General features: G+C 45.5%; 2 protein-coding genes across 2 annotated transcripts; both read right to left on the minus strand.

Moving 5' to 3' along the window:
- Positions 1-7,151: 7,151 nt before the first annotated feature.
- On the minus strand, positions 7,152-17,965 carry LOC123189510 (uncharacterized). The gene is made up of 8 exons (XM_044601937.1): positions 17,562-17,965; positions 15,988-16,221; positions 15,706-15,908; positions 15,113-15,554; positions 14,675-15,034; positions 14,410-14,588; positions 11,064-14,318; positions 7,152-10,229 (listed from the first exon to the last, which is right to left on the minus strand). Exons 2-8 carry the CDS (start codon positions 16,187-16,189, stop codon positions 7,641-7,643), a joined length of 7,230 nt encoding a protein of 2,409 aa, XP_044457872.1. The 5' UTR covers positions 16,190-16,221; positions 17,562-17,965; the 3' UTR covers positions 7,152-7,640.
- Positions 17,966-24,559: 6,594 nt separating this feature from the next.
- LOC123189511 (beta-glucosidase 12) lies at positions 24,560-27,784 on the minus strand. The gene is made up of 10 exons (XM_044601938.1): positions 27,445-27,784; positions 27,179-27,254; positions 26,986-27,063; positions 26,760-26,847; positions 25,972-26,227; positions 25,791-25,906; positions 25,498-25,712; positions 25,360-25,391; positions 25,160-25,262; positions 24,560-25,082 (listed from the first exon to the last, which is right to left on the minus strand). The coding sequence occupies exons 2-10, from the start codon at positions 27,237-27,239 to the stop codon at positions 24,838-24,840; spliced, it is 1,194 nt and encodes a 397-aa protein (XP_044457873.1). The 5' UTR covers positions 27,240-27,254; positions 27,445-27,784; the 3' UTR covers positions 24,560-24,837.
- Positions 27,785-72,089: the final 44,305 nt, after the last annotated feature.

The following is a 72,089-nucleotide window of genomic DNA, read 5'->3' on the forward strand; positions in this document are numbered from 1 at the left end:
GGTTATATTCGGCTCCCCCAATAACTTCCGTCGCGAGCATTTAACCTTCCGCATCGCTCCGTTTCAAAGTGGCTATCAAGCACTGCTCGGACGCGAAGCTTTCGCTCGCTTTAATGCAATACCACACTACGCCTCCCTCACACTCAAGATGCCCGGTCCACGTGGCATCATTTCAGTGCACGGAAATATCAAGCGATCTCTGTGCGCCGAAGAGAGTGAGGCTGCCTTGGCAGCCGCACACTAAAGGCGCCCGGACCAGCGAAAGCATCCAATAGGTCGTCAAGACCTCAGACACAACTAATCGAGTCCGGCGCCGCTACTTATACTGAATAGATGGTCACACCCCTATTTGTCAATACAAGGGGCTCAACGCGCGCAGACAAGTGTCAATTTCTCCTCATCTTGAATTATACATAGTTTCCTTAAAAACTATCTTTTTGCACGACAGCTTTTTCACCTAAATTCCTCTCTTTTACAGACGATCATCGTGCTACACCCGTCCAGGATACGGCACAACGGAGACACAGGCGCAGACGTGCAGCAGGGACCCGCTCCAAGGATTCTTTTTAGATTAAGACCCTGCATAAACCTTTTTTACGGTCTCTTGTTGATACATATCCACCGTTGAGAAGGATGCTGACGTCTTGGCATGTGGCCACGCCAGAACAATGCACGTACCTAGACACAAGGGGCTTCTTACAAAGGCCATTATTTAGGCCCGGTTTATACCACTAAGACCGAATACCTTAGGGAATGTTCAGCGTCGCAAGTTTGGTCTTATATGCATCAGCTCTGAATCATTGTCTTTGGTCAAATGTTGGGTTTGCCCGGCTCCTGTGTTTTGGTGCCTTACATTCCGCTTTACCGGCTAAGGTAGCACTATGAGAACTACTGCGATTGTGTCCTGATTCATCCGGACGAGCACCTCAGTAGAGAAAGCCGAAAACTGACTGTCATGATATAGTGTGAGACTGGTCAACCACTCGATGACCTGTTGGAATGTTAGAATTCCTCCGCCTTAACGAAGGGCCGTTTTCCGGCCAGGCATGTACGCACCCCGGGATAGGGAAAGTGCGGAGCCACTAGGGGCTATTTAGTAGCCCCACTGTCAAACTCCTATGGCTAAGTGAAAGTGCTAAAGCATTATAGTCCGGTTGCCTCGCTCGCTCCGCTATCACCTCCTTAATAGGACCAAGACGTTGGGTTAAGTGTGAACGCGTGTTTTTGCGAGCACCTCCGCATTATATGCGTGAGGGTTGAAGCCGACGGCTGCAATCTTTCAGGTCATACACATGTATACATAAACGGCCGCCCAGGAGGCATCATATTACTTTCAGGCAAAAGTATAAAAATAGCCTTATAAAAATTTATAAAAGCATTTCGCTTACAATGAGATTACATATCACTCAAACATAATATTTTTTTAGCACTGGGTCTCTATCAAACGAGCACCCTCAAGAACTTCTTCAAAGTAGTGCTTAGCAGCCCTTCGACCTATGGCCGAATCCCGCGCTGCAACAGTGGTAGCATCCATCTCCACCCAGTATGCTTTAACACGGGCAAAGGCCATCCGTGCGCCCTCTATGCACGCCGACCTCTTCATCGCATTAATGCGCGGCACCACGTCAAGGAACTGCTGCACCAAGCTAAAATAGCTGTCCGGTTTTGACCTTTCCGGCCATAGCTGATCCACAACAGACCTCATGGAGAGCCCGGACAACCTATTTAGTTCGGCCCATTCGGCTAATTGGTCAGTCGATGAAAGCGGACACTCGGGAGAATGGAATTGTCTCCAAAATAGCTGGTCTACTTCACGGTCCGTCTGACCCTGGAAATACTTGGCCGCATCGGCAGCGCTCGCCGCCAAATCCATATATACATCCTCCGAACTCCACAGCCGATCCAGAGGGGCATACCGTGGATCTCCGAACTTCCTTCGCAACATAAAGGATTTCCCAGCTACAATATCCCCGGCTTCCCGCGGCTCCTCCTTCTTTGCCCTCATAGCAGAGCGGAGGTCCTTTCTCGTCGCAGCAGCCTTCTCAAGGTCCGATGCCTTCGCTTGGTTTTCCTTTTCAAGAAACCGGCAACAGTCGGCGGCGGCTTTTAATTCTATGGCCATCTTGGCCATCTTGTCTCGGCTCTCGCCATGCGCGGCCTTCTCGGCTTGCAACTCTTCGGCCGCCTTCAAAGCAGCCGCATTACCCAACCTCGCTTGTTCCTTAGCTCGGGCAAGTTCTGCCCGCAAGGCTTCAATAGTGGCAGCTCCATCTGCAGTCACGACATATTAAAGATACTGGCATCATGCTGCTCTTCCTATGTGGCGTTTACCAGATAATGACACTTACCCTGTGCCTCGTCAAGCCTTTTGTTAACAAGCTCGATGTCGGCGTCTGCCACATCCAACTGCCGTTCTAAATGGGCAAACTCGCTAGTCCGGCTAGCCACCGGAGCTTCCATCACCTGCACATAGAGGCAGTATGGTTATTACCTGGGAATATGATCCTCTGTTCGTCGTTGTTTCCAACGACAACCAGAGCCTCAGGGGCTACTATCTACACAGGGCACACCTAGCATGTGCAGGACTATCATACATTCTTTTACGTACCTCAAAGCCTGTCAGTAGACTCATAAAAGCTTCATGCAATCCGCTTTCGGCGGACGATATTCTCTCCATCACCGCGTTCATCAGCACACGGTGTTCATCTGAGATGGCCGCCCGCCCCACCAACTCCCTCAGAACATCCGATCGCACACTAGACGGTGCCGGACTCTTTTGTCTGCTCTCTTCGGGAGCCGGACACTGGGAGCTTCGGGGGTCAATGGGATTATCTTCTGGCCTCACCGGACTCGGAGAGGCCCTCCGCGACGACACTTCAGGGTCGCCCGCTTCCGGAGCGGAGGAGTCCGGAGGAGGCGTTTCGCTCTCCATCATCTCTGGAAGAAGATCCCCCGAAGACGAGCTCATTTGAGAGGGGCTAAGGCCCGAACTGCAAAAATATATGCGGTGGTTATTTTCTCAGAAGAAAAAGATGGCATATCTGTACTATTAAAAGTATTTCCGGTCACTTACGACTCGCGGGAGAACTGATCCCCTCGCGGACATTGTGCGGCAACAGCGCCCCCCAAGGTAGGACCCTCTGTGGGAGACTTCTTCTCCCGTTTGGAAGCTTCAGCTTCCGAATCCTCGGGCACAGTCCTTTTCCTCTTCTGGTCGTCTTCCTTCATGGAGATGCTCGCTCCCTCGGTTAGAATGGGCAGCGTTGGGGGCCCGCGTCCGCCCGCATTATCCTCCACAGTATCTTCCTTCAAGGGCTCCGGGCAAGGTGCGGTCTGGAGCATCTTTTCCAATACCGGATTTTCCAAACCCTCGGGGAGGGGGGCCGAACACCGAATCAACTTCGCCTTTGTTAGCCAGTCCTGGTCAAAAAGCGAACTCTCAGAAATAACTTCGTAACAAAGGAGAGATAGTATGTTCGGCCGGAAGATGCCTTACCTATTCGGCGGCGCGGTTACTACTTAGGCCCACGTCCTCGGTGATTTCCGGACACTCCACCTGAGGTCCGAAGAATGACTTGTACATCTCCTCGTGCGTCAGGCCGAGAAAATTTTGAATGACACGCGGTCCCTCGGGATTGAACTCCCACAGGAGAAGAGGCCGGCGTTTGCAAGGCTGGACTTGACGAACTAGCATAATTTGTATTATCGCAACCAAACTGAAATCTCCATTGAAGAGATCTCGAATGCGGCTTTGCAGTATAGGCATGTCCTTGGCTGGACCCCAGCTCAGACCTCTGCTGATCCATGACATCAGTTGTGGTGGAGGGCCCGAGCGGAAAACAGGGGCGGCCGCCCACTTAGCACTTCTAGGAGCCGTGATGTAGAACCACTCCTGTTGCCACAATTCAGACACCTCTGGGATGGAACCTTTGGCCACGGAGCTCCCATCATCTTGCGTATTGAGGCACCTCCACACGCTGCATGTTGCCCCTCGATCATCTTCGGCTTCACTTCAAAGGTCTTGAGCCATAGGCCAAAGTGAGGGGTAACCCGGAGGAAGGCCTCGCACACAACAATAAATGTCGTGATATGAAGAAAGGAGTCCGAAGCTAGATCATGGAAGTCTAGCCCGTAATAAAACATCAAACCCCTGACGAAAGGATCCAGAGCAAGGCCTAGACCTCGGAGGAAGTGGGAGACAAACACGACGTTCTCGTTGGGTTCGGGGGTGGGGACGGCCTGCCCTCGGGGAGGCAGCCGATGCAAAATCTCGGCGGTCAGATATCTGGCCTCCCTCAACTTTTTGATGTCTTCTTCCGTGATGGAGGAAGGCACCCATCGGCCTTGAAGGCTAGATCCGGACATGACTGAAGGTTCGGAGCACCTGGCCTAAACTTTGGGCGTTTGAGCTTGAGGTGGGGGAAGGATTCGATTGAGCACGGGAGGGAAAAATAAAAGCCTTGTTCCTTTATAAAGAGGATGAATATCAAGCGTCCTTTTCGTGTCCGTTTGGACTTGCCTATAATCTAGGAGTCCTAGAAGCGGTTGGGTTACCCACGCCCGTATTAATGAGAATCCCGGAATAAGGGGACATGATCTCTGCTTTAACAAGACGTGCCAAGGAAACCGCCTCGCATGACGCGCTGAGGTGGGATAATGAAACGACTCGGATAAAGGCTTGGCCGTGGTGTGTCACACTACGGAGTACGTCAGTAGATTAGATTTGTGTAAATATTATTCTCTCTATGGCAATGTGTGGAAACTTATTTTGCAGAGCCGGACATTATCTTTGTATTCAAAATCTTCTATAGAGTACTTGGAGGAGGGACCCGCCTTGCAATGCCGAAGACAATTTGCGTGCCGGACTCGTCGTCATTGAAGCCTGGTTCAGGGGCTACTGACGGAGTCCTGGATTAGGGGGTGTCCGGTTGGCCGGACTATACCTTCAGCCGGACTCCTGGACTATGAAGATACAAGATTGAACACTTCGTCCCGTGTCCGGAAGGGACTTTCCTTGGCGTGGAAGGCAAGCTTGGCGATACGGATATATAGATCTCCTACCATTGTAACCGACTTTGTGTAACCCTAACCCTCTCCGGTGTCTATATAAATCGGAGGGTTTTAGTCCGTAGGACAACATACACAACAACAATCATACCATAGGCTAGCTTCTAGGGTTTAGCCTCTCCGATCTCGTGGTAGATCTACTCTTGTACTACCCATATCATCAATATTAATCAAGCAGGATGTAGGGTTTTACCTCCATCGAGAGGGCCCGAACCTGGGTAAAACTTCGTGTCCCTTGCCTTCTGTTACCATCCGGCCTAGACGCATAATTCGGGACCCCCTACCCGAGATCCGCCGGTTTTGACACCGACAGGAGGTTTCCTAAGGCATGCTACATTCATGGACAAATGTTGGTAAGATCCAAGGAAAATTACTCCCTCCATTCAACAATGTAGTGCGCATAGTTTTTTCTTAAAGTCAAACATCACAAAGTTTAACCAAGTTTATTGATAAAAATATCAACAACAATAATACTCGAGTAGAAAATAATACAATATGAAAGTACTTATTGTATTTTATGTAGTGATATGGATTTGGTATTACATACGTAGATACTTCATTTGGAAAGGGGGTGATGGAGAGAACGCTTGTGGTGGCCACTCTCTCGTTAACTGGGACATGGTTTGTCGACCCAAAGAGCTTAGTGGCCTCGATGTTCTTGACCTCGAGAAATTTGGGCGTGCTCTACGCCCACGTGGGCGTGGTTGAGCTAGCGTGCTCCAGATAGGCCTTGGGTGGGATCCTAGATTCCATGCAATGCGAAGGATTGGGACCTTTTAAGGATGACGACCACTATTATTATGGGAAATGGTTTAAAGGCCAGTTTTTGCTTTTTTGGTTTGATAGATGGCTGGGGGTTTGGCGCCAAGAGATATTGCACCATCGATTTTTTGATTGCAAGGCACAAGAATGGGCGTGTTATGAAGCAGTTGTTGAATGACGGCTGGATGTGTTTCTTAGGCACCATCGAGACCTCCCAAGAACAATGAGTTCGTTGACATATGGATTAAGCTCTAGGATGTTCACCTTGATCCTGCAATTGATGACTTCATTGTGTGGAATGCCTCCTCATCGGGATCGTACTTTGCTTCATCCCCGTACCAGCTCTAGTTTGTTGGAGACACTGTTCTGTTCATCGCTAGTAAAATTTGGAACTGCACGGTGGAGCCAAAATGCAAGTTTTCCATGTGGCTTCTTCATTAGAAGGATCTCACTGCTGACTGGCTCGCCATTCATGACTGGCCTCATGATGAGATTTGCAAGCTTTGCCTCACTGGATGTGAGACGAACGGGCACCTGGCTCGTGAATGTTTTTTCTCTCGAGGCATGTGGGGAATTGTATCGGCATGGCTGTCCATCCCTCACGAGACAACTCATTCCTTTTACTCCCTGGAAGATTGGTGGAAAATGAACATTCTTGGTGGAGATGTGCCTTCTCGCAAGCGATTCGGGCAAGTAGTCACCTATGTTCTGTGGAACGTCTCGAAGGAAAGGAATATGCGGATCTTCAACACCTTCCTGAACGTGCTTGATCTTGCTTACCTCGTCAAGGAAGACCTTGAGTTTGTCCACGTGGATCATGTATTTATTCGTTTGTGTTCGTGTGTCTACAGGTTGGATCCTTCTTATCTAAGATTCTCTTCAACGGCAGTGGTTGCTGATCTGGTGCGTTGGTTCTATAGGGCCTTAGCACGACAACTTTCCGACTGTCTACTACAACAAGTTTTGCCCGGCTCTAGTGAGGGAGGGGCGATGACGGGGGCGCGCCTTCGACTCGCTTCAGTGCTTGTAGTCGTCGCTAGGTGGTCTACAGATCTAGATATAATTTTTATTATTTCTGGTATTCATTGTACTATCAGGATTGACAATGAATAGATTAAAAATTTTATTTAAAAAAAGAAGACCTTGAGCTTGTCCGGTTGGCCTTTGTAGGAGAGATGTAATTCTGTGTGACAACATTTTTTTTCTTTTCCCTTCTTTCTGCTTTTTTCATGTAAGTAATTCTGACACCTTTTATTTCCCCTATCTTGCTTAAATGGGCAGAGAGCCTGCCTTTCCCGTAAAAAAACGAATGGAGTAGCAGCACCATGTATGAAGCATCTATTTTATGCTTGTTTTAGAATAGAGTGTCACCTAGTTGGCTAGGATAGCATGAAGCTATCTAGCCCACCCGAGTTCAAGTCATAAAGTGACCCGTGATGCTTAGAGTTTCTTCTATAAAAATATGCCTTCAAGGGCTAGTTCTAGATAGCCTCGTTTTTTTTAATTCTACACCTGCCCATGCTCTTTTGTATGTCAGCAGTTGAGTCTGTTGACCCAGTGATCATCCCAACTTCTCGAGACGGCACTGAGGCAGCGGCCACGATAGTGGTGGTGATGAACTTATTATTTCATTTCCATACTACGTACTACAATCGATTTATTTCTTCTTCTAGCAGCCACCTGTCGCCGTTGATCTTTATCACTGCTGCTACAAGATCCTACGTATAGGCGGCATACCGAGAGAGCGGCAGCTAGCTGAAACCAAAAGCAGTAAGTAATCCACGCATGCGCATGCTTCTCGCGCTTACGGCCTATAGCTTGTGCCTGACGATCTCCTCCTTCATGGCCAGGCACAGGGCGCCCAGGTAGCCGCCGTCCTCCACCTTCACGCCCGGCATCGCCACCGCCCGGCTGCCCACGAACCCGTCCTCCCCGACGTGGACCCTGCCGAACTTCACCTTCCCGGCCTCGCCCTCGTACACGTGCCCGAACAGCAGCGCGTTGTGGCCCACGCTCGCGCCCCGCTCCAGGTGCACCATCTCCGGGTTCAGCAGCGCGCCCATCGAGTCCACGTACACCCCATCCGCCACGGCCACCGAGGAACCCATCGTCCGCGTCCACGCCGCGAACAGCACCGACCCGCACGTCAGCTCCGCGAAGTACTCCGCCGTCGCCGTCCGTATGGCCTGCCAGACCGTGTCCAGGAACACCTGCGGCGCCCAGATGTGCACCGCGTCGCCCTCGCCCCTCACGCCGACCAGGACCCACTTTGCCGCGGCGCATGTCGCCATGGCGGCCAACCCCGACACCGCCCAGAAGACCGGCAGCAGCCAGTATAGCTGCGTGCCGGTGGCCCCGGCGACGGCAAGGAGGCCCCGGAATGGGAGGAAGATGACCAGGCCCAGGACGAAGTATGGCACCAGCGTTTGCAGCAGCGGCTGGCACAGCGTGGCCCAGAGCGCCTTGTACCATGTCCTAGCCAGGGTCACCTTGGTCTCGCTGGCATTGGCGGTGTCGGATCTTGTGTGCATGGCGGCGGCCACTGGGCACCCCGACAGGTTGATCTTGGTGTCGGACTGCTCCAGGAACGCCGCCCATGACGCGGGCAGTGGCTCGCCGTTCCGCAGGCGTTGGCATATCTCGTAAATCAGCGAGCGCCCGTGGTCGATGGACGCGCTCTGCTTGCAGGACGACGCCGGGATGACGTCCACCTCTTGGCACCGGAGGAAGGGGTTGAACTCGAGCATCTCCGTCTCCTCTGCTGGGAGATTTTTGTCGATGCTTATCTCTCCGATGTCAATGTACGGGAACTCCTCCTCGTCCCATGGCCGCGTGCAGTCAAGGGCGACATCACAGGTGGCGTCGTCGGAGGGGACCTCCCTGAGTTGCAGTTGGAAGACGTAGCGCACCCCGTCTGGAACTTCCACCCTCCGATGGAAGTCGTCGGCGAGGAAGAGTAAAGGGCGTGTGTCACTCTCATCTCTTGGGATTGCACCGGTCTCCGGCGGCAAGATACCCCTTGGCACCACCTGACCGGACTCCTCCGGTATGTCTTGATCAACTGGACGAAGCTTGAATTTTGCATACATCTCCTTCCCTTCGTCGAACCGCAGCAACCGGCATATGTTGGAGTAGTAATGCAGCTCGGTGTACGAGTTGGTGTCCCGCAGGGAGCCCCAGACAGCATCCCGGACGTGTGGAGCACGCTTGACATGCTCTTCCCTCGCTGGCAAGCCACAAACCAGCCAAGTGGCGAAGTCGGCGATTGTGCGTGCATAAAATGCTTTGCCACTCTTCAAAGTAAGGTCCAGAAGAGGCACCTCGCCATCGTCGGAGAGAATGCGCACTGCTGCACCACGCGCGTCGAGCCTGGCATCATCATCTGCACTGAGGCTATTACTGTGTCGAACGATTACTGGAAAAGACTTGCCGGCGCCAAATATCTTGTGCTTGAGCAAAGATGGAATGTCCTCGTACATCTTCAGGACCCCCCGCCCGCTTACGCCAATGCGGTGGAAGTACCTTGACTTGACGTTCATGGTGGTGATTGCCAAGTTCGCCGAGAGGTTCCCGACGATCTTCTTGTACATTGGGTCCATCATTTCAATCCTCTCATCTTCTGCAAGCAAGGTGTTCTTCACCATGGTCAGAGATTGTGCCCCAACATAGATACCGCCTCGCTGGAGAAGAGAATGTTCTGGTGCCACAGAAAGTGCTCCAAGGATGACATTCCCTTGGAGGACTGAGCCAGGGAGGAGCAAGCTGCCACTACCAATGATGGTGTTCTCCTGGATCTTTATCTCCGCACCAGTAAACCCCTTACTGGAGTAGAACCCTGGAACAATGTGGCAGAAATCACCTAGATGGACCCCATCACCGATATTGATCAGTTCAGGATTCGCCACTGGATCAATGGACCGGATAGAGCAATGCCTGCCAATCTTTGCACCAAGAAGCCTCAAGTACATGCAGAATGCTTCAGTTCCAGATAACATCTTTGCAAATCTGAGGTGCACAGCGATGTTTATACGCCGCTGGATCAAGCTTGTCATGTGGTTTTGCTTGGTTCCCGGCCTTGTGGCAAGGGCTGTGTTGACCACACTTGTAAGAAGACTGAGGATGACACCGTAGCTCAAGTAGGCGAAGGCGATGGAGAGAGCAAATGTCAATGCGCTTGTGGGCGTCTCCCGCACAATCACAGGGTAAGCAGCGAGGGCAGCTGGTAACCAGTGGAACGCGCCCGCAATGCATGCAAAAGAGAAGTGCTGAGGTGAAGCCTCAGTGCCAGAGAAGTGAATGTACAACGTGTAGACGGTTGCACTTGATAGAGCACCTAGCACCGCAACCGCATAGATGCAAACCAGGTGTTCAAGAAGCATGTTTGCTTTCCCTGTTTCTTCCTGCACGAAATGGAGACAGTCACATAACAGCTCAATTACATGAACTTGTATTTGCCCACTAACGTATGCCTTTAGCTGTATCACCTAGCTAAAACTTGCAGAGAAGCATTTCTGGACCTATGTCCAGTGGCTCTTACAGTCTATTCCACTTGATCATTTTGTTTAAAGAGATTTAAATATATATTGTCAGGTTTAAAAGATAAGTCCATAGAAAATGAGTATGGCTAGCACCGGGGAACAAGAAATAGATTGAATTGTATGAATGGCTAAGCAAGAGCCATTGAATTATAAGTACTATATCATCCCCTTGGTGTATACCCTGTATTATTAGCAAAAGTCCCAAAATTGCATCCAACGGTCCCGACCATTGGTTCCGCTGCTCATAGGTTCAGTGAAACATTTATGTCCCTACTCATGTGTCAGCCACTAATTTGATATTACCTCTACCAAATAAACAATAGTACTTCCATTCGGATAATATCCTAGAAAGTGTAAAGTCAAACTTCACTAAATTTGACTATTAATTCATAAAATCCATTGAATTGGTCAAGTGAGCATATAATAAAACTTGATTATCATAAATAAATACTTCACAATTTCATAAATGTTCACTAACATATCCACATAAAAATTAGCGGCCAAAGCATCATATTGAAGAGTCTACATCCATGTCCAAGATGTCATCTATTTACGAACGGAGGGAGTATAACTAAGGGTAGGCGACTTCATGATGGTATAATGTAGAGTAAGAACACCGGTGAAGCATGAGGAGCCAATTTGTCATCTAGTTACTAAGAATTTTAGCAATGTATGAAATACAGATATTCCAATTACCTTCATGTATGCAGAAGTTCTCTTGTTCTGATACACTGATTTCCCTGGCTCAGTTTTTTGCAGTGGTGGGACCATAGCACCATCATCCACAACGGTGCCCTTTTGAAGCACCGCATAAGGACCAATGGAGGCCTCACGACCGATTCTGACACGCCTAAAACTCAGCACTTCATTACGGACTTCATGCCCCTGGATGAGAACACCTTCTGCAATCACTGCACCATTTGCAACCACTAACAAGGATGGGTCAGTGATGTCTACTGTGTCAATAACAACAGATGACCCAATTCGAGCCCCTTGCATCTTGAACCAATAATTCAAGAAGATTGTTCCCTTTAGATGCACAGCTAGCATCTTTGCAGCAAACCCTTGAGCCTTGTTCAGTGCCCACCATTTAACAAAGTCAACTGACCATATCGAAACATCAGGGGTCAGACCATAATTTGGCTGAAGGAGTGACTTCCCCAAGATAGACAATGATAAGGAGGTGAGCAAGACATAACAAATCCAAGCAATAGGTGCCATGACCAACGAACCAAGATAGGTCATCACTGATGCTTCAACCAGACTGACCGGGTAGAGCACGCTCATGTATGCCAAACTTGCAAGGTATGCTGGAAGTAGCAACATGAAACACACATAGGTAAGGGCCAGGAGTTGGAGAATCCCAGTAGCAAGCACACTGAAATCTGCACTGACATCTACCAAACTCTCATCCTCAGTAGAGCAAGATACATCAGATGGCAAAAGTGGTTGTGACTTGGGCAACAACTTCTCCAAAAAGCTAGCAAGCTCAGAAATACAGCTTGCTGCAAAGATGTCAATCGCTCCAACAGGAGTACCAAGAAAATCTGAGAGCTTCTGTGCTGCTCGGACCACAGCAATTGAATCAAAACCATATGAAGGTAGGCTGCCTGTTGGAGAAATTTTATCCTTTGGAATACCTGATTGATCTGATACTATCTGTGTCAGAAACTCAATGATCTCCCTCGAGCTTTTCCCCTGGCTGTTGGGATGATGTGTCAACTTTGGTTGTGACTTACTCAACAAATTCTCCAAGAAGCTAGCAAGCTCAGAAATGCAGCTTGCAGCAAAGATATCAATGGCTCCAACAGGAATACCGAGAAAATCTGAGAGCTTCTGAGCTGCTCGAACCACTGCAATCGAATCAAAGCCATAAGAAGGTAGGCTTCCTGTTGGAGAAATTTTGTCCTTTGGAATACCTGATTGATCTGATACTAACTGTGTCAGAAACTCAGTTATCTGCTTGGAGTTTTTCACTTTGCTTTCTGACTGGGGATGGATGGTGGGATCAACAGTCTGCTTCAAGAATGACCTCCTTCTCTCCATGCCGGTTCCTGTTGTGAGAGACCGGAATAGACTCCTCCTAGATGGACGATTACCATTAGCCAAACTAAGACTGTTGTCAACAAACTGCTTCATGCATTCAAATCTCCGTATCTTCCCAGATGTTGTCTTGGATATGGTTCTAGGCTTGATAAGCTTGACCGATGCAACAGTTACACCATGCTCCTCCGCCACACGTGTTTTGATGTTGTCAATGATTTCTTCAGAGATTGTCTTACCCTCCCTAACCTCTGCAATCACGACAAGTCCAACCTGATCAGAAGAATCAGGAATTGAGATGCCTTTCTGAGTCAGAACTTCCTCTGAGACACCAACAACAGCACAACATCCTGGTCGGAGGACATCGGAAGAATTTTCCACCGTCTTCTCTACATCTGCAGAATAAATATTTCTGCCAGCAACAATGATTAGATCTTTGATCCTTCCAGTAATAAAAAGTTTGCTGTCAATGATCCGCCCTAAATCACCGGTTCTTGTGAACTTCTTGTTGGGGTGGTTCTTGAGCTGATTGCAGAAAGTTTTCTGGCTCATTTCCTGGTTGCCCCAATAACCAACTCCAGAACTAGGACTGCTGATCCATATCTCACCCTCAGTACCATCTTGATGCTCAGTCAAAGAGTCTGCGTCAACAATTCTGATGTCAATATCTGGATCATCTTGCTCAATATACCCACAACAAATTCTTCCTTGCATATCTATGAAGACCGGCTTACATTCACCAAAGGCACAACAAACATAGACACAGTTCTCAGCCAGCCCATATCCAGGTGCAAGAACGCCTTCAGAAAGGCCCAAAGGTTGAGTCAACTCTATGAACCTTCTGACAGTTTTTTGCCTTACTGGTTCTGCTGCAATCATGAGGAAGATCATTGAAGAGAGGTCATATACTTTGCTCTTCTCGGCTTCAAGCCTTCTTATCACGAGTTCAAATGCAAAGTTTGGACCTGCACTATGGGTTCCATGGTAGTCACTGATTGTTTGCAGCCACAGGAGGGGGTTCCTGATGAATGTCATCGGCGAGAATAGAATGGAAGTTCCTCCACTTACAAGAGCAGTGAAAATACCCCCTATTAGTCCCATGTCATGGTACTGTGGAAGCCAACTGATAAGGACGGTTTTTGAGGTACTTTGATACCGCTTCTTCATCATCTTCACATTGTGGATTAGTCCTCCATGTGTTATCATCACCCCCTTGGCATCGCCAGTGGAACCCGAAGTGAACTGCAGAAAGCACAAGTCACTTGGCTGGGGCTTGGTCATCATAGATAAAGCATTGTCTGAGTTGAAGGTGTCTGGACTTCGCCGGTAGTTCTTGATCCATGACTCGGTGTGAATCCACGGGAGGTCAGGCCACTGCGCAGAGCATTTCTGATTCTTTGCTAGAGTGACAATGTTCTTGACATAACCTGCACGTACGGCAGCATGGTACGAAGAAGTTGACAGAATTGCCACAGCGCTGCACACTTTAGAGACGTTCTCAACTTTGAGAAGTGCTTGCCCACCCATTTGCATTGGATCAGGGGGAATAACTGGGACTGGTATAACTCCTGCTCTAATGCACCCAAAGAATGCATCAATAAACTCCAGACCTGGGAGGTGAATAAGGATAACTCTGTCACCAGGCTTGATAATAGGCTTCATGCTTGTCAATAGTTTGTGTGCAATGTGAGATGCATTCTCATGAAGTTCCTGGTAGGTTCTTCGGTTCATGATTTTTCCTTCTTCATTAATCCAAGTATAGATGACATTTTCCTTGGTGACCCTGTGAGTTCCCCAATATTGCAAGTATCCATCCAGGGATGGAAGGTCGGGAAATTCAACACCTTCAAGCTCACCAAGATCTCTAGGAGGTGAAGGGTTGCTGTTGCGGGACAGAGAAAATAGTCTCTGTGTAAACAAGAATTGAAAAGCATAAGCACGATTCGTCTCATATATGCAATTCTTCTCATATATATCATGACAATATTTTCTAACTCACCTTGACATAAGGAGTTACGGTTTGCTCAACATCGATGGCAAAGTGTTTACAAACAGCCGCAATGGAGTATGAAGCATTTCTTTCGGTAAGCTCAAATGCTAGCAGACCTCCGACATAGTAAGTGTTCTGAAAGCCTTGCAACTCAGATTCAAGCCTCTCATAGAATCCATCTTTCATGTCTGCAATAGAATAAATTATCACAGTCGGAATATGGAAAAGGTAAATAGAAGACTTGGCCATCGGTGACATTGCTATTATGCTATACCTTCACTGTTAACATGAGGGAAATACTTGAATCGACGCTGCAAAAGCACATTCTGAGCAGTGCCTCCCATAGAACTCACGATGTCCGTCACACATTTAGCCACATATGAACCGTTGATGTCTGCTGAATTCCCATAAGACCAGAACAAGAAAATGTCCGTGCCATCAAAGAACTTTTGCATTGCCACTGGATGCCCTATTGTTGCTGGATCCTCCATGAATTCTCCAAAGTAGTAAAATCCCTTTGGCATGTGCTCAAATCCATTGATCTTAACAACAGTAGTATAGTAGTCCACTGTCTGTACCTTACTGAATAGTTCTCTCTCGAGATCATTCAGTTCCACCACTTCACTTTCTCCATCTGAACAAAAGAGCATACAAACTAATCAGACAGCTGAAACGCAGACTTCAAACAAAGTTGAAAATAAATCACGCTTACCAGTGAGACTAGAAGATCGATATGTATTGCCATTTTTAAAAGCAAGAGCACCTGAGAATATAATTTTGTCAAACTCCATAACTTGTTTGTCACCATTGTCCTTCTTAATGGTTACACTTGCACCATCGCTGCTGCGCCTGACTCTCAAAACCTCCGTGCCACAAAGAACTTCAAATGGTAATGACTGACTAAGTTTCTCCCACATGTTCATGTAGCCATGCTTGAAACGTCGGATTTTGCCAGCCATAGAGGTTCTAGTGAATTCTTGAATGAAAGCATAGGGCATGTCTTGAACAAAACCATAGCCAGAAGCCGTGTATCCATATGCTACAGATTTCGGAACTGAATTTATCCCATGCTGCCTCAAAAACTGAGGAGTTGGGTCAGAAGCCAATCCACTGAGAGCATGGATGCCCACTCGGCCTGAATTATTTGCTTCATCCTATAAGAATTACCAAAAGGCATACATGTAAACAATAGAGTGGGTGTCATAAAGGTAAAACTAGACCCACATATTCATAACTTCTTAACTGAACTTAATCTATAACTTTATACTTAGTTATTTGTAATCACACTTTACACAAAGAGCTGACCTGTAGTTTTAGCGTCAGAGATACCATGGATACATAGTCCTCAGCTACTTCAAGATCTCGAATATTTCCAGTTTGGCTGTCGATCAGAGCAAGCTTGTGTGAATCCATCTCCTCGAATTCAGCTCCTACCTCTTTTGCCAGGTGAGTTATAGCAGGCGCACTGTTTGCTGCTATAACTTGTCCTCCCAAGTCATATGTTCTTCCTGAATACAGTTGTCACTGATAACTACAACAGTGCAGAAAATGGTAACTAAATAGGAGTGCAGTCAGTAAGTAACTCACCTTCTATGTCAATGGACTCGCACATCCCTGAAACAGTCTTGCATTTCTCAAACACGGTTACATTGCAGTACCCAAGTTTAGCTAGTGCGTAGGCTGCTGATAAGCCACTTGGCCCTGCTCCCACTATGCCAATTCTAGTGTCTATTGGCAAACTTGGATGCAACTTAGAGAATTTATCATCTATTGATTTCTTTGGGTCCATTTTCGAACAGCTGTGGCCCTTGACAAATCAACCTGTCAAATTTGTATAAATAGTCGTGACATTAACATCTTGAACATTATTTTTTTATATAAAAGCATATGTACAGATAGGCAAAATATCTTGTGGGCATGCTGACTTGCATTCCCTTTAACAAATTAACACTTGAACATATAACTTCAGGTATGTCAGCCTCCATCTTAGTTAACATAGCAACTAGTCCACAGAAAATTGTAAAGTTGCTTCCTCATCTGAAATGTCAATCATATACATTGCAAGGAATGTATATAGCTATTTTAAATACTGGCTGAAATGCATATACCTATTTAAAATACTAGCTTGATGACCATCAAGGAATGACTAATTAATGATTATCAAGTGGTTGTAACCTCAATTCATATGGCATGGTGATTAGGAAACATGATTTATTTTTTTACTGGAGCATATAAGAAAACTTCGAAATGGCCATAAGAACCAGAAAAATAATACTACTGTAATAACATAGGAGAAGCTGTCTAAAAATAGGTTTGCTCACTAGGACAAGATAGGAATATGATAACATATGTTCACTCTCCGAAAATCAGTTTGATAAGCATGTGTATACAATATGCGCGACAATACAAAATAAACAAAATCATGACGATATTCCTGCTGAAGATTTTACTCGTCTTCGTCGGAAAACTCCGGCCAGAACCTAACAGTACTTGATCCGACAATCTTAAATTCTCAAATAACCTAACAGTACTTGATCCGACAACCTTAAATTCTCAATAAACCAAATCATGATGTTCATTGGCAGAGTTTCAACCACTGATGATGATGCTATTCTTCATGAATGTTTTACTCATCTTCGACAGAAAACTCTGGCCAGAACCTAACTGTACTGGATCCAAGAACCTTAAATTTCTCAAGAAATCAAAGAAAAAATGGCTTGGTTCTTACGTAACTGGAATCGGAGGCATAGGTAGCAGCGAAGTAAATGCACTGATCAAATGCAAAAAGATAGGCAACAATAAGGAAGAAGGGAGGAGCAGAGGAAGGTGCAGCATACATGTCAGGCACGCAGCACTTGCACACTGCATTACCATGGCATTGCATCGACGAACTAAACAACCCTGAACCCTCCTCCATAAACCCAAATAAGTAAAAAAAGAAAAACCACCTCACAAAGACATGCTTATTTACTGAAGGATTTACTGAAGAAATGTAAATGAGGAATGGTACTCACTGCCTCGGATCACATGTCCAGGCCCAGAACACAACCAACTACGCAGGCAGGCACAGGCTAGCAGCACGATGCGGAGGCAAATATGACTGGCAGGAATGGAGCAGGCAGAGACAGGGTCGTCGTTCAAGGTGGAGGGGGGGGAGTTACCTCTCTGGTGGTCGGGCGGGCGTCCGGGGTGCAGGAACCGGCGGCGTGGCGCCAAATGGCAGCTCCTCTCGCAGGCGCGGGCTCCCTCCGGGTGGGGGTGTGCCATTGGCGCCGTGACGCCTTAAATACTGCCCATATTCCGCGCCGCGGCCAAGGGCGTGGCGACAAACCGGAGGGCGGAAGCGCTGGGTCTCGGCGACGGCGACCCCGCGGAGGGAGGGACGGGGGTTTGGTTGGTGTTTTGTTACCGCCGCCTAGGAAATGGGCGCGCATATTCTTCTCCGTATCCGTATGCCCCGGAAATTACCGGCGCGGTGACGCTGGGGCGGGGTTGGTGTCTCCGCCGGCGGGCGCAGCCCGCCCGTAGGTTTTCGAGGAGGACAGGGAAGGGGCACGGTAAAAAAAAAAGGTTCTCGTTCTGATCCTCAACCGGGCAAGGGAAAAGAGACATCTCTTGTACGTACACGGTAATTTTGACACCACGCAAAATTTTGACGCCGTCCACATTTTGTAGTGCCGACCCTACGTAGGAGTACTATACACAACCAGTCCAGCACGCCAACTCGGTCGCCAAGTCGGAGCCGGCGTGCCACGTCAGATGCAACCACGTGTCAAGCTTCTGCTTCGCCAAGGCCAGTGGGGCCCAGTGTCCGGGACTGCATGTGCGTCGGCCACGACGTCGTCAACCATGCAGTAGCACTACTCTTTTTTTTATGATGATGGTGATGATTAGGATGCAGTGGTGCTTACTATTCTTCTCGCGCGGGGCGATCACGTACCGGTAACTAAAATGCACGGACACGGAGCTTAGGGCATGTACAATGATTGGTAAAATAGTTTTATCTTAAGTTTTATATATAATTTAGAGATGACAAAAAAATATCTATAATAGAACATTTTTTAGCTTTTATCTTCAATAACTAGTCATTCCTAAAAACGTGGTGAGATATGTTGTGTTAAGAGATTATTTTTTGTCTTACGAATTCTCTCTCCTCCACCTCATCATTTATTCTATATGACACTTTTAATATAGTATCATTGTACGTACCTTTATTCACGTAGAATTGCCAGTTCCAACAGGTAAAACGCAACTTGAGTTTAATCCAACCCGGACTGGTGCTTTCAAGTAGTAGAGCATAGAAACTTCATGTCGGACACAAGGCAGACATGCAGCCGGCACATTTGGAGAAATGGTGCAATTTTTTGACTGTCTGATACTAGTAATATATATAGGCCTTATTTTCCCCTAAAAAATATAGGCATTATTTTCTTGACACACCGTGGCCTTCTCAAGTTGTCATGTGCTAAAAAGAACTGTATTATATCAACTAAAAAAGGAACTGTATATCAGATCGACGTTGCTTCAGTTGATATAGAAGTATTCTTATTTTAGATTATTTTTTTGGAGGGGTTCTTATTTTAGATGAAACAAGGCAAAATGAGATGGACCGTTATGTTAGTTATAGTGTCACCCGCCAAGGGGCAGAATTATATAACTCAAATCAACCACAAATAGTCTTCGCGGAATAAAATAGGGTTCTTGCGTTCATCTCAGCATTTGCCATAAAATACAACAAGTAATATATTAGGGGGAAAACAATAAGTAATATGCAATTTTTCTTTGCGGGATATGATATGAACGTTACTAACAAAGAAAATTACATTACACTACAAAACGGTTAACAGTGCACTAAATAGCTGTTGACGTAAAATCAGGCGTAGCACATGACATGTTAAAACCAAAGAAACAGAACGGCAAAAAATATATTATACAGTATGTATTACATACCCCCATACGCATACATGACACGTTTTGTATGTTGCATTTTTTTTCATGAAATCACTTAGAGACAAATTGAACGGAGAGGATCTCAACTCCTAGAACTTCAAATATAATAACAAGGTAAGATAGGTCGATGACCTCGATGATTTCCTCATTCTTTAACTGTATGGGAATGATGACATGTAACGTGGAGTCATGCTTTAGTGCATTCGTACATGCTATTGGTTCCTTAATGTCCTTGTGATTCTCAATAAGTATTGTGTTAAGAAAAGTGTTTCTCAATAAATATTTTACTACATACTCCCTTCGTTCCTAAATATAAGTCTTTGAAGAGATTCCAGTATGGACCACATATGGAGTAAAATAAATGAATCTACACTCTAAAATGTATCCATATACATCTGTATGTGATCCATGGAAAAATCGCTACATAGACTTATATTTAGGAACGGAGGGAGTACAAGGCTGTTAGTCCAAGAATATTTTAGTAACTTATTTGTGTTAATAAGTTTTATTTTGAGATTTATGATCCAGGAATCTCAAAATAAAACCTGCCAACACAAATACTACAAAAAAATTCCTTTAATGGCTATATGACAACATAATAAATGACATTATTGTACTTTTAGCTTAGATCGGTGGATAATATAATTCTGGTCCTACCAAGACCCATGTAAATCCATAATGTGATTAAACCTACTAGGAGATCACAGAGAGAGTTGTTTCAGGTCTTGGCGGCTGGTTCCATGATGGTTGGAGTTTGTAACGCCTGATCTCATTATTTTGAACCGTGTTTGAATTCCGTCTTGTGCGATTAGATGTCAACCAACTGTTTTTTTCCTAGAGAGAATTGATCGTCTCCCATCTGTAAAGAGAGTGATTCGACTTTCTTACTAGTCCACATGGTTGTCGTTTCTTCTTTGATTTATTGGTGAACCAAAAGCTTGTTCTCAAAATTGCCTTTGGGCGATGAGAGGAACATGAGACAACAAAACAAAGGACCGGAGGTCTCTAGAAGGAGAACAAATGAGGTAAAAGAAGAAGAAAAATGTGTGTAAATTGATCTAGGGTACCCCAAGAAAATTCAAAGGAAAGATTCATTAATGTTTCCATCAACGATTTGTCGGATATGTATAGGTGACTATTGGAATTTGATCTAAATACTCTCTTCATATCAAATGGTCTAAAACTACCGTTTATAATTAAAGAGGTATGTTTAAACTCCACCCTTGTTTTGTGTCGAAAGTTGTAAATTTTAAAAAATGTGCTTATTTTGGTTGGGAATCCGGCAAAGATATTTCTTCCATTGCTGAAAAAGAATAAATCTTATTAACATTATTTTTAAGATAGGAGACAAACTTTGCAGTCAAAAGGAATAGAGACCTCATGAACAAGATCAACACACTATAGCTAGACAAGTGCCTTGTCCAAACTGAAACCTCTTGGGCAGAAGGATCCAAATCACGGCTACGAACGTGGCATATTCGAGCATGAAGTAGAGCATATCTGATCGAACTGCGTGTGTTGCTGAAAGTGAGATTTGTAAATTAGCGAGGAGGGGATGCAATTAGCAGTTGGAAGCGAGGCAAGGGGCGAGATGCAGGGGGACAAAACTTTTGATCGACGCGGCAGCGAGGAGATATGCTCCCAATATGCGCCCAGGTGCCCCAGGATTTGGCCACTGGGATTACTCTGCCTGGACAGGGACCGTTCGTGTGACACACGGTCTAGACAATGCGCCCTTTGTTGCGGCTCGGCGTACAATATTTGATCGACGATGTATCCAAGGGAATTGGGATGACGCTGCTGTAGGAGCTGTATCATTTATCCAGAGAGTTGGCAACTTTGAGGACTTGTTTTTTTTTCAATTATTTTTTGAAATGCAGGAGGAGGTACGCAGATTTGGCTTCATCATCCATGTCATTGTTTGGAGCCACTTGATTCTTTTAAATCTTATATTATATTAAATCCACTTGATATTTCCTGGTAGGTTGACGGGAAGTAGTCAAACAAACGCGAGCTTCCCAAAAAACATACCACCCTTTACTCCATGTAGGTTTGCAAAGTGTACGGTTCTGATGATCTGCACTCCCATATAGTTGTGCATGTGGTCACCGAGATGAGGAGATCGGAAGTAACACAACCAGAAAACAATGGTGATGGCGTGCGTGCGCGAAGAGGTAGAAGGCAAATGTGACCTGATGGGTTGCGGCTAAGGTCGCCAAACTCCTCTATATAGTCCCTCATAACCCACATATGAGTCGGTAATCACATACCATCCTAAAAAGTTAGGAACGACTATTTTTAAGTTTTAACACATTTATCAAATAATCATAATTAATAAAAAAACTCATTCCTCGATATGAAAGGAATGCGCATACATCACTCCTCTTCTCAAATTCTAAGGAGTAATAACAGAAACATATAAGCTGTCTCAACTCCCCTTCACTCTCCACGTCAGACTAATTTCTCACCGAGTTACAAAGCTAGTTTTGTTAGAACCATGGCGGAACACTAGTGAGTCTGAGAGTTTTTAAAGAATGAAATGGTTATTAAGCACAAGGCCCATACCTTCAACATAGGTTAGTCGTATACCACCATAGAGCAACTCTAGCAAAATAATCAAAATCTCAACTTTCGTATTATCTGACCCATATAATTTATAAAGACTGAAACGTGTGACATTTATAAAGACTGAAACGTGTGACATCAAACTCAAAATCACTATAAGCCAGCCTCCAAAATTTTCTAACATGTGAGCAGCTTGTCATTTGCTGACTCTTCTTTCTCAAATCCACACCCACACTTGGTTCATCCACATGTAGACGCCTTTCATACCTACCACATTTTGTCGTCCTTTGCTCTATCCTCGCCGCGCATGGTCTGAGCTCCTCTCTCGTGGCTCTTGCCACCTAATTAAAGAGGCCCCAAGTGCCAATGCCTCCTCCTTCTCTTGCATGGGGCGCATGTAGCTCTACTCTGCAGTGGCCCGTGCCAAGTATCCGATCAACACAACCGAGCACATCGCGGGGTGGGGGGGAAGGGGGATGCTCTTGGAGGCCGCCGGAAAGTACTCCTCCTTTCCTCTTACTGTGCCATTGTAGCCAGTGGGCATATCATGCAACCGTGCATGTGAAGGAGGCGGTGTTGCATCGTCTTCCTCGTGCCTGGGGGAGCCATAGGTCGGGGATCTCTACGAATCAACGATTGTACCACCTGAAAGATCTTTATGGTGCCATCGAGCCGAGTACCTGCAGCCTCCCTTAGATGGAATGTCGATGCCGCGCACTGAGACGCGGATGCTGTCGGTCAACCCTCTATGATGGTGTGAGCTCCCTCTATGACGCGATGGTGTGAGTTCAACGGGCAGCACAACATCGTGTATGGAACTCCCTCCAAAATCCTTATCCATATTTGTAAATATTGAGGTTAGGGAGGCAAATATGGCGTGCGCTTCAAAATTTAGCGATAGTGGCTGCTATGGTCATTCTTTGGACTACATTTTTACCCCTAGCCTCCATATTCTTGGCAATTATTATGGGGTGAGGGGGTATATGGCTATTCCATTGATTTTCTCTTAGTTAGCCTAGTTTGAAGCGATGCAAATGCTATATGCCGGTGCTCACGTGCGCCCCTACATGGGTCGCGCCCAATATTGGGGAGCCTAGTGATTTTTGTCTTTTCCGGTATTTATATCCGACTTTCGTTTGATCTCTTGGTTCTCTTTATTTATCTTGGTTTCTTTTCTGGATTTCTATTTTACATATAGGTTTTTTCTTCAATTTCCTTTTTTCCTTTTCCCTTTTGCTTTTTCTTCTTTACCTTTTTTAGTTTTCTTTTCCTTCCTTTTTATTTTTCATTTTTTATGAAATACTATCAAAATATTTAAACAACTTTTGGGAAAAAACCCGAACATTTTCATAAAAAGTACACTAACATATTTTAAAAGATTTATAGATTTAAAAAAAAATCATGTACACTTTAAAATTTCATAAATATTTTTTTCCACATGTGTGCATATTGTTTAAACCACGTGATCATCTTATATAATGGGCGATATATTTTTTAAAGTGTGAACACTTCTTAACAACAACAACAACAACAACAACAACAACAACAACAACAACAACAACAAAAACCCTTTACTCCCAAACAAGTTGGGATAGGCTAGAGGTGAAACTCATAAGATCTCGCGACCAACTCATGGCTCTGGCACATGGATAGCAAGCTTCCACGCACCCCTGTTCATAGCTAGTTCTTTGGTGATACTCTAATCCTTCTGGTCTCTCTTAACGGACTCCTCCCATGTCAAATTCGGTCTACGCCGACCTCTCTTGACATTCTCCGCACACTTTAGCCGTCTGCTAAGCACTGAAGCTTCTGAATGCATGCGCTGAATATGCCCAAACCATCTCAGACGATGTTGGACAAGCTTCTCTTCAATTGGTGCTACCCCAACTCTATCTCGTATATCATCATTTCGGAGTCTATCCTTCCTCATGTGGCCACACGTCCATCTCAACATACGCATCTCCGCCATACCTAACTGTTGGACATGTCGCCTTTTAGTCGGCCAACACTCAGCGCCATACAATATTACGGGTCGAACATTGCGGGTTGAACACTTCTTAATAATTGCATGAATATTTTAAAAATAGAAGAGCACTATTTATAAAATATGTCATATTTTAGAGTAGTTGTTTTTCTATAAATATTTGATCATTTTAAAATTAAATATTTATTTTCAAACCGTGAACACTTCTTAAATTACACGAACATTTTTTAACATATTTGATGTTTAGAATTATATGAATTTTCCTTATAAATTGTGTAAACAATGTTTAAATTACATGAAAACAATTTAGATACTCCCTCCGTCCGGAAATACTTGTCATCAAAAAGAATAAAAGGAGATGTATCTAGATGTATTTTAGTTTTAGATACATCCCTTTTTGTCCATTTTGATGACAAGTATTTTCGGACGGAGGAAGTACTATACATCATGCATTTTTTATATTTTGGAGTGGAATATATATCATGCAAGTGTGCGAGGTTGTTTTCGGCCCTTTTTAATTTTCCTTTGCCTGCATCTGCTGCAACCTGCAAGCCCAGAACGATCGGGATACATCAGGCAGGCCCATATCGGTACCACATCACTCGAAAAAAAAAACTGATACAGAACGTTTGCAGATAGCCACTAATTTTTCCAATTATGTATAGAAAGAACTGGATTTCAGTGAAGGAATCCTTGGGGTACAGTTTACAGAACGAAACACAGATAAACGACCTACTCCATTCTTCTGGCTGGTTGCTACTCTCTCCGATTCATATTACTTGTTGCTGCTTTAGCTTTAGGAGTAGTAAATAATTTTATGAGCTCATCCCTTCAGGAACCTCTTGAACCAGCCGGCGGAGCGCTTGGGGTACCGCTTTCGCCCATCACCGTAGTCCACGAAGTGTAACCCAAAGCGCACCGTGTACCCGGTCGCCCACTCAAAGTTGTCCAGCAGCGATCACGCGAAGTACCCCTTCACATTTGCCCCGTCCCTGACAAACGTAAGCAATTAATCCACTGTCAGATAAGTATAAGATTTCAAGGTTGTTGACAGAGTTGGAGTTGTCCGACCTGATCGCACTCAACAAGGCAACAAGGTGCATGTGGTGGTACTCTATCCTCGCATCGTCCTTCAGTGCTTCCGCAAGTGGTAGGCTCGTGTTGGTGGTGGTTTCACCGAGGCCTAGATCGCAGAGGCAAATAGTTCTGTAAGTTTAAGTTTCAGTATGTTTATGTTTCTATGAGAGGGAATATGCTCACCATTTTCGGTGATGTAGATTGTAGGATTGCCATACTTCTCCTTGACATAAAGCAACAGATGACGTAACCCTTGAGGGTAGACGTAGAGCCAAGGTAAACCAGTCTATATGCATGATATTTACGGAACCGAATCAGCACACATGAAAAATGTGGAAACAATTATGGAATATTTGTTTCTATGTATGGAAGAGGCAAATTACCTCAGGACCTATGGGGGCACCATTTCGAACACCTAACATAATTGGAAAAATTAGTACATATAGTAGAGATGGTAAGCTGCAAATATTTGTACTTTGAAATATTTAATCCTAAAGGAAAATGATTGATCCAAGACTCACCGGTAAGATTAGCTCGGGCATCTGTATTGTAGCTCTTCAGGCCATTTGATGGTGGAAGGTTATCAGCATAGTTTGCAGTGTAGTAGTTGATACCAATGAAGTCGAATGCACCCTTGACCAATTTAGATTGTTGTTTGGTGAACCGCGGCAAGAGATCTCTGACAATTCTTCTCATGCTCAATGGGTAGTCTCCTCTGGTTAGGGGGTCCATAAACCTGCAGGCACTCCTGGCCAGTAAGATCATTTCCATCTAGACCATGACAACCAGAAAATGCGTGGATCACAGAACTTACCATCCAAGCATGAAGTCTGTAGCACGCTTTGCTGCATCACTGTCGGAGGCTGAACGGGAGAAAGGAACAAACCAGGCTGAGACTAAAGTTATCCCAATCTTCCCCTTCTGAACGACCTGCGTTTGAATCAGTCATCGGATCGTTCATGCACAAATAATACTGAAGGGCTTTCGTTAATCACCTTATATTTCTTTCTGTATAATTTGACGGCCGCCGCATGGGCGAGTAGCTGATGGTGGGATACTGTGTAAGGCTCACTTGCTGAATCTCCAGCGCTGCATTTCCCCATCTCCCAGGGCGAGCACCTACCTGGCGCAAGCACGCCCATTGCATAGCCCGCAACGCTCACGGCCCAGGGCTCATTGAATGTGATCCAGTGCTTCACTCGGTCCCCGAACTCCCTGAAGCAGACTTCAGCGTAATCCTTATAGTCGTTTCTGCACCAGCGGAAGTACAGTTCAATTATCTTTACACGCTATCGTGCGGTTGTACAAACAATATTAGAGAGAGAGTGTATCGCTAGTTCGATGCCTCTGTTGTGATAGTAATAAACATACACCCCAGTTTATAAAAAGTACATGCCATTTCATGTATGCACATGTGGTAAGTCATCTCAAATTAACAAAAAAAGAAGACAATATTCAGAGATATCAACGTCTCCTTGTTGAAATGAACATCCATTTAACTTCAGTAAGTGATAAAATATCATGGAAGGATCTATTCATGAATCATGAACATCTATTCAACTTCAGTTTTGCATGCATTACTTTCAACAACAACATTAAATTATGTAGAGAAGAGGGCCCCTTTGTTATTGCTGACTTCTTTTGATGTTCTTATTTGACCTTTTCATTTTCCCTGCCGACTTGACTTGTTGTCACGTCATAGCATTTTGTACAGCAAATGCTATTATCCCAACACATATCCCACTAGCGTTTTCCATTTTTACGATGCTTTTTTAGCATTTACATGATATTAGGGTTAAGAAACCCTCCGTATTTATCTTCTAATGCCTGGGGTGAATCCCAGTGAAAAAGGGTCACAAATGGCTGCACCCCTGCAAAAGTAGAGATTTCTGATCTTAAGAATCATCCAGTGAAATAGAGAACAAATAGTATGATGCTGTCTGCAGCATTCAGGATGAGACCATTGCGTAATAAATCTTAAATAAATAATCAATGCTAGATACATCTACCTCTTGATAATAGCTCATTAATCAAGTTGTTGTAATACTCAATGCCTTCTCTGTTGACTCCACCTCTCAGAGTCCCATCTGGCATGCATTCATAAGGCCCATGTGAACATTTTTGTCAACTTACATATGGATGATATGCAGGATAAAAGAAGGAGCAGAACATATGAGGACGGAAACATATATTTGGTCATACCTGGAAGAATCCTTGTCCATGATATGGAGAACCTGTATGCATCCATTCCCATATCCTTCATGAGGCGCACATCTTCCTACGGTTTTTGCAAAGTTGATATCAGTATTACCTAGCTGTTTCTTTTTTCTGAATTAGATTTAAAATTCTAAAATCTTTTCATGAGTGCCATCTTGATCTATATATTTGAGCATATAATCTATGAAATGCTAAGAATCCAGGAAAAATGCAGGATAGCTAATTTAAACTATCAGTAACTATATCCTTACCTTGTAAAAATGGTAGGAATCCACTGCAACATCCCCGTTGCTTCCGTCAACAATTTTGGCTGCAAAAAATCATTCTGAATTTTATTGAAAAAGTCTCTTCTGCTCATTGATATTCTTGTTGTTGAAAGGAAAATCGTGATTTAACTTCAGACTTACATGCACTACTTTACCAATAATCACCCCCATTGACCCGATGGATAGAAATGTGTTTTCCGCAAAAAAAAAAAGATCGATAAAAATGCTTAGTTGCCTTGAAACTTACAATTATTGACATGAAAAGTGTGCTTATATATATTCAGACTCGTTAGGCGACTTGGTTGGCGAACCCTAGCCGCCACTCTCCGAGCTCCTTCCTTCGTCTTTCTCCCTCGCTGCCGCCGGTCAAAGCCCAATCGGTAGATAGTGACGGCGGGGTCTTCCTCCTCGTGCCCGGCCGGCTTGGGTAGGTGGGTGCGGCCATGGCAGCGGCCCGAGTTGGTGGCGGCGCAGTGCACTGCTCGTCGAAAGCGTAAGTGGTAGGGGCGCGGTGGGCGGCGCTGCCGTGGAAGGTGCTCCCAATCGCCTGGAGGCTTCGGGCCCGTTGTGGCCGTACGTACACCAACGGATCTGCCGCCGCGAGCGGTCCTCGCGTTTGTCGGTCGCTTGACCTGGCGGGATCTATTCTACTCCCTCCCTCTCGGCTGGATTTTGCCCATGCTCGCGGCGTGGGTTGTTCGATCCTGGCCGGCGGTCAGTTCTCTATCTGTACTCTGGATTCAATCGTTTGCCCCGTTCTTTTTTTTTCTTTCTAGAATCCCCCTGTTGTTTTGGTGTTCGACCATTTTTTTAGGGAACGTTGTTGCTTTATTCAAAGTTCAGAGCCCGATCCCAAGCGATTTCTGAGCTAACACACTCGGAAGATACATGGAGCCAGATTTTACACAATTGTTTAATACAACCCTTTCTACCTAGGATATGTGTGATTTTATTAGCCAATCGTCACACCCAAGCAACTCTAAACTTAAGAAAAGAGTAAAATAACCATTTAACTTCATCGACTCATTGTCCATTTTATAGAGAAATCCCTTTGCTCATTTTTGATTTTGCTCACCACCACTCAAGAGTCCGTCTCGAGAATAACCTTTTGGACGTTAAGTTCTTTCGCCAAAATAAGGGCCCGCCGACATGCCATCATTTCCGCCACCTCGGTATCGTGAGTGGAAGGGAAAAAAAATGGCACGTGCCCGCAAGGAAGTTGCCATGGTTGTCCCTAAGGACATCACCTCCCCTCTGTTCAACCATTTTGCTCCGACTTGTTAATGGAAGGTACCAACCTGGCGCCTGACGCGGCATGGCCTCTATCGGCCATTTAAAAGGGTTGTGTCATGCCGGGCCGAAGGCCTGACTTTGAGGATCAGCGTGGCATGCTAATTAAAAGGTACGAGGCCTCCTTATGTGTTCGTACCAAGCGGCGCCCATGCTTGACCACAAGGAACCTAAGGTCTTATACAATGCAAAACGCTTAAGCGAGGTGCTTAGAGAAATAAATCAATCTTTCTTTAAACACCGATGCTTATTTGTATAGGGTGGATACTTAAGGCCCTGTACAACGGTGGGTGCTTAGCTAGATGTCATATTTTGTTTTCTCATATGTGATTCCACCGGTGCTTAAGAAGGAAGGCAGAAGCAAATGTTTGCTTCTGGTGCCAGCCGGTGCTTGGAAGGAATAACTGCTCCCTTCAAGCCTTCATCCATGGGAAAAACAAAGAGAAATAAGACCCCAACCCTTCCAGCTGAGAAACGAATCACTTTTGCATGGCACCTCTACATTGCAAGACGAGACGTAAAGCTACTCTTTTTCCTCAAGCACTTCTGCATAGGCACCCAGTGGCGGAGCCAGAAAAATAGGATGAGGAGGGCCGAGTATTGTTAAACCTTGTTGGGGTGGGCCAATCCATCAAAAACACCCATTTTTAGCAAAAAAATCACTGCTACTATTCATATATTAGGCCTAAATCACAGATGTTAGGGGGGGGGGGGGGGGGGGCAGGGCCCTGGCTGGAACCCCCTGTCTCCGCCACTGTAGGCACCTACCATTGTACAAGGCCTAACAAACTAAGTTATGCTTACCTCGTAAATGTATAGAAGTTTGATGCAGAGTTTGTAGGATGTAATTACTTAATGAATATATGTTCACATTAATTAGTACATATTCCCTCTGTCCTAAAATAAGTATCTCAGCCTTATACTAACTTTAATACACAAAGTTGTGCTAAATTTGAGATATTTATTTTAAGGCAGAGGGAGTATGTTCTTGACAAGGCACCAAGTTACTACTCCCTCCATTCATTTTTATAAGTCATTTCAGACAACTGAAAATATGCTATTTTGCACATTGTCTAAAATGTCTTTAAGGCCTTATAAAAGTGAACAAAGGGAGTAACATTTTTCCACAATAAAAGGGTACAAGTTGCATCGCAAAAAATAAAGATACAAGCTGCATGTGGCAGAAGTATGTATTATATATACATGCCTGGGTGCAGGTGAGTGAAGTTGTCCCAGATGCTTGGTCCCCTGCCCCCCTCCATTGCACCACCCTCATACTGCATGCATGTCATTGTCCAATATATTTGTAATAAGATGATGCCAGTACCAAATGTTTCATAATGTAGATATTGTTATTAGTTAATTGCAAGAGCAGACCAGATCCACAACCGAGATTTCATAATGTACATAGTCAAACTGGCAGATGTAGTTAACTGGCCAATCACTGCTTATGCATACTGTTAATTTTGTTTGGATAGGCTGCCGTTTACTGTTTTTTCTTGCTTGTTCATACTTAATTTTATTATAATGAAATGTAATAACAATTGTTCTATGGTTTGCGGGTAAAAAAAAGACTGCATGTGCAAGAGTGTCCCATGTGCAATTGTGCATTTGCACGATACCAGATCCAGAATAAAATATTTAGATGTAATAACATCTTATATTATGGGATGGCGGAAGTAATTAATTGGCTAATCACTTTGCAGATCGGAATCAAAGATCAAATCATACATGTCGAGTTGAGTATAATTTTCGTCCCTCTTCTTTCTTACAAGCATTCATGATCTCGTTCTATTTGTTCTTACTCCTTCCATGAGTTGTTTTCTAGTTATATTTCTAACTACATTTACTTCTAATATTAAGCAGCAGCCGCTTGCATGCTTGCTACAACCAGCTTCCGTACTCCCTCCTGAATATATTGCTCAAACGGCTTCCGTACTTGTAGCAGCAACCAAGTTGTTCTGAACTGAGAAAAGCAAACCAATAGACGGAAGAAGTTGAAACCTGATAGGACGAGGAGGCCGTTCCGAAGACGAAGCCATTGGGGAAGCTCCCCCGGCTTATCAGCTGCCGTCCGGCGCCATCGTAGGCGCCGGAAGCGACAGCCAGAAGGACAAATGAGAGGAGAAGGCGACCAGGCATCGCCACCAACGCTCTTGCAGCCGTATATGGGGTAGTTGCAGAGGAGGATACCTGTATATATTGCAGTGGTTATGACTGTGCGTCAAAGGGTTACTGTCAAAGTGGACTAGGTATCTAGGCCGGCTGGCCGCTAGAACAAGTTGTTAAGTCTTAATCTATTACTAGCATTGTCCATTGTAGACAGCCATGTTGTCCAAGAGTGTCAACAGCTCCTGAGTTCAAGCTAAGAAATCCTCTTTTTATCCAACACCTGTGCTTAATTTAACCATCTGACAGGGTAACCTCTCATGCACGTCAGGCCCCAGATGCTTGGTCCCCTGCCTCCCTCCATTGCAACCCCCCCCCCCCCCCCCCCCCCCCCCCTCATACTGCATGCATGTAAATGTCGGGCAAATTTGTAATAAGATGATGGCAGAACAAAATAATAATAATAATGTAGATATCATTTATGATTGTAAGGGGAGACCGTAGATAGTTAATTGGCTAATCACTTCTTGGTTCAGAACAAGGATCAACTCATATATGCTGAACTTGAGTATAGTTAATTTCTCCAACTTGTTACCATGCTTGCCTCCTGACGGGACGTCAATAAAAGGCAAATAAAAGAATGTAGGCAGCAGCAAGAGTGGCGCCATAGGCAAGGCGTCTCTTGCTGCTTGATGGATGATCTTCGGTCTCTCGGCCCATCCTCTTGGATTGGATTGTCGTTGTGGGTTGGGAGGTGTCTGATGTCTTGTGTCGAGGTGTTCTTGTCGGGGGTCACTTGGCGTAGGAGCAATGCCGGGGTTTGTGGATTTTGTGTTTTCGAAGAGTCTGACGGTTGCCGCTCGTGCGGTTGTGAGTTTCTTGCCATGTGAGTAGTTAGTCATTGTTCCGTGTGTATTGATTTTCGCCCGATTTTTTATTAATTAACTAGGCGATTATTTTCTTCTTAATTAATTGATGAGGCAAAAAAATTGCCTCCGTTTCAAAAACATTCATGATTCCGGTCCATTTTTCTCACTCCGTCCATCAGTCCATGCATTTCCTAGAACCCACCTTGTTTTAACTTCTGATCATATTCATATGACCCGCAAAAAAAATTCATAAGAGCCGGTGAATGAACATATCACGGAGCATCAGCTTAATTATGCTACTCCCCGCAAAAAAGAAGAAGCTTAGTTATGCTACAGCTTTCACACTAACTAGCTGTGATGAACTAAGAAAGGAAACCGACAACGTCACAACCTACGTGATCCATGAAAGGAATCAATGAAAGGAAAAACGAGTGGAAACCTGATAGGACGAGGAGGCCGTTCCAAAGACGAAGCCCGGCTTATCGGTTGCCGGCCATAGAGACGCAGTCGTCGGCGCTGGAAGCGACAACAAGGAGAAGTGGGAGGACAGCCGCCACCACTGCTCTTGCAGCCACATGGAGTAATGTCAGAGCCTCAGAGGCTATGCTACAGCGTCAAAGGCTTCCCTTGGCACCACCTATATAGGCCTGTGTCTGTACGGAAACCCCCTGCTGCTCACGAACTCATGTTCAGATGTACTCGTGTATGAAGAATGGAAACATAATTTTTTAGCAAAAAAAATCAAAAGAATTCAAACCTTTTTATAAATAATACATTAACAAATTCTCTATGTGCCTGCAAAATTTCATGACCACATGACACCTGGAGCTCGGGACAGAAAAAAAAATAACTGCTCCAGAAAATTTGAACCTTTCTCCAAGCTTCGATTTTCACTTTTTTTTCAAAAGCTCTCATGATGTCATATCGTCATGCAATTTTGCAGGCACATAAAAAACCCGTTTATCTTTCATATAAAATATATATTATTTTTTGCTAGTTCTTTCGAATTTACTTGTTCACACACAGGAACAGCGCATCAGAACAACAACCATCACCGATGAAGAGAAGTGTCGATCGAAAGGATCCAACATGTAGACACAGAAACGCAGACGAGCGAAGACTAGGTCCAAGCAGGCCCGTGGAGACAAACACCGATCAAAGCCCGTAAGGTCCACTAGAGACGCACCTCCACACGCTCTCCGATGACGCTAGTCGCACCGTAGGGACGGGGTTAGGCGGGAAAAATCTTATTCCATCTTAAGGGAGCCGTCGGCGACTCGCCTTCCTAAGTAGGACAGAAACCCTAACCAAAATCAAAATAATACCTAAAAATGAAGCATGAGTCCTCCCGCTGGCAAGGCCCGGGATCAACCGTGCCTCCATGGCCCTAAGAGCCCAGGAGACGAGGCAGATAGGAAACAACACCGACAGAGGGTATGGAAAAACCCTAATCACCTGTGCATCTGGGATCCACGAGATGAAAGGGTACATCACATGCAACATGTAATTTTTTATGTGGTAAGAAAGTAAGAGCAACTCTAGCAGATTCATCATATGCCTGAATCATCATAATAGTCACCTATATGTCGGCCATGGTTGAAAAGGGTGATCTACTACAATCATTATCTTGGCCTCGATCTGCATAATTTTTGGAGCCTGCTTTAAATCTAGCCAACAAGCCTCCATATTTGGAGGCTGGTGTCACTTATATGGAGTGGCCTCCAAACCCAACCACCCATGCCGGAAGGAAGTTTCAGACCATTTCTTCCTCCAGGCCCAGCCTTGTCAGTGGCATAACAATACGTATGACTGCCGCTTCTGCTGCTGCAAATGGCACAATCACTTTTCCACCATGAAGAGCGTCCATTCATGGCTGCCACCGCATTTTCACCCATTTTCCACCCGCGCATGTCAAACCATGCTTCATTTTCATCGGAGCACACCCATTTGCGGGTATATAAACCGGCCCATCCCGAGTGGGGACGCCACTCCTCATGTCCATCTTCTCCCTTCGCCAGCTCCACTCTTGACCCATATTCCCCTGACATCACCGCACTCACCCGCATCAGCCATGTCGAGCCCTCCTAGGGGTCCTTTCCCCAACGAGACCGAAGAGGACCCGCGCTGAGAGAAATTTTGAGGAAAGTGTGTGGCAGATTTTGAGTGGGGCAAGGAGGAAACCCTTTGTAAGGCTGAAACAACCATCAGGCCGAAGCGCCTCCCAGCCACCCACCCCTACCTTGCCTGCATTGTGATCACCGTCTTACAATGGCGGAGCCAGGGGTATTCCCTGGTATTCCATGGAATACCAATGATTTTGGGGCAAAAAAAGTTATATATAGATAGAAACAGCCAAAGCCCACTCCACACATGTCCAGGTCCAGCCCACACAACAACTCAAGGCCTCAAACTGGCCGACTCCAGTCCAGTACGCATCATCTATTCTCCCCTGCTCCCCACGACATAGCTGCCTGCAGGCTACAGCCGGCCGAGGCGGCGGCGGATGGCACCTGTAGGAAAGTGGTGGCGGCGGCGCGGCAAGCAAGCAAGTCCGCGAACTGCCACTCCGGGTCCGGCCCTCTGGCCTCCGCCGGTCCCAGGTCACTGCAATGGCGGAGCCAGGGGTATTCCCTGGTATTCCATGGAATACCAATGATTTTGGGGCAAAAAAAGTTATATATAGATAGAAACAGCCAAATCCCACTCGACACATGTCCAGGTCCAGCCCACACAACAACTCAAGGCCTCAAACTGGCTGACTCCAGTCTAGTACGCATCATCTATTCTCCCCTGCTTCCCACGACCTAGCTGCCTGCAGGCTACAGCCAGCCGAGGCGGCGATAGATGGCACCTGTAGGAAACTGGTGGCGGCGGCGCGGCAAGCAAGCAAGTCCGCGAACTGCCACTCCGGGTCCGGCCCTCTGGCCTCCGCCGGTCCCAGGTCACTGCAATGGCGGAGCTAGGGGTATTCCCTGGTATTCCATGGAATACCAATGATTTTGGGGCAAAAAAAGTTATATATAGATAGAAACAGCCAAAGCCCACTCCACACATGTCCAGGTCCAGCCCACACAACAACTCAAGGCCTCAAACTGGCCGACTCCAGTCCAGTACACATCATCTATTCTCCCCTGCTCCCCACGACCTAGCTGCCTGCAGGCTACAGCCGGCCGAGGCGGCGGTGGATGGCACCTGTAGGAAAGTGGTGGCGGCGGCGCGGCAAGCAAGCAAGTCCGTGAACTGCCACTCCGGGTCCGGCCCTCTGGCCTCCGCCGGTCCCAGGTCACTGCAATGGCGGAGCCAGGGGTATTCCCTGGTATTCCATGGAATACCAATGATTTTGGGGCAAAAAAAGTTATATATAGATAGAAACAGCCAAATCCCACTCGACACATGTCCAGGTCCAGCCCACACAACAACTCAAGGCCTCAAACTGGCTGACTCCAGTCCAGTACGCATCATCTATTCTCCCTGCTCCCCACGACCTAGCTGCCTGCAGGCTACAGCCGGCCGAGGCGGCGGCAGATGGCACCTGTAGGAAAGTGGTGGCGGCGGCGCGGCAAGCAAGCAAGTCCGCGAACTGCCACTCCGGGTCCGGCCCTCTGGCCTCCGCCGGTCCCAGGTCACTGCAATGGCGGAGCCAGGGGTATTCCCTGGTATTCCATGGAATACCAATGATTTTGGGGCAAAAAAAGTTATATATAGATAGAAACAGCCAAATCCCACTCGACACATGTCCAAGTCCAGCCCACACAACAACTCAAGGCCTCAAACTGGCCGACTCCAGTCCAGTACGCATCATCTATTTGTTGTTGCAGCTCTTTCTCTCACTGAGGACTAAAAGTAGAAGAAAGAGCACAATACACTGGAGTTTCATCTGGCTGCACACACAGCCCCGTTACTATTCCCAGAGCACAAAACTCTTCCCAACACCAATACATGGCTTATATAGCCAGACACACACCGGCATTTGCCTCACGCACGCACGTACACGCACGGATCACCTGACCACTAAGCCAACTAACTAAACCATGCACCCACGCCCGCCGGCCACTAACTAGCTAAGTACCAGCAACTGACTCCTACATGCATGCATATATAGCACCCACGCATCATTCCCTCAACGGCAACGACCCAGCCGAGCATGTGATGCGTCCCAACTAACTACCTGCATGCATCTAGCAAACTTGGCCATCACATTTGCCAACAGGCTTGCTCTACGCGCCAGACTGAGTACACATGCTACACACTTTGCCACGGCTTCCGCTGCGTCTCGTACGTCCCACGCGCACCTGACGCGTCCGACGAGCCCGACTGCACCGGTGCGTCCCGCACGTCCCGCGCGAATCCGTCGCGCCCGACGAGCCCGACCACACCAAGCCGTGGCTTATTCCAACACACACCCCCTAAGCCACGGCCTAGAGGGGTCCGTCGTCGTCGACGTTGGCGCCGGCCAAGAGAGCCAGCTCCGCCGCCGGTCCTTTCCGCAGCTGCTGGCACTCGCGCCGGAAGTGCCCGTCCTCCCCGCACTTGTAGCAGCGCCTGTGCCTGTTGCCGCTGCTCCCCGACGCCACGTTGCGCCCGTTGTCGTCGTCCCGAGCACCGTCGTGTCGACGCTCCCGCGCTGCCCACTGCGCCGCCGTCATGAGCAGCTGCTCACCCCCGCGCTCGCCGCCGTCTTGTCCATGGCGCCGAACCCGCTCGTCGAACGCACGCAGCCGCCCGAGCGCTTCGTCGAACGTCATCGTCGTCACGTCGTGGAACTGCTCGATGCCGGCGACGACGTGGAAGAGGCGGTCCGGCACCATATCCAGCAACTTCTTGACAAGTGCTGCGTCGCCCAGCGTCTCCCTGAGGTTGGCATGCCTCGCCGCCATCGCCGCGAGCCTCCCGCCGTACACGTCGAGCTCCTCGCCGTCCGCCATCTTCATCCGGTCGAATTCGCCGCGCAGCGTCCCCAGCCTCGCCGCGCGGACCCGATCGGCGCCGACGAACCTCACCTTCAAGGAGTCCCATACCTCCTTGGCGGTGAGCTTCGTCGCCACCTGCAGCAGCACGTCCTCCGGCAACGCCCCGAGGAGCAACGCGCGCGCTATCTTGTCCTTCTTAGCGTTCACCGCCGCGTCGCCCGGCGCCACCGCCTCCCATACGGTGTGGATGTCGAGGATCGCCTGCGCCTTGATAGCCCAGACCGTGTAGTTGTACACGATCAGCATCGGCATCGCCATCGTTGCCGATCCGCCCGTGCCGCCGCCGTGTGGGATGAGCGCCATCGTCGCCAGTGATCGCCCGCACCGAAGCTCTGTATACCAATTGTTGTTGCAGCTCTCTCTCTCACTCAGGACTAGAGGTAGAAGAAGGAGCATAATACACTGGAGTTTCACCCGGCTGCACACACAGCCCCGTTACTATTCCCAGAGCACAAAACTCTTCCCAACACCAATACATGGCTTATATAGCCAGACACACACCGGCATTTGCCTCACGCACGCACGCACACACACGGATCACCTGACCACTAAGCCAACTAACTAAACCATGAACCCACGCCCGCCGGCCACTAACTAGCTAAGTACCAGCAACTGACTCCTACATGCATGCATATATAGCACCCACGCATCATTCCCTCAACGGCAACGACCCAGCCGAGCATGTGATGCGTCCCAACTAACTACCTGCATGCATCTAGCAAACTTGGCCATCACATTTGCCAACAGGCTTGCTCCACGCGCCAGATTGAGTACACACGCTACACACTTTGCCACGGCTTCCGCTGCGTCCCGTACGTCCCGCGCGCACCCGATGCGTCCGACGAGCCCGACTGCACCGGTGCGTCCCGCACGTCCTGCACGAATCCGTCGCGCCCGACGAGCCCGACCACACCAAGCCGTGGCTTATTCCAACACTATTCTCCCCTGCTCCCCACGACCTAGCTGCCGGCTGCAGCCGGCCGAGGCGGCGGCGGATGGCACCTGCAGGAAAGTGGTGGCGGTGGCGCGGCAAGCAAGCAAGTCCGCGAACTGCCACTCCGGGTCCGGCCCTCTGGCCTCCGCCCGTCCCAGGTCACTGCCCTCCGCAGCTCTGTTCTCGCCGCCCGCCATTGCAAAAGCTCCATGAGATCCATCCGCCCAGGTAAATTTATCCTCTGATTTAGAACGGAATAGAAAGGTCAAGAATCAGCCATAGTAATAGTATAATTCTGGCATTATGTTGCTGGTTCATGAATCCTTTCCATCTGCCAACTACTAAAATAAAAATCATGATCAAGTAATCATTTAGAAATTTTCAGACATATCAACTATGCAAACAACTTTAAGAGCAGGAGATTTTACTGTTATAAGAATATATTTTCCAGCAAGCTTACTGCATGCAATGGAGCTGTGTATTGTTCTATTTTCAAAAGAAAAAAAACCCAAGAAATTATTTATTGGCAAGACCAAAACTCCAAAAGTGTTATTGAATGTGACCACTTGGAGCTTTGCTGGATAGTTCACAGCCAGGCTTTGTACGTGTGTGCATCAGCTACTGATTGCAACTTTGAGGAAATTCTAGAATGTATCTGATTTTTTTTTCTTATGTTCTTGTAATGTAAGAATTTGCATCATTTCGGACATTTGTGTTTGTTTTCTATTGCATTGGAAAAAAATCTGGCTCCGCCACTTTCTATTGCATTGGAAAAAAACCCGGACATCTTCTATTGAATTACAAAAACAAATTTGCAATGAATACCCAGGAGCAAATTCCTGGCTCTGCCACTGGGTCACTGCCCTCCGCAGCTCTGCTCTCGCCGCCCGCCATTGCAAAAGCTCCACGAGATCCATCCGCCCAGGTAAATTTATCCTCTGATTTAGAACGGAATAGAAAGGTCAAGAATCAGCCATAGTAATAGTATAATTCTGGCATTATGTTGCTGGTTCATGAATCCTTTCCATCTGCCAACTACTAAAATAAAAATCATGATCAAGTAATCATTTAGAAATTTTTAGACATATCAACTATGCAAACAACTTTAAGAGCAGGAGATTTTACTGTTATAAGAATATATTTTCCAGCAAGCTTACTGCATGCAATAGAGCTGTGTATTGTTCTATTTTCAAAAGAAAAAAAACCCAAGAAATTATTTATTGGCAAGACCAAAACTCCAAAAGTGTTATTGAATGTGACCACCTGGAGCTTTGCTGGATAGTTCATTGCCAGGCTTTGTACGTGTGTGCATCAGCTACTGATTGCAACTTTGATGAAATTCTAGAATGTATCTGATTTTTTTTCTTATGTTCTTGTAATGCAAGAATTTGCATCATTTCGGATATTTGTGTTTGTTTTCTATTGCATTGGAAAAAAAAACTGGCTCCGCCACTTTCTATTGCATTGGGAAAAAAAACCCGACATCTTCTATTGAATTGCAAAAACAAATTTGCAATGAATACCCAGGAGCAAATTCCTGGCTCCGCCACTGCCGTCTTAGCTCAAGGGTGACTTATGGGAAGGGGAAACTATTTCAAAAGGTGAGACCACATGGTATCAAGTGATGAGAGCGAGGGTACTTGCTCCCATCAGTAGTTCTTTCACCAATATTATTTAATGAGCATAGAGAGAGCATGTTTTCAAAATCTAGTTCTATTCTTTATTTCTACAATTCTGATTCAACACATGATACCACTACAAAACATAGCTATCCTTGACTCCGTGTCCCTAACAGAGATAACCACAAAACCAACCTCCCAATGAATGGTACATGTGGGTTTTCTTTAGGAAAGTCCATCAGCCAAAAAGATTTAGGAAAGTCCATGCAATTTATGTGATCCATATTTTTCTACGTCATGCTAATTTTTAACCCCCACGGGCAAAGTCCTATTTGACGCTTTATTGGTCAAAATAGTGGGATTACACACAGAGGGTCGGGGCATGCGCCATCTTCATTTACCGTTTCCGACACATACTTCTTTGGTGGGGGTTTTCGAGATGTTTTTATTTATTTATTCTTGTTCTTTCTCTAACCTTTTCTATTATTTATAATATTTTCAAATCATAAACATTTTATAAAGAATTGTGAGTATAATTTGAGAATGTTTTTAAGATTCATGATTATTTTAACTTTTTGTGAAAAAAATTAAAATCATGAACAATTTTTAGAACCGAAGAAAATTTTAAAAAATCTTACATTTGTTTAAGTTCAAGATTTTTTTATTATTTAAGTTCATGCACATTTTCTAAAATTTACAATATTTAAATTTATGTGAACAATTTTTAAAATCAAGTTATTTTTTAAAAACACAACCTTTCAAAGAAATGGCACATTTTTGTAGTATTACTGCAACAATTGTTTTTTAAAGGCAAGAAAGACCAAAGAATTAAAGAAAATCGCTATGCTCCTAACTCTTGAAATAGGCTTTCGCCCCGCTTTATAAATAAAACTAACATCCATACAACAAGTTTAAATGCATCAAAGCAACATAGACGGTTGGAGCAGGAACGGAAACACGCCCAAAAAAGCATAAAAGAAATAAGAAATAAAGCTACCAAGTGGCTACATACTCATGGATCCTACCGCGAGGATAGATGGCGAGCGGTAGCATGCAACACATCCATCATAAGTTTTAGACTCTCGCAGTCACGCTGCTTAGGCAACAGGTGCCAATGCTACAAAAAAGCAAGGAATTTGAAGAACGGATCAGAGGCATGACGAGGAAAGACCATCTCAATTGTCATTTTATTACGTGTTGTCCACATTGTCCAAGCCAACGCCACAAACAAAAGCCATAATAGGTGTCGCGGCCGCCCAGTCTGGTTGGCTCTAGTTTCAAGGAACCCAGCGAGATCTAAGCCCTCCTAATCAGGCCCTAGAGCCTTAAGAACAAAGCTTCAGAGAACTCTCACCGCCTTGCAAAGAGAAAAGGATGTGGGTACCCGTCTCAGGACATCATAGAGGGGACACAAGCCATTACCAAGGTCGTGTTTCTTGAGCACCTCCGCCCTAGATGGGAGCCCGTCCCTCAACAATTGCAACACAAAAATCTTGATTTCCAAGGGTAGAGGCGCTTTCCAAAGAGGAGAAGTCCGAGGAATAGTCGGTCTACGACACAAAGCATGGTATCCCGAGCCAACGGAGAAAACACCTGAGGGTGATAGACTCTAAGATACGGTGTCCAGACTACCCGATGCACCGACTGGACCACTCACACCACCATGTGTGTTTTCCCTCCAATTTGTAACAAAAAGTAGGTCCCTCGGCCATAAGCTTGGGCCTTTTCTCGCTTGTTTTTTTTGAGACAATCACGCGAAGCTTTATTTATCCTGAAGTAATGTTTACAGGTACAAACACAAGATTACCAGGGTGCCCCAACCAAACATGGCGGCCCACCCATAACTTTAAAACATGCTTCGCTAGATTGTGAGCCTCGAAATTCGAACTCCTAAATTCATGAACAAAGTTGCACTTGGCAAAACGAGTAGCTTGGTCTGTTATTTCATGTAGAATTGCACCATAGCTAGCCGGGTTTTGTTCCTTCAAGTCCTCAATCACTGCTTTGCAATCTAATGCAATGTGTATTCTCTGCAAGTTCAGATCTTCGGCAAGGGCTAACGCCTCCCGAACAGCCAAGGCTTCAAGTGTAGGTGGATCGTAAACACCCTTCACAAGTATTACCGATGCTCCAAGGTAATTATCATTGTGATCTCTGCATATTGCCGCTACAGCTCCCCTCCTCCGGTTCTGTGAGACTGCTCCATCTACATTGATCTTGCAAATTGCTTCCGGAGGATGAATCCACTGTGTTGGCCTCGGCCGTGGTACTCCCTGCACCTGCCTCGTGCTACTTCTGCTCTCCTCAGCTGAAAGAAGGTCGTTCATATAGGCCTGGATAAAGTGATGTGTAGATTGAGGACTCTGAAAAATGTCCTCGTAGATCGCCTTTCGCCTAGCTTTCCAGACCGACCACAGCGTTACCACCAGAAGGACAAATTCTTCTTGAGATAGTACTTCATGCATTGAGAAGATCTAGTTTCTTGCATTCCTGTCCGTGTTCTGGCTCATGTGCTCCACTAGGCAAGGACTAGCCAAAGACCATATGCACCTGGACATGGTGCACTCCAGTAGGGCATGTCTCCATGAATCATCACAGCCACAGAGGGCGCAACGGCGGGTGGTAGACATATTACGACGGTGCAAAACATCCATGGACGGGATCGAGTGTCGAGCTAACCTCCAGAGAAAAACTTTTACCTTCGACGGCACCTTAATGTGCCAAAGCTCTGTCCACTCATTGCTGTTTGTATTGAGGTCTGAAACCCCACCGGATCCCTCCAACCAATTCTCACGGTGGTGTTTCGTGTTCATGACCATCCGGTAGGCTGACCTGACCGTGAATTTACCGCTACGTTCACACGACCATACCCAAAAATCATCCACAACTCTCGTGCACAATGGGATTGACAAAATTGCATCCGCATCAAAAGGTAGAAAGGTTGCCCGGATAAGTTCTTCCCTCCAGGACGCGGAGGTGGATTCTATCAGTTCGGACACTAACCTTGGAGGGTTATCCAAGATCGCTACAATTGGTCACAAGGGACCAATCCTTGGGATCCAGTTGGTATCCCATATATCTGTTGAAGCCCCGTTTCCGATCCTTCGGATAATACCTTGCTTCAAAACCTCCCTTCCGTCAATCACAGCCCTCCATATCTGCGAAGGATGATTCCCCAATTCTGCGTCCAAAAATTTGCTACCTGGGAAGTAGGCCGCCTTAAGTATTTTAGCACTGAGCGATGTAGGATCATCCATTAGCCTCCATGCCTGACGAGCAAGCAACGCAAGATTGAAAATTTCAATATCTCTAAAACCCATGCCACCGAGGTATTTTGGTTTTGTCATGATGTCCCAAGCCACCCAGGCAGGTTTTCTTCTTCCTTGCTTGCTCCCCCACCAAAACTATCGGATTATCGAGGTGATGTTCTCACACAAACCTCGTGGTAATCTGAAGCATGCCATTGAATATATTGGGATGGCCTGTGCAACAGATTTTATAAGAACTTCTTTACCGGTAGCCGAGAGTAGTTTCTCCATCCATCCTCGAACCTTTTCCCACACTCTGTCCCTTAAGTACTTGAAAGTACCCATCTTGGATTGACCTACATCAGTTGGCATTCCCAGATACCTATCGCTCAAAGACTCGTTGTGCACGTTCAGAGTCTGCTTTACGTTATCTCTGACCTCTTGGGAACACCCCTTGCTAAAAAGATAGAAGATTTTTCATTGTTTATCCTTTGTCCCGAAGCCTTACAGTACACATCCAATAGGTTTGATACCATTGTCGCGCCCTCAACACTTGACTTAAAAAAGCAACAGGCTATCATCAGCAAAAAGGAGGTGGTTCACAGACGGAGCTGATGGTGCCACCTTGATCCCTTCCAAACCTGACGACTGAGAACTTGATTTTAAAAGGCACGAAAGGCCCTCTGCTGCAATCAAGAAAAGGTAAGGGGAGATAGGATCTCCCTGTCGGATGCCTCTTGTGGGTGTGAATTGTTCTAGTTTCTCACCATTGAAAAGAACTGAGAAGGATACTGACTGTACCATATTCATCACTATCTGAATCCAACTTTGTGCAAATCCCAATCTTGCCATCATAGCCCGGAGATACGGCCACTCCAATCTGTCATAAGCTTTCATCATGTCCAACTTCAACGCACAATAACTGTTGGATTTGGCCCTGCTTCTCTTCATAAAGTGCAAACATTCATATGTGCAAATAATGTTATCTGTGATTAGTCTTCCTGGCACAAATGCACTCCTCTGATATGATGTCAGGGAGGATTATCTTCAGCCCGTTAGAGACAACTTTGGAGGCAATTTTATAGATAACATTACAAAGGCTAATAGGGTGGAATTGAGAGAGTTGAGTTGGGTTCAAAACCTTGGGAATGAGAACCAGAATAGTGTCATTGACACAACCAGCCCCTTCTTCCCCTTTGACAATTCTCAAAACTTCTTTCGTCACCTCATCTCCACAAATATCCCAATGCCTCTAGTAAAAGTGAGCTGGGAACCCATCCGGTCCCGGAGCCTTGGTGGGGAACATTTGGAAAAGGGTTGTTTTGACCTCTTCCTTTGTATACGGTGCCAAGAGCATCTCATTCATAGCATATGTCACTTTGGTAGGCACCTTGGATAGCACATCCTCCATACCAGCTATTCCTTTCGATGTATATAGTGTCCGATAGAAATCCCTCACCAAAGCTCTGAGTTCTCTGGGGTCTTCTGTCATTACTCCCAGGGAGTTGGCCAGTGCCTTAATCATGTTTCTCTTTCTCCGCTGGCTAGCTCTTAGATAAAAAAACGAGTGTTCCGGTCCCCAGCCGATAACCATTCAATCCTAGAGCGCTGCCTCCACATGAGCTCCTCCCTGTGGTATAATTCTATTAGCTTCTCATTGATTTTTAGCTCTACGTGTGAGGGTGCAGTCCTTGCTGGATCATCACGTAGCCTTTCTAGTTCGTTTTTCAAACTTTTTATCTCTTTTCTAACTGAGCCAAAAGTGCTCTTATTCCATGCTCCCAGATTCTCGGATATCCTTTTTAGCTTTCTGCTCAGCTCTCCCATAGTCCCAGTCGGGCCTCCTTCTGCCCATCTAGATGTAATTGTCTCAGACCAAGACTCATGTGTTTCCCACATGACTTCGTATTTGAAGTCCTTTTTATGGCGTGAGCGTCCCCCTCCCCCTTGAAAATCCAACAAGATCGGGCAATGATCAGAGGTTGCCACCGTTAAGTGTTTCAGATATGCTTGAGGAAATCGTTCGTTCCATTCTGCCGTGGCCAAAGCTCGATCAAGCCTTACTCGTGTGTAACTTCCACCCACCACCTTCTTCTCGTATGTCCAGAAATGGCCTTGGTAGCCAATATCCATGAGCATGCAAACATCCACAGCGTCTCGAAAACCTTGGATTTGAGCATTACTCCTTTTTCCCACTCCCACTTGTTCATCTGGACGTAATACTTCGTTGAAATCCCCTATACATACCCACGGGAGCTCGCTCAAAGTGCTAATCCCCCTCATTACGTCCCATGTTTGGTGCCTTAGGTTTGTTCTTGCTTCCCCATAAAACAGGGTCATTCTCCATGGGTCACTACCTGGCTCCTCCACAGAGCAGTCAATATGAAACACCGAGTAGCCAAGAATTTCGATCTTTATTGGATTGTTCCAGAAAAAGCCTAAACCACCACTTCTACCTTGACTGCTTACATCATAACCATTATCATAGCCAATAGCTCCTGCTAAGTTTTCTACCCTAGTTCTATCAATCTGAGTTTCAACGATACACAAAAGGGTAGGGGCAAAATTCTTCGCTATCTCGCGAAGCTCTCTGACTGTCGTGGCGTTGCCCGCCCCGCGACAGTTCCAACTTAATATACTCATTGTGCTCGGCGGCGCTCCTTGCCGGAGCCCGCCGTTGTTGCATCAGCATTGTTTGTATTCCTTGCCTTGACTTCCTCCTCACTTGCACCTTCTGCCGTGCCCGCCTTTTTTGGCCTCTTTCTTTCCTTCCTTGGAGATACATAAACCGGTGGGAGGGGCGGGACCCTGGGTTCTCTGACTACCCATGCCATGCGTTCCCCTAGTCCACCTCCATCAGGCGAGGTCTCGGAAGTGCTCGCCACATTCTCAATAGAGCTACGCTTGTTGGACGACTGTATGATCCCTGTTGGAGCGGCGACCGATCCCTTTGTACCTTTCTCCCGCAACAAAGTGTCTTCCCCAGCTGGGTTCTCATCTGTCGGGCCGTTCTCCTGCGACTCATATTGATGCTTCTGCCGAGCATTAAAACGCCAACTCTGACTCGGGTTATAAGGCTCCCGGCCTCTTCCTCTGCCTCCTGTCCCTTGTCTTCCCCCTCCTCGCCGCGGTTTATAGCTTCCTCTCCCCGCTGGTTTGACACGGGTGTTGTCAGCAAAAATGAAATCCCCCCACTGGAAGGTAGCCTCATCATGTTCCCCGTCTCCACATTCCTCATGCCAATGACCAAACTCTCCAAAGTTATAGCAAAAGGTTGGAAGCTTCTCATATTTTACTTGATACTTTACGCTCTCTTCCCCCTTCTTGGCAGTAACAAAGCGCTTGATCTTAGCATTGATGTCTATCTTCACTTTAACCCTCACAAATTCTCCGAAGAAACCAGCTGGTAGCTTCAGTTGCACTTCCTCCACCTCACCGATCCTCGATGCCAGCCCTTTCACAGCCGGGTCAATCAAGAACTTGTCCGGTAAACGATGAATCTGTGCCCAGACAGAGAGCTTATCTAGCTCAAAAGTGTCAGGGTTTTTGAACCCGTCATATTCTTCCATGATCACTGCCTGCTCCCTGAATAGCCACGGCCCCTCCAACATTGCCTTGTTCCAATCGCCTAAACACCCGAACTGCGCCGTGAACAGATTAGCTTTGATCTTCCTCCATACTACCTATTTAGCAGGATTCCATGCCGCCCGCATGTCGTTGTACAACGCATTAGGGCTAAAAGTCTTTGGGTGTGGACTCGAGCAATTGCCAGCCACTTCGCCGGTTCCACCAAGTCCGGCAGCTCCTCTTCCCATATGAATTCATCCTCTTCCTCCTCCTGCAGAGTTAAACGGGCTAGTAGCTCTTCCGCAGACTCCTTCCCCTTTCTCCCCTGCGAACTGTTGGTCTCCGCCATCTCCTTTGAGATCCGATCTCGCCGCCCGTCGTTCCCCGCCAGAAAACCCAAAGACCAAGGCCGGGCAAGGTCACCAGGACCCCCCCTGAATCAGCCCGAGTCCCTAGGGGCCGGAGAAGGATCAGCAACAAAGTGGTTCGTGGTAGATTCCGGCGGCGGTCGCCGGAAGACGTCGAAACCCTAGGTCTGTCGCCTAGGGGACTTTCCTGATAGTTACTTCAAATAGTTGCCTTTTCTCGCTTGTTGCGAGATATAGTTTCGTCGTGCCTCCCCTGTGCACTGGTCGGCCCAGTACCATAGTTGCGTGCAGATTTTTTCTCTGTGGTTTTCTTATCATTTTTTCACTGTTTGCATTTGTTTTCTTAGGGTTTTCAATAGTTTTCTTCGGTTTTCATTTTAATTTTTTACTTTGTTTGTCACCCTTTTATTTTCCATTTCCCCCTTTTCTTCAACACATGTCTATATATTTTATACACAATGTACTTTTTTTTGTATACATTATGAGAAACAATTATATACGCTGAATATTTTTCAAATACATGATTAAGACTTTAACAAATATATGTTTCGATGTCTAGTACTTTCATACATATTTCATTTTTTGGGGTACATATAATTTTTTTAATACACATTAAAATTTTTAAATATATTATTGATATTTATTTCAAATCCATACTTTTTGAAAAACATATGTATTAAAAAATTGATTTTTTAATGATACAGTTTTTTAAAAGCTATGTGAAGTTTTTTTTAACTATACATACATTATTATAAAATATCACGAACATATTTTTGAAACTCATAATATTTTTATAATGCAATGTACATTTTTTAATGGTAAGAATCTTTTTTGAGTTACGCGTACTTTTTTTTACATTGCATAAAAAATTCTTTAAAATTGTCAGGTACATTTGTTTTGAAATGTGTTACATTTTCAAAATGTCACATTTTTTTGAATTCTATGAACATTTCTTAACACTTGCATGAACATTTTTAAATGTGTGATAAAAGTGGAAAAATTGAAATAATGTGATGTTTGAAATATATATTTGCAATATTTCAAAATAAAGAAATACAGAATAAACGAAAATAAACTTGTTACATTGATGTGAATGCTGATGCATGCTCTCAAGTGCAGTTCGCATTAAGCGAGACATAGGGCTAGTTTGGTACGCGTCAGTGCCATCTCACACCTGGCCTGGACGCTCCCTGAAGTCTGCCTGGATACTTGTTTTGTTTTGTTTGTGTCGTCAGAGAGAGAATGCATGCCTGGCCTGGCTGGTGGAGAGTTGTAAGTAGCCTGATCAATTGGAACGAAAAAAGAGGGGGAAATATGCATAACCTAGGTAGTGGGATTAGTCTAGTCCTAGGCGTTCAGTTTTTTCGCCTGGACCGTGCCGCATCATGCCTGGCTACTACTCCTTCCATTCCTAAATATAAGTCTCTGTAAAGATTCTACTAGATGGACTACATACGAAGCAAAACGAATGAATCTATACTTAAAATGCATCTATATGCATCCGTATATGGTTCATAATGAAATCTCTATAAAGACTTATATTTAGAAACGAAAAAAATACTTAAGATTTTTTAATTGCTAAATGATGCAGCAGCAGGGCAGGGACAAAACAAACACTCGGATGCGAGGCTAACATGGACAGGCACGAAAAGTTCACCTCACCAGGCCGACCCCAAGCATGGAAATTTTCGAGGCAAGAGCCTAGGGTGCGAACCAAACTAGCCCATATTCCCTCGGCAAACCCTATTTGGTTTTTTTTTAGGGGTGAACAAAACTTTTATTCATCACCAAAATCCACATGATGTAGGATACAACGAGGGTCATGGTGGGTGCCAAACTCAGACATGGCGACCCAACCCCCATGAAAGAGAAAAATGAGCTAATCTATGTGCTTCATAATTAACAGCACGTCCCTCGAAAATGAACTTAAAATTATGTAAAGCGGCTTTCACCCTAATCTCAGCTATGATTGCCCCATGAACCCCTAGGGTTCCTCTCGTGATGTCGGAAACCACTTGCTTACAGTCACTGGAGATGACACAATTCGTCAGATTCAGATCCTCCGCAAGGGTAACGCCTCCCTGCATGCTACTGCCTCCAGCGTAGTTGGGTTGCTCACGCCGTAAATGACCAACGCCGAGCTTCCCAGATAATTTCATCTGTCATCCCTGCAGACAGTTGTTGCAGCTCCACCTCACTCATGCCTAACAACAACGTCCACATGGATCTTGGCAAAACCCAGTGGTGGGGCCTTGGCTCTTGGCCGGGCCGGTGTAGCAGATATAATCGCCCGATCTGCTGCAGGTTTCTGCTGAACTGCTACTATCTGTAAATCATCGATGAATCTACGTGTGAATGCTTGAGTAGATTGTGGACTCTGAAAAATCCCTTCATGTATTGCTTTCCTCCTAGCTGACCAGATTACCCATAAAGTGACAGAGAGCAGCACAAACATGTCGTGCTCCAGTGTCTCCATTAATGAAAATAACCAGTGTTTGGCAGAAGGTTCAGTCAACATCATCATTTTATGCACAAGCTCGTCATTACCCAATGCCCAAACGCATTTGGATGCAACACATTCCAGTAAGGAGTGCCTCCATGAATCTGGTGCTCCACACAATCCGTAGCTAGCCGAGTCAGTCATGTGTCTGTGCGCTCTTACGTCATTTGTTGGCAAGGAGTGTTTCGAAAGTCACCAGAGAAACATTCTAACCTTTGCCGGGACACTCGTTTTCCATAGAGATTTCCAAGCGCCTTCCTCGGCGTTTGTAGTTGAAGAGCCGGAGTTGCCATCGAGCCAAGCTTCTCTTCGTTTCTTAGTGACCACTAGCATTCGGTATGCTGATTTTACTGAAAAACTCCATGCTTCTCGTGATGACAGCTCCAGAAGTCAGGCAAGTTGCGGGTGCATAGTGGGATGCCCAATATAATTCGAGTTTCCATTGGCAAGAAGGTCGCTTCAACTTCTGCGTGATCCCAAGACGCGGACGTGTGGTCGATTAGCTCTGACACTCTGGACGGTGGGTTTGTTATCACACACCCATATGGTCGCAGCATCTCCTCCCGTGGTAGCCAGTTATCCCGCCATATGTGTGTTGTCTCTCCATTCCCGATCCTTCTGATCAATCCCTGTTTCAGAATATCTCTGCCTTCGACTATAGCTCTCCACACTTGGCTAGGATGTCCGCTAAGAGTGGCTTGTAGAATGTCAGACTGCGGATAGTAGATGCTTCTTAAAAGTCTAGCACATAGAGTATCGGGGTGCTGCAACAACCTCCACGCTTGCCTAGCTAGCATGGCAAGATTAAACAATTCAATGTCCTTGAAACCTAAACCGCCTCCCTTTAGGTTGTGTCATTGTTTGCCAAGAAACCCAATGTGGTTTTCTTTTTCCATCCTTTGCTGCCCCACCAAAACTTCCTTATCAACATATTCAGATGTTCACATAGGCCCTGGGTAGTTTAAAGCATGACATGGAGAAAACAAGCACTGCTTGAGCCACTGATTTGACTAGAACCTCCATGCCAGCTGATGACATGGTGTTTTCAATCCATCCCTGCACCTTGCTCCACAAACGGTCTTTTAAGTACTTAAAGGCACCATTTTTTGAATTTCCAATATCAGATGGCCTCCCCAGATATTTCTCATTGAGAGTTCCATTGAGAACATTTAACAAAGCTTTTATCTCCACCCTTAAACTCTCGAGAACCCCCTTACTGAAGAAGATCGAGGATTTTGAGTAGTTGATTCTTTGCCTTATTGCCTGACAATAGGTGTTCAGCACCTGGTTGACCTCATTAGCACCCACTCTATTGGCCTTGAAGAATAGCAGGCTGTCATCTGCAAATAGAAGATGGTTCACTGGTGGCGCCGTAGGAGCAACCTGTAAATCATGCAAATTGGATGACTCTTTTCTGGATTTTAAAAGGCACGAAAGGCCCTCTGCTGCCAACAAGAACAAGTATGGAGATATTGGGTCCCCATGTATGATTCCTCTCAAGGGTATAAACTCTTGCAGTTTCTTCGCATTGAAAAGCACAGAAAACTTCACTGTGGTAACTAATGTTGGGGAACACAGTAATTTCAAAAAAATTCCTACACACACGCAAGATCATGGTGATGCATAGCAACGAGAGGGAAGAGTGTCGTCCACGTACCCTCGTAGACCATAAGCGGAAGTGTTATGACAACGCGGTTGATGTAGTCGTACATCTTCACGATCGATCGATCCCTAGTACCGAACGTACGGCACCTCCGCGATCTGCACATGTTCAGCTCGATGACGTCCCACGAACTCCGATCCAGCAGAGCTTCACAGGAGAGTTCCGTCAGCACGACGGCGTGATGACGGTGATGATGTTGCTACCAACGCATGGCTTCACCTAAGCACCACTACGATATGATTGAGGTGGATTATGGTGGAGGGGGGCACCGCACATGGCTAAGGGATCAATGATCAACTTGCTGTTCTAGGGTGCCCCCTGCCCCCGTATATAAAGGAGCAAGGGGGAGGCCGGCCGGCCCCTGTAGGGCGTGCCAGGAGGAGGAGTCCTCCTCCTAGTAGGAGTAGGACTCCCCTTTCCTACTCCTACTAGGAGGAGGAAAGGAAGGGGGAAGAGGAGAAGGAAGGAGAGGGAGGAAAAGGGGAAAAGGGGGGCCGACCCCCTAGTCCAATTCGGTTTGGGCTAGGGGGTCGCGCGCCCTACCTCCTCACTTCCACCACTTGGCCCATGAGGCCCATTACTTCTTCCTCGTATTCCTGTAACTCCCGGTACTCCAAAAAATACCTGAATCACTCGGAACCTTTCCGATATCCGAATATAGTCGTCTAATATATCAATCTTTACGTCTCGACCATTTCGAGACTCCTCGTCATGTCCCCGATCTCATCCGGGACTTCGAACTACCTTCGGTACATCAAATCACATAAACTCATAATACCGATCGTCACCAAACGTTAAGCATGCGGACCCTACGGGTTCGAGAACTATGTAGACATGACCGAGACTCGTCTTCGATCAATAACAAATAGCGGAACCTGGATGCTCATATTGGTTCCTACATATTCTACAAAGATCTTTATCGGTCAAACCGCATAACAACATACGTTGTTCCCTTTGTCATCGGTATGTTACTTGCCCGAGATTCGATCATCGGTATCTCAATACCTAGCTCAATCTCGTTACCGGCAAGTCTCTTTACTCGTTCCGTAATGCATCATCCCGCAACTAACTCATTAGTTGCATTGCTTGCAAGGCTTATAATGATGTGCATTACTGAGAGGGCCCAGAGATACCTCTCCGACAATCGGAGTGACAAATCCTAATCTCGATCTATGCCAACTCAACAAGTACCATCAGATACACCTGTAGAGCACCTTTATAATCACCCATTTACGTTGTGACGTTTGGTAGCACAAAAAGTGTTCCTCCGGTAATCGGGAGTTACATAATCTCATAGTCATAGGAACATGTATAAGTCATGAAGAAAGCAATAGTAGTAAACTAAAACGATCAAAGTGCTTCACCACAATGGAATGTGGCTCCGAGGTGACCTCAACCGTCTAGGGTGCTCAAACACCCAAGAGTAACAAAATCCACACAAGAAAGTATGGGGGAATCAAATCTCCTTTGGTGGAAGTGTAGATCTAGGTCTCCTCCTTCAATCCCTAGCAAATCAAAAAGTTTGAGTGGCTAGAGAGAGAGAGATCGGGCTAGAGAGCTTGAGTGGCATTAATGGTGGAGTGAGAGAGGTAAGAGGTAAATGTGGTAGGTGGAAGAACCACCCTTATATAGCAACCCTAAAAATCCAACCATTACTGTGTATTCTGTACTGCAGCGGTACAACTAGTCCTTGCCCCGGTACAACCGGGCCTCACAGTTTACCAGCAGAACCCTACCTGGCAGTACAACCAGATGAGCAGGCGGTAGTACCGGTCAAAGAAAACAACCGGAACAACCGCCCAGTCACCGCTTAACCACCGCATTGAAACAGAAGGGAGTCATCCCAGAATGCGGTGGTCGAGCGGTACACGACTGGTGCAACCGCCTGGCCATGGGCGCTTGAGCGGCTAAGTCCCAAGCGGTATAACCGCTCGGGGCACCGGTAGTACCGGTGTGCGGGGCACACCCGGACCAACCGGGCCACTACCTCCCAAGTACCGCATCACAACAGAGGCAAGACCGGTTGTTGAGCGGTACTTGGCCGGAACAACCGCCGCAGTCATTGAGGAGAAAGGTGGCGGTACCGCCGCCCGGAGGTAGCGGTACCACCTCTCGAACAAGACTGGGTAAGCGCTAAGGTTCCAGCGGTACAACTGCTCGAGCGAGCGATACAACTGCTGGGAAGACACAGTAAGAGGCAGGAGAGAAGGGAAGCTCCCTCCCTCAGCAAAAAGAAGGCAAGAGAGGGGTGAGGCAAGTGTGTATGTGAGAAAAATCCCCAACACCTCCTAATGTGGATTCCCTCTTGATAGTACGGGTTCCCTACGACCAAAGAGATAAAAAATGTAGAAAACTCCGTCTTTGATATTTTCCTTCCAGAGAGAGTAGCTAACCGATGTACGCCTAAACACGAGTACCTGAAGCACTTAGCACACGATTAGACTAACAAAGGGTTGTCATCATCATCCAAAACACAAAGTAGGGAAATGCCCTTACAATCTCCCCCCTTTTTGGTGGATGATGACAACAACACGATTTGCAAGAGAGAAGTCTTGAAAATATAGACGGGACTCCCCCTAGATGTGTGCCCCAATTTGAGAATGCTATTGGAGTGCAAGAACACACATTAAGGGCGAGACTCCCCCTAGATTTTATAGAATCGCCACTCCTACTAGACAAGCGAAGATAAGAAAAAAACACATAAAAGGAAGGTAAGGACTATAACGGATAAAACAACAATATTAAAAACAATAATGATAGATAGATAAGTGCATGTCTTACACCATGCAAGACTCGAGATAAGCAACGAGCAACGAGGTCCACAAACTGAAGTTCCACACGAACAAACCACAAGAACACAAACACACGCAAAGCAAATCAAAAACCCATGCAAATCCCGAGACCTAATAGAAGTCTCCCCCCTTTGGCATCAAGACACCAAAAAGGAAAAGAGCGAAGCTAGCTCCCTAGAGCTCAGTCATCCTCCTGTGACTCCTCGGTAGCATCTGGATCCTCATCATCATCAGACTCTTCATCTTCATCCCGATCTTCGTCCTCCATGATGTCATCATCAACAGCAAAGGAGGTGGAGGGCTGGTGAGTAGTCTCATCATCAGACCACGTGCTGTGCGTAGAGATCCATCGCTCCTCCGGTGTGATGCTCTTCTCAGAACCACTCTGAACAGGCATGTTGAGGTGCTTCATCATCGCAATCTGACGGCGCCGGGCATGCTTCTCATTGACATGGGCCTCATACATCCTCTTCTGGATGTCAGTCTGGAGGCAGAATGTCTTCTTCTCCTTGGCCGTGAGCTTGGTCACCCAAGAGGGCTTGTCCCCTGGCTCCATCTCAAAGTCCTCATCATCAGAAGTGGCATAGTAATCCTCAGGAGCATTAGTAGGAAAGCGAGGCTCGACATGTTTCTTTTTCTTGAGCACCTTGACCTCATGAACAGTGAGATTATCCGGAGATGTAAGAAGCTCTCCAGGACGGCGAACATCCCAAACTGAGTTCAGAAAGCACATGACAGACGGGGCATAAATAGGGACATTTCTGTATATGACCATGCTGTACATCTCGTGCCACAGCCAGTTGGACACATCAAACGTTTCACCAGAGCCCACCTTGGTCTTCATAGCAACCATCAAGTCAACAAGATAGCCATGAATCTCATCTTGATTGCCCACCTTGGGCAGAAGCACGTTGCGGAACACACGATGCATGATGTCGAAGACCTTCTCAAGGTCCTTGGACTCTCCAATGATACCACGGCCCTGAATGTACAAAGGGGAAAGTTTCTCCTTAGGCATGGACTCCGGATGGTCGTGAGGACGAATGCCACCATTGCCCTCAAGGCCTGTGTTGTCATATCCAAGAGCTTTGCAGAAAGCTCTCCAGGGAACTTGAAAGAGCTCATCACGACACATGAACGTGAGTGCGCGCATCATCTTCTCCAAAATGAACAGTGGCATAGAACTGATGGATAAGCTGAACATCAAAGTCACGGTTCACCGACATGAGCTTGACCAAATCAAATTCCTCACAGAGAGCCAAAGCCTCATCAAAATACTCCAGGTTGTTCCTCCAATGGTCAAGATCAATGGTCCACTGCTTGGCATACCTATTCTTGTTGTGCTCAAAGAGTTCATGAACAATCCGCACTTGCATCTCATTCCGGAACTGAACGGTGGTCCACCGAGGTGCAATGGGAACCTCATAAGGATTCTTTGAGCATAAGGCTTCCCAATCCTTGGCTTTCCAATGGTGCAAGGGCAAAACCACACGTTGCTTGGTAGCGGCAGACTTCTCACGACGAGTGGGCTTGGTGGGAACCACAACATCTTCATCAGACTCAACAGGGCACGGACATCTCCAAGCCTGCTTCTTGGTCTTGCGAGGAGCAGAGCGAGAACTAGAGCCACCTGCAACACCACACAAGGAGAACACAAGAAACCCATCAAAGATGAGAGGATTGCACACATGGGCAGAGGAATAGATAAATTGCACAAACATAGAAGACATAACATGGCTACGTGGTGCAGATACCCCGGTTGTACCGGTTCTCCTACCAGTAGTACCGCTCCAGCGGTTGTACTGCCCGTAGGGGCGGTAGAACCACTGAACAGTGGCACTACTAGTAGGAAATAGATCTAACCGCGGAAAATGAATCATACTAGCCATATTCTAACTTCTAAGAAATGCAATCTAAGCAGGAGGAAAAAATGGATCTCTTCCACCCAATAGTTTAAGCAATAAACACGGAATGTCAAGTAATGCCCTAGGAGTAGGGAAGGAACCCTAGAACAAAGAACAAATGACATGGGGCATTACCGGCATCCATGGGAAGAGATCGGTAAGGAGGAGGCCTCCTTGGAGAGGATCCACGGAGACCCCATGGATCTGAAGCGCGAGAAGCACTCCGGGGTAGGGGCAATGGCGACCGACGGCTAGGGCACAAGATGGGAAAGACAGGGGATGAGGGGAAAAAGAAACTCCCTTCAGCGCCGTCGGCTATATATAGGCCCATAGACGTGCGATGGTTGTACTGCTCGAGAGAGCGGTTGTACCGCTACCTGGTACGAGCCGGTGGTTGCGGGCGGTACTTCCGTCGCCAAGTAGGAAGCGGTAGTACTGCTTGTAACCAACCGGTAGTACCGTCCAGACGGGCACCCTAGTGGTTGAGCGGTGGAACCGCTCAAGCACCGCTGGGAGTCCTCCTGGGGCGGGACAACAGAGTGTACCAGCGGTAGAACCGCCCGTAACACCGGTTGTACCGCCCGGTCGCCATCACCCGAACCACGATCAAATGTGTGCAATTGGACTAGATGGTTCAAAGGGGTAGGAGATAGGCTTGGGATAGAGCATGTAACTGGAATAGGGTGCGAGGAACTCCAAGAGATCAAAAAGACCAACGAGAAGAAGAAGAAAAGAAAAACTTGGAGACCACAACACCTAAGGCCTAGAGCACGACTAAGACAAAAACAACACGGACAAAACGCGAAACACAACCTATCCCAAGAGAGGGCGGTGGCCGGAGGCATGTATTCCGAATATAGTCATACGTGCTTATGGAAAAGAACTTGCATGACATCTTTTATCCTACCCTCCCGTGGCAGCGGGGTCCTTACGGAAACTAAGGGATATTAAGGCCTCCTTTTAATAGAGTACCGGAACAAAGCATTAACACATAGTGAATACATGAACTCCTCAAACTACGGTCATCACCGGTAAGTATCCCGATTATTGTCACTTCGGGGTTAACGGATCATAACACATAATAGGTGACCATAGACTTGCAAGATAGGATGAAGAACTCTCATATATTGATGAAAACATAATAGGTTCAGATCTGAAATCATGGCACTCGGGCCCTAGTGACAAGCATTAAGCATAGCAAAGTCATAGCAACATCAATCTCAGAACATAGTGGATACTAGGAATCAAACCCTAACAAAACTAACTCGATTACATGATAAATCTCATCCAACCCATCACCGTCCAGTAAGCCTACGATGGAATTACTCACGCACGGTGGTGAGCATCATGAAATTGGTGATGGAGGATGGTTGATGATGACGATGGCGACAGATTCCCCTCTCCGGAGCCCCGAACGGACTCCAGATCAGCCCTCCCGAGAGGTTTTAGGGCTTGGCGGTGGCTCCGTATCATAAAACGCGATGAATCCTTCTCTCTAATTTTTTTTTCTCCCTGAAACACAATATATATAGTTGGAGTTGGAGTCAGGAGAGGCACCAGGGGGCCCACGAGGTAGGGGGCGCGCCCTAGGGGGGCAGGCGCGCCCCCACCCTCGTGGACAGGTGGTGGGCCCCCTGGCCTTCATCTTTTGCAGATATTTTTTATATTTTCCAAAAAGTTGCTCCGTGAAGTTTCAGGTCATTCCGAGAACGTTTGTTTCCGCACATAAATAACACCATGGTAATTCTGCTGAAAACATCGTCAGTCCGGGTTAGTTCCATTCAAATCATGCAAGTTAGAGTCCAAAACAAGTGCAAAAGTGTTTGGAAAAGTAGATATGACGGAGACGTATCACTCCCCTTTGACCTTCTTAGTAAAAAGAGTGGGGTCGATTTTCCCAATTTCAATACCACGATCTTGCAACAACTCGGTAAGGTGGTCATACCACGCACGTGGGGCTTGCTTAAGGCCATAGAGTGCCTTATCTAGTTGATACACATGATCGGGAAAATAGGGATCCTCGAACCCGGGGGGTTGCTTGACATATACCAACTCATTAATAGGACCATTCATAAAAACACTCTTCACATCCATTTGTTGCAACTTAAAGTTATGATGAGAAGCATAAGCAATCAACATGCGAATGGATTCAAGACGAGCAATGGGAGCAAAGGTTTCACCGTAGTCGATACCGTCGACTTGGGAGTAGCCTTGTGCTACCAAACGAGCCTTGTTGCGAATAATAATTCCATGAACATCTTGCTTGTTCTTGAATATCCACTTGGTTCCAATGACATTATGGTTCCCCGATGGCCTTGGCACAAATCTCCACACCTTGTTGTGCTCAAAGTTGTTGAGTTCTTCATGCATGGCATTAAACCAATCCGGATCCTCGAGCGCCTCATAGACCTTTTGGGGTTCAACACAAGAGACAAACACGTGATGTTCACAATAATTTGCTAATTGTCTACGAGTGCTTACCCCCTTTCTTAAGCTTCCAAGCACATTTGTCATGAGATGATCTTTGGTGGATAGCTTGGATGCGATCTTGGCGGCACAACGCTCTAATTCCTCCTCCGGAGTGAGTTGAGGAGCGGTCACTTGATCATCTTGAGCGTCGTCTTGAGCTTGTTCTTGATATTGAGCTTGCTCGGGTAAGAGAACTTGACCTTGGGCATCACTTGGTGATCCAACACCATCTTGAGGTAGATCTTGCCCTTGATCTCATTCATGAGGTTGAGGGCCTTCACTTTGTTCTTCGGAAGCGTGTGGGCCTTGGGTTGGTGATGGCTCCACATGAGTGGAGCATTGTCCTTCTCCTTCGGCCACAAGGGGTTCCTTAATGGGTAGGATAAAAGCAACACCCATTCTTCTTATGTCTTGGGGAGGAATTTCATCACCTACATCATAAGTGCCACTTTGCTCCACTTGGGAGCCGTTATTCTCATCAAACTCCACGTTACATGTCTCCTACTTATTGAGGACACAGTAAGCATGGGAGTTTGTAGCATAACCAACAAATATGCCCTCCTGAGCTCTAGCGTCAAATTTAGACAAACGAACACCTTTCTTGAGAATGAAACACTTACACCCGAACACCCGGATGTACTTGAGGTTGGGCTTGTTACCGATGAGTATCTCATATGGAGTCTTGTTCAAGCCTTTGCGGAGGTAGAGCCGATTGGATGCATGACACGCGGTGTTGATGGCTTCGGCCCAAAGTTGTATGGAGACTTGAACTCCGCCATCATGGTCCTTTCCGCATCCATCAACGCCCGGTTCTTCCTCTCCGCTACATCATTTTGTTGGGGGTGTAAGGTGCGGAATATTGATGCATGATCCCCTCATCACTAAGAAACTCATCCAAGGTGTAGTTCTTGAACTCGGTGCCATTGTCACTTCTTATTGTCAATATCTTTGCATTGTGTTGACGTTGAGCTTCATTTGCAAAGTCAATGATGGTTTGTTGGGTCTCACTCTTCCTCTTAAAGAAATATACCCAAGTGTATCTTGAATAATCATCCACAATCACCAAGCAACACTTCCTACCCCCAAGACTATCAAAAGATGGAGTCCCAAAGAGTTCCATGTGAAGGATCTCCAAAGGCCTCTTCGAGTAAATGATAGTCGTGGGAGAGTGAGCCTTTTCATGTAGCTTTCCTTCGATACAAGCACCGCAAGCACGATCTTTAGCAAAACTAACATTTTTTAGTCCACGGACATGGTCCCCCTTGAGAAGACTTTGCAAATATCTCATATTGATGTGGGCTAAATGGTGATGCCAAAGCCATCCCACGTCAACTTTGGCCATTAGGCATGTCGCGGTCTTAGTGAGTCGCTCCGAAAAGTTAATCACATAGTGATCGTTTTCGACATGCCCAACAAAGGCTACTTTAAGAGTCTTGCTCCACAAGAGGGCCACGGTATCAACATCAAAGAAAGTGGCAAAGCTCATGAGCGCAAGTTGACGAATGAAAAGTAGATTGTATGCAAGGGATTCGACAAGCATGACCTTCTCGTTCGTGAGATCATGAGAAATGACAACCTTGCCGAGTCCCAATACCTTAGAGGATGAGGCGTCACCTCACTCGACATTGGTGGGCATAGATGGAATCTTTTGCATGTCCACCACCAAGTCTTTGCTTCCGGTCATATGATTAGTAGCTCCACTATCGAGCAACCATGATCCCCGACCGGAAGCAAACACCTACAAGAGATCAATGCTTGGTTTTAGGTACCCATTTTGTGATGGGTCCTTTGATGTTAGTGACAAGGGTCTTAGGAACCCAAATAGACCATTCAATGTACTCATAAGAATAACCAACAAATTTGGCATAAACATGTCCATCACTAGCACGGCATAACACATAATAAGGGTTAAAGTCGTCGGCTTTGTTGGGAGGAGTAGCATTGCCCTTCTTGGCATCACTACCCTTCACATTGTTCTTCTTCTTCTTAGAAGCAGCCTCTCCCTCTTTGACAAAGGTTTTCATGAGAGGAGGAGGTCGTTTGGTCTTTTCATTCTTTCTTCTTGTTCTTGGACTTGGGTGCAAACCCAATCCCTTCCTTGGGAACAATTTCCTTTTGATTGCTCAAAAGGTCGTTGCGGTTCTTCTCTCCTTGTATGCATGACACAAGGCCTTTCTCAAGTTGCTCCTTCAACTTAGCATTCTCCTCAAAAAGATGCACATGCTCACAACACGGATTAGTAGCATTTGCATTATCAATTAATACCATATGAGGAAATGTGGCTTTATCCTTGGTTAGCTTTACTTGGAGTTGATCATGAGACTCTTTGAGGCTAGTATGAGCACCCTTCAAGACCTTGTGAGCCTTGTCAAGTAAGTCAAAGTCCTCCTTGAGTCTAGCAAGATCAACTCCAAGCTTGGCCTTCTCGGAGTTTTAGCACACAAGAAATAACAAGAGCATGATCAAGATCTTTCTTCAGTTTAGCATGGTCATCATTGTGTGACTCCTCAAGACCCAAGCGATGACCACGCTCTTCCTCAAGAGCATTAGAGAGATCCGATATCTCATCGGCATAGTTATGACTATGCCCCTCCATCTTAGAGATGGTGTCCTCATGCGCCTCGATCATGTCATTGGCTTCACTAAGTTGTTCCAAGAGAGCAATGAAGTGATTCTTGGATTTACCCTTAAGCTTACTCATAAAAGACTCAAACTCATTTTCCTCCACATTAGACCCCTCATGTTATCAATGCAATCCGTCAAAGAGGGATTATTAATGATGGTAGTTTTGATGTTGGGGGTTAACTTGTTGGTGGCTTTAGCCATGAGGCACTTGGCGGTGATGTTCTCATTGGGTGAGTCAAAGAGAGACACCCGTGGAGTTATCGCAATGGTAACAAAGGCCATGGCAACTAGCTCACCGTCTTCATCATCATCATCATCATCATCATCATCATCATCATCATCATCCTCATTGTACTCTTCTTGTGCCACCAACCCCTTGGGAGGAGTCTTCTTGGTGAAGTTGCTCTTGTTGGGGAAAGACTTGGCCTTGTCCTTTCGGATGAGCTTGCCACCATTTTCTTCCCTCTTCTCATAAGGACATTCTGCAACAAACTGGCTCACATTGCTGCAATTATAGCACGTCCTCACTCGTTGCTTGATCTTCGCGCCACTTGAGTGGTTTTTGTTGAAGTTGGGCCTTGTGTTCTTCTTGCTCCAAAATTGCCTTGAAGGAAGAGCCATGTGCTCATGATAGGCATACTTTGTATCTTCGGGGTTGCTCTCCTCTTCTTCCTCTTCGTCCTCTTCTTCCACACTAACCTTGGCCTTCAATGCAAGGTTGGACTTCTTTTCTCTTTGAGAACATAACACCGCATTGTCGGCGGTCTTGTCCAAGATGCTCATAGCCACAAACTCATCCAACACTTCACTTGAGGATAAGGTGTGGAAGTCCGACCTTTGACGAATGACGGAGGACATTGCCTTGTGATAAGGCATCATGGCCTTGAGGAATTTGTGCTTGATCCAATTGTCATCTGTATCCTTGCTCCCATGATATCGGAGTGAGACCGCGAGTTTGGTTAATCTCCGATAAAGCTCATGTGGTTCTTCATCTTCTTTCATTGCAAACTCATCGGCTTCATCTTGCACCACTTCATAGTTGGAGCGTTCAATGCTTGAGCTTCCCCTGTAAAGGAAACAACATGGTGCCTTGCATCCTTGGCCATGGTGAAGGGCCAGAGATGAGCAAGATCTTCGGGCGGAATTGCATCTTGGATGATGAAGAGAGCATTCTCATTGAATTGATTATCTGCGGCTTCTCTAGGGGTGAAGTTGCTTCGGTCATGCGGATAGAACCCTTCTTCAATGATTCTCCAAAGATTAGTATTCACATGATTTAAATGACTCTTAAAGCGATAAAGCCAAGAATCAAAGTCCTCATTTCTCACAATCTTAGGGGGAGGACCCGCATGATTCAAATGAGTGGAGGGAATCAGTCCACCATAAGTAAGCGGAGGTTCCACATGGGCAAAGATGCCGTTGCCAATTTTACCACTAGAAGAGGGAGCCTTTTCACTAGTAGCTTCCCCCCTTGTTGGAGTTAGCATCCGTCACCTTGTTAGTGGGATCACCCACTATCATTGGTGTGGTGGATAGTTTAAGCCCTTCTATGAATTTGTTAAACATTCTTTCAACCTTGGTCGTCATGGAGGTTATCAATGTGTCCAAAGCTACATTGAATTCCTCACGAGAGACCGCGGTTCCCCCATCGGCCGTAGACGAGATTGGATTCACACTGGAGTGCTCCTCCACACCGTATCTGGTGTCAACCATAATCTTTGTATGGTAAAGTCCTTAATAAAGAGACGAGGCTCTGATACCAATTGAAAGGATCGATATAGTTGACTAGAGGGGGGGGGGGGGTGAATAGGCAACTAACAATTTTTAGATTTTCTTTACCAATTTAAACTTTGCATCAAAGTAGGTTGTCTAGATATGCAACTAGGTGACCAATCTATATGGTGCAACAACAATAACAACAAGCAAGCAAGGGATATGACACAAATAAGCTTGCACAAGTAAAGGTATGAGATAACCAAGAGTGGAGCCGGCGAAGACAAGGATGTGTTACCGAAGTTCCTTCCTTTTGAAGGGAAGTACGTCTCCGTTGGAGCGGTGTGGAGGCACAATGCTCCCCAAGAAGCCACTAGGGCCACCGTATTCTCCTCATGCCCTCACACAATGCGAGATGCCATGATTCCACTATTGGTGCCCTTGAAGGCGGCGACCGGACCTTTACAAACAAGGTTGGGGCTCTCTCCACAACTGAATTGGAGGCTCCCAACAAAACTACAGAGCTTCACCACAATGGAATGTGGCTCCGAGGTGACCTCAACTGTCTAGGGTGCTCAAACAACCAAGAGTAACAAAATCCACACAAGAAAGTATGGGGGAATCAAATCTCCTTTGGTGGAAGTGTAGATCTAGGTCTCCTCCTTCAATCCCTAGCAAATCAACAAGTTTGAGTGGCTAGAGAGAGAGGTCAGGCTAGAGAGCTTGAGTGGCATTAATGGTGGAGTGAGAGAGGTAAGAGGTAAACATGGTAGGTGGAAGAACCACCCTTATATAGCAACCCTAAAAATCCAACCATTACTGTGTATTCTGTACTGCAGCGGTACAACCGGTCCTTGCCCCGGTACAACCGGGCCTTGCAGTTTACCAGCAGAACCCTACCTGGTGGTACAACCAGATGAGTAGGCGGTAGTACCGGTCAAAGAAAACAACCGGAACAACCGCCCAGCCACCGCTTAACCACCGCATTGAAACAGAAGGGAGTCGCCCCAGAATGCGGTAGTCAAGTGGTACACGACCGGTGCAACCGCCTGGCCATGGGCACTTGAGAGGCTAAGTCCCAAGCGGTAGAACCGCTCGGGGCACCGGTAGTACCGGTGTGCGGGGCACACCCAGACCAACCGGGCCACTACCGCCCAAGTACCGCATCACAACAGAGGCAAGATCGGTTGTTGAGCAGTACTTGGCCGGAACAACCGCCGCAGTCATTGAGGAGCAAGGTGGCGGTACCACCGCCCGGAGGCAGCGGTACCACGGCTCGAACAAGACCGGGTAAGCGCCAAGGTTCCAGCGGTACAACCGCTCGAGCGAGCGGTACAACCGCTAGGAAGGCACATTAAGAGGAAGGAGAGAAGAGAAGCTCTCTCTCTCTCTCAGCAAAAAGAAGGCAAGAGAGGGGTGAGGCAAGTGTGTACGTGAGAAAAATCCCCAACACCTCCTAATGCGGATTCCCTCTTGATAGTACGGGTTCTCTGCGACCAAAGAGATAAAAAACGTAGAAAACTCTGTCTTCGATCTTTTCCTTCCAGAGAGAGTAGCTAACCGATGTACGCCTGAACACGAGTACCTGAAGCACTTAGCACACGATTAGACTAACAAAGGGTTGTCATCATCATCCAAAACACAAAGTAGGGAAATGCCCTTGCACACATGTACTAAGTTTCCGATTAATACAATTCTAGCATGAATAATAAACATTTATCATGATATAAGGAAATAAATAATAACATTATTATTGCCTCTAGGGCATATTTCCTTCAGTCTCCCACTTGCACTAAAGTCAATAATCTAGTTCGCATGTTTATGTGATTAGTTCACATCTCCATGTGACTAATACCCAAAGGGTTTACTAGAGTCAATAATCTAGTTCACATCACTATGTGATTAACACCCAAAGAGTGATCATGTTTTGCTTGTGAGAGAAGTTTAATCTACGGGTCTGCAACATTCAGATCCGTATGTATTTCGCAAATTTCCATGTCTACCATGCTCTGCACGGAGCTACTCTAGCTAATTGCTCCCACTTTTAATATGTATCTAGATCGAGACTTAGAGTCATCTAGATCGATGTAAAAAGCTTGCATCGACGTAACTCTTTACGACGAACTCTTTTATCACCTCCATAACCGAGAAATATTTCCTTAGTTCTCTAAGGATAATTTTGACCGCTGTCCAGTGATCTACTCCTAGATCATTATTGTACTCCCTTGCCAGAATCATGCTAAGGTATACAATAGGATTGGTAAATAACATAGCATACTTTATAGAACCTATGACTGAGGCATAGGGAATAACTTTTCATTCTCTTTCTATTTTTTGCTGTGGTCGGGTTTTGAGTCTTTACTCAACTTCACACCTTGTAACACAGGCAAGAACTCCTTCTTTGACTGTTCCATTTTGAACTACTTCAAAATCTTGTCAAGGTATGTACTCATTGAAAAAACTTATCAAGCGTCTTGATCTATCTCTATAGATCTTGATGCTCAATGTGTAAGCAGCTTCATCGAGGCCTTTCTTTGAAAAAATTCTTTTCAAACACTCCTTTATGCTTTCTAGAAAATTCTACATTATTTCTGATCAACAATATTCACATATACTTATCAGAAATGCTGTAGCGCTCCCACTCACTTTCTTGTAAATACAGGTTTCACCGCAAGTCTGTATAAAACCATATACTTTGATCACATTATAAAAGCATATATTCCAACTCCGAGATGCTTGCACCAGTCCATAGATGGATCGCTGGAGCTTGCTCACTTTGTTAACACCTTTAGGATCGACAAAACCTTCTGGTTGCATCATATACAACTCTTCTTTAAGAAATCCATTAAGGAATATGGTTTTGACATCCATTTACCAGATTTCATAAAATGCGGCAACTGCTAACATGATTCGGACAGTCTTTTAAGCATCGAAACAAGTGAGGAAATCTCATCATAGTCAACACCTTGAACTTGCTGAAAACATTTCACGACAATTCGAGCTTTGTAGATAGTAACACTACTATCAGCGTCTGTCTTCCTCTTGAAGATCCATTTATTCTTAATGACTCATTGATCATCGGGCAAGTCAATCAAAGTCCATACTTTGTTCTCATACATGGATCCCATCTCAAATTTCATGGCCTCAAGCCATTTTGCAGAATCTTGGCTCATCATCACTTCCTCATAGTTTGTTGGCTCGTCATTGTCTAGTAACATGACTTCCAGAAAGGACTACCGTACCACTCTGGTGCGGACCATACTCTGGTTGTCCTACAGGGTTCGGTAGCAACTTGATCTGAAGTTTCATGATCATCATCATTAGCTTCCTCACTAATTGGTGCAGGAATCACTAGAGCTGTCGTGGAATTGTCATGATAGATGTCCTAGTGTGAGGACTTAGTCGTGAGGCCAACGCATCTTTTTAGTAGCTTGAGAGGGGTTAAGCGGAATCGAGAGATGCAATACAGGACAAGGATTTAGACAGCTTCGGGCCCCGGGAAGCATCATCCGGTAATAGCCCTACATGCTGTTTGTGGCTAGATCTCATTATGCTCATGAGAGAGTCACCGCATAAGCCGACTCCCCCTTTGTGTCTAGCCCTAGAGATAGTTTTCTTGTCCCTCTTGGGGTGCCCTGCCCCTCCTTATATATGTTGAAACAGGAGGGTTACATGACTAGTCCTAGTAGGATTAGGATTAGCCTATTACAAGTGGAGTCCTAGTCTTGCTTCCTTTGTAGGAGAATATTCCTTATGCCTTTCCTCTTAAACCGGCCCACCTTTGTATGAACCGGCATACTAGGCCTTGGGCCTTGTCGTCTGTCTGAAGCACCCGCCGGGTCACCAATGAGTCTTCAGGCTCGTGAGTCATCACACCAGTGAGCCGCCAGACACGTGAGTCGCCAATCCTCTGGCGGTTACCAATGAAACATCAAGTCCAACTAGGTCATACCGCGGGGTATATCCCCGACATTAGCCCCTAGTTTAATTTGGATTTATCCATGTTAAACTGATCTGCAATATAAACACAAGAGCATATTTGACAGGTGATGACCCACAAGTATAGGGGATCTATCGTAGTCCTTTCGATAAGTAAGAGTGTCGAACCCAACGAGGAGCAGAAGGAAATGATAAGCGGTTTCCAGTAAGGTATTCTCTGCAAGCACTGAAATTGTAGGTCATAGATAGTTTTGTGATAAGATAATTTGTAATGAGCAACAAGTAACAAAAGTAAATAAGGTGCAGCAAGGTGGCCCAATCCTTTTTGTAGAAAAGGACAAGCCTGGACAAACTCTTATATAGAGAAAAGCGCTCCTGAGGACACATGGGAATTATCGTCAAGCTAGGTTTCATCACGATCATATGATTCACGTTCGGTACTTTGATAATTTGGTATGTGGGTGGACCGGTGCTTGTGTACTGCCCTTACTTGGACAAGCATCCCACTTATGATTAACCTCTATCGCAAGAATCCGTAACTACAACAAAAGTATTAAGGTAAACCTAACCATAGCATGAAACATATGGATCCAAATCAGCCCCTTACGAAGCAACGCATAAACTAGGGTTTAAGCTTCTGTCACTCTAGCAACCCATCATCTACTTATTACTTCCAAATGCCTTCCTCAAGGCCCAAATAATGGTGAAGTGTCATGTAGTTGACGTTCACATAATACCACTAGAGGAGAGACAACATACATCTCATCAAAATATCGAACGAATACCAAATTCACATGACTACTAATAGCAAGATTTCTCCTATGTCCTCAGGAACAAACGTAACTACTCACAAAGCATATTCATGTTCATAATCAGAGGAGTATTAATATGCATAAAGGATCTGAACATATGATGTTCCACCAAATAAACCAACTAGCATCAACTACAAGGAGTAATCAACACTACTAGCAACCTACAAGTACCAATCCCAGACTTAGAGACAAGAATTGGGTACAAGAGATGAACTAGGGTTTGAGAGGACATGGTGCTGGTGAAGATGTTGATGGAGATTGACCCCCTCCTGATGAGAGGATCGTTGGTGATGACGATGGTGATGATTTCCCCCTCCCGGAGGGAAGTGTCCCCGGCAGAATAGCTCTGCCAGAGCCCTAGATTGGATCCACCAAGGTTCCGCCTCGTGGTGGCGGAGTCTCGTCTGGAAAGATGGCTTATGATTTTTTTCTCATCAAAAGACTCCATATAGCAGAAGATGGGCATCGGAGAGCCACCAGGGGACCCACGAGGCAGGGGGCGCGCCCCCCACCCTCGTGGGCGGGGTGTGCCCCCCTCTAGAACTTCTTATGCTCTTTATTTTTTATATTTTCTGAAAACGACTTCCGTGATGTTTCAGGACTTTTGGAGCTGTGCAGAATAGGTCTGTAATATTTGCTCCTTTTCCAGCCCAGAATCCCAGCTGCTGGCATTCTCCCTCTTTATGTAAACCTTGTAAAATAAGAGATAATAGGCATAAGTATTGTGACATAATGTATAATAACAACCCATAATGCAATAAATATCGATATAAAAGCATGATGCAAAATGGACGTATCAACTCCCCCAAGCTTAGACCTCGCTTGTCCTCAAGCGAAAGCCGAAATCGAAAAATATGTCCACATGTTTAGAGATAGAGGTGTCGATAAAAATAAAATACGGACATGAGGGCATCATGATCATTCTTAGAACAACAACTTGTATGATTATTGTCATATGATCTCTTATGCTAGAGTAACAATTTAATCACAATTTCAAGTATGAATCATAAACTTCATTGAAAACTAAGAAACTATAATCTCAGTCATTGAAGCAATTGCAATTTATCATAACATAAGAAAGAGTCAATATAAGAGCTTTTCAGCAAGTCCACATACTCAACTATCATATAGTCTTTCACAATTGCTAACACTCACGCGATACTTATGGGTATGGAGTTTTAATCGGACACAGAGAAAGATGGGGGCTTATAGTTTTGCCTCCCAACGTTTTACCTCAAGGGTAATGTCAACAATAATAGTTCATGAAAACTCACATCCAATTAGCCATACATACCAGGATCTTTCCAACATATTGTGCTTGCCAAAAGATAAAAATGTAAAGAGGAAAGGTGAAGATCACCATGACTCTTATGTAAGGTAGGAGATAAAAGGAAAAGATAGGCCCTTCGTAGAGGGAAGCAGAGGTTGTCATGCGCTTTTATGGTTGGATGCACAAAATCTTATTGCGAAAGAACGTCACTTTATATTGCCACTTATGATATGGACCTTTATTATGCAGTCCGTCTCTTTTATTTCTTCCATATCACACGATCGTATAAAGCTTATTTTCTCCCACACTAATAAGTCATACATATTTAGAGAGCAATTTTTATTGCTTGCACCGATGAAAACTTACTTGAAGGATCTTACTCAATCCATAGGTAGATATGGTGCACTCTCATGGCAAACTGGGTTTAGGGATATTTGGAAGCACAAGTAGTATCTCTACTTGGTGCAAGGAGTTTGGCTAGCATGAGGGGGAAAGGCAAACTCGACATGTTGGAGGATCCATGACAATATAATTTATCTCAGATGTAAGAAAACATAACCCATTACGTTGTCTTCCTTGTCCAACGTCAACCCTTTAGCATGTCATATTTTAATGAGTGCTCACAATCATAAAGATGTCCAAGATAGTATATTTATATGTGAAGACCTCTCTTTCTTTATTACTTCCTATTAATTGCAACGATGACCAAAACTATGTTTGTCAACTCTCAACAACTTTTATTTATCATACTCTTTATATGTGAAGCCATTACTCTCCATATGATCCATATGATCTCTTTTATTTCTTTTTATTCTTTTTCGCTTTTTCTTTTATTCACTCATGATCATTGCAAAATAATCAAGCCCTTGACTCAACACTAATATTTATTATATAGCTCACGGACTCGATTACATAGAAGAGATCATAAAGCAAAACTCACAACTAGATCATACTAAAACTTTATGCTACTAGATCAAGATATTACCAAAAGGATCGAACTAAGAAAAACGGTAAAGATAGGAGTGTGATGGTGATATGATACCGGGGCACTCCCCCAAGCTTGGCAGTTGCCAAGGGGAGTGCCCATACCCATGCGATTATGTCTCCTTTTATGGGGATGGTGATGTGATATTCTTGGCGATGATGCCCCTCATGATACGATTCTCCTCCTCGAGTTTATTGACTTGCTGCTTGAGGTCCATAATTTCCTTTCGAAGCTTTCCTGTAATGGCCAAAGCTCCTTGCACCCAAGGGTGTTGCATAGCTGCGGGAGAACGAGTGACACTCTTCTTCATATTTTCATAAGAAATAAATCTAACATTGGAAGGGATAACCGAGGTTGGGATAGCCGAGCTCTGTAGTCCCCCCATTGTGAATCCAGCTCGGAAGCGAGAAGTGACTTCTTGATCCTCCTCCATGGCATTTATCCTTTTCAAATCTGCCTCCATCTCTTCCTCCGCTGTTGGCCCAAAGTGGTTAGCATTGCTGTTTGTTCTTGGTCCCGGTCTCGGATGAGACACCCAGCTCTCCCCGACCGACTCTTGAGAAGACATCTTACTCTAAGTCTGCAACAGAAACAACTCAAAACAAAGACAAGAGATATTTGCGTGATACGGTGGTCAAAACCTTCGGGAGATTATATAATGAATTTTTACCGACCAAAATACATAACATGCAAGAAAACGGAGTCCGGAGAGCACACGAGGTGCTCATGAGGCAGGGGGTGCGCCCAGGGGGGTAGGGCACGCCCTCCACCCTCATGGAGCCCTCGTGTCCTTCCCGGACTGCTTCTTATTTTTCTATTTTTCTAAATATTCCAAAACGAAGGAAAATTGCCATAAGAACTGTTTTTGAGTCGGTTTACTTACCGTACCACATACCTATTCGTTTCCGGAGTCTGAAACGTTCCAGAAAGTGTCCCTTATGTATTCCTCCGGGGTTATGGTTTCAATAACACTGGTTTCAACATTTATAGGATTACCTGAGATATAATGTTTGATTCTTTGACCGTTCACCACCTTCGGATTTGTGCCTTAAGTTGTTGATTTTTATGGCACCGGAACGATAGACTTCCTCGATAACGTAAGGACCTTCCCATTTAGAGAGAAGCTTTCCTGCAAAAAATCTTAAACGAGAGTTGTATAGCAATACATAATCACCTACATTAAACTCACGCTTTTGTATTCTTCTGTCATGCGATCTTTTAACTTTTTCTTTAAACAATTTGGCATTCTCATAGGCTTGGGTTCTCCTTTCATCAAGTGAGCTAATGTCAAATAACCTCTTCTTACCGGCAAGTTTGAAATCATAGTTAAGCTCTTTAGTAGCCCAATAAGCCTTATGTTCTAGTTCGAGAGGTAAGTGACATGCTTTTCCACATACCATTTTATACGGAGACATACCCATAGGATTTTTATATGCAGTTCTATAAGCCCATAATGCATCATCAAGTTTCTTGGACCAATTCTTTCTAGATCTATTAATAGTCTTTTGCAAAATTAATTTGAGTTCCCTATTACTCAATTCTACTTGACCACTAGACTGTGGGTGATAAGGAGATGCAATTCTATGATTAACATCATATTTAGCAAGCATTTTACGGAAAGCACCATGAATAAAGTGCGAACCACCATCAGTCATTAAATATCTAGGGACTCCAAACCTCGGAAAAATAACTTCTTTAAGCATCTTAATAGAGGTATTATGATCAACACTACTAGTTAGAATAGCTTCTACCCACTTAGTAACGTAATCAATAGCAACTAAAATATGTGTATATCCATTAGAGGAAGGAAAGGGTCCCATATAATCAAAGCCCCAAACATCAAATGGTTCAATAACAAGTGAATAATTCATAGGCATTTCTTGACGTCTACTAATATTACCAATTCTTTGACATTCATCACAAGATACAACAAACTTACGGGCATCCTTGAAGAGAGTAGGCCAATAAAAACCAGATTGCAATACCTTATGTGCAGTCCTATCTCCAGCGTGGTGTCCTCCATAAGCTTCGGAGTGACACTTGCGTAGGATCTGTTCCTGTTCATGCTCAGGTATGCAACGTTTAATGACACCATCTACTCCTTCTTTATAAAGATGTGGGTCATCCCAAAAGTAATGTCGTTAATCATAGAAGAACTTTTTCTTTTGCTGGTATGTGAAGCTAGGTGGTATAAACTTAGCAACAATGTAATTAGCATAGTCAGCATACCATGGAGCAGTATGAGAAGCATTTATAACATTTAATTGTTCATCAGGAAAGCTATCATCAATAGGTAGTGGGTCATCAAGAACATTTTCTAACCTAGACAGGTTATCTGCAACGGGATTCTCAACTCCCTTTCTATCAATAATATGCAAATCAAATTCTTGTAGCAAGAGAACCCATCTAATGAGTCTAGGTTTAGCATCTTTCTTTTCCATAAGATATTTAATAGCAGCATGATCAGTGTGAATAGTTACTTTAGAATCAACAATATTAGGTCTGAACTTATCACAAGCAAATACAACTGCTAAGAATTCTTTTTCAGTGGTAGCATAATTTCTCTGGGCATTGTCTAGAGTTTTACTAGCATATTGAATAACATTTAATTTCTTATTAACTCTTTGCCTAGAACAACACCTACAGCATAATCATTAGCATCACACATAATTTCAAAAGGTAAATTCCAATCAGGTGGCTGAACAATAGGTGCAGAGATCAATGTTTTCTTAAGTATTTCAAATGCTTCTACACAATCATCATCAAAGACGAACGGTATATCTTTTTGTAATAAATTAGTCAGAGGCTGAGAAATTTTTGAGAAGTCCTTAATGAATCTCCTATAAAAACCGACATGACCAAGGAAACTTCTTATACCTTTGATGTCCTTGGGACACGACAACTTTTAAATAGCATCAACTTTAGCTTTATCAACTTCAATACCTCTTTCATAAATTTTGTGCCTGTCGGTGTCAAAACCGGCG

This window comes from Triticum aestivum, chromosome 2A (assembly GCF_018294505.1).
Source record: "Triticum aestivum cultivar Chinese Spring chromosome 2A, IWGSC CS RefSeq v2.1, whole genome shotgun sequence".
Taxonomy (NCBI): Eukaryota; Viridiplantae; Streptophyta; class Magnoliopsida; order Poales; family Poaceae; genus Triticum; species Triticum aestivum.

What these genes read in the sequence shown, in the direction of transcription:
- LOC123189511 (XM_044601938.1), bottom strand. Translation starts at nt 27,239, where the DNA reads ATGAAGGATATGGGAATGGATGCATACAGGTTCTCCATATCATGGACA. An exon ending in ACAGACTTCATGCTTGGATG is followed by an intron (nt 25,713 to 25,790) that starts GTAAGTTCTGTG and finishes GAGTGCCTGCAG; the next exon opens with GTTTATGGACCCCCTAACCA. An exon ending in GTGCCCCCATAGGTCCTGAG is followed by an intron (nt 25,263 to 25,359) that starts GTAATTTGCCTC and finishes TCATGCATATAG; the next exon opens with ACTGGTTTACCTTGGCTCTA.
- LOC123189510 (XM_044601937.1), bottom strand. Translation starts at nt 16,189, where the DNA reads ATGGACCCAAAGAAATCAATAGATGATAAATTCTCTAAGTTGCATCCA. An exon ending in CTCTGACGCTAAAACTACAG is followed by an intron (nt 15,555 to 15,705) that starts GTCAGCTCTTTG and finishes TAATTCTTATAG; the next exon opens with GATGAAGCAAATAATTCAGG. An exon ending in GAACTTCTGCATACATGAAG is followed by an intron (nt 10,230 to 11,063) that starts GTAATTGGAATA and finishes CATTTCGTGCAG; the next exon opens with GAAGAAACAGGGAAAGCAAA.